General features: G+C 55.8%; 2 protein-coding genes across 4 annotated transcripts; both read left to right on the top strand.

Moving 5' to 3' along the window:
• Nucleotides 1-8,551: 8,551 nt before the first annotated feature.
• Nucleotides 8,552-16,722, top strand: PGC (progastricsin). The gene is made up of 9 exons (XM_004267617.3): nt 8,552-8,673; nt 10,202-10,352; nt 10,759-10,876; nt 11,839-11,957; nt 12,592-12,791; nt 13,986-14,108; nt 14,667-14,814; nt 15,599-15,697; nt 16,430-16,722. The coding sequence occupies exons 1-9, from the start codon at nt 8,615-8,617 to the stop codon at nt 16,583-16,585; spliced, it is 1,173 nt and encodes a 390-aa protein (XP_004267665.1). The 5' UTR covers nt 8,552-8,614; the 3' UTR covers nt 16,586-16,722.
• A 3,023-nt stretch (nt 16,723-19,745) lies between these two features.
• TFEB (transcription factor EB) lies at nt 19,746-66,342 on the top strand. Of its 3 annotated transcripts, none has more exons than XM_049715592.1 (9): nt 19,746-20,522; nt 59,913-60,132; nt 60,213-60,467; nt 61,044-61,121; nt 62,648-62,768; nt 62,859-62,915; nt 63,421-63,496; nt 64,105-64,252; nt 65,251-66,342. In XM_049715592.1, exons 2-9 carry the CDS (start codon nt 59,929-59,931, stop codon nt 65,737-65,739), a joined length of 1,428 nt encoding a protein of 475 aa, XP_049571549.1. In that variant the 5' UTR covers nt 19,746-20,522; nt 59,913-59,928; the 3' UTR covers nt 65,740-66,342. The 3 variants fall into 3 exon arrangements, with proteins under 3 accessions (XP_049571549.1, XP_049571548.1, XP_049571550.1); XM_049715591.1 differs by lacking the exon at nt 19,746-20,522 and adding an exon at nt 44,412-45,025; XM_049715593.1 differs by lacking the exon at nt 19,746-20,522 and adding an exon at nt 45,060-45,190.
• The last annotated feature ends 2,446 nt before the right edge of the window (nt 66,343-68,788 follow it).

Genomic DNA, 68,788 nt, shown 5'->3' with positions numbered 1-68,788 from the left:
ATATATTTCTAACTGTGGGTTGTGGTTTTAAAAAAAGCCTGAAAGCCTCAGCTCTGGTGGTTGGGCCTCTGCCTTCTTCAGGGGACCCCTCTCACTGCTATACTCCAGCCTCACTGGCCCCATCACTTCCTCTTTCCTACCTCAGGCGCTTTGCAGGTGCTATTTTGCCTGCCAGAAATGTTCTTTTCTCACTCTCTTCACCAGCCTAACTTGTATTCATCATGCAGAACACAGCAATGGGTCATATTATCTCCCTCCCTCAACTGATGAGAAACTGAAGCTCAGAGAGGTTAAGTGACTTGCCCAATGTCACAAAGCCAGGCAGAGGTGGGCTGGGATTTGACCCCAAGCTTCTCTGATTTCAGAGCTCAGGTTCTTTCCTTAACCCATGAGACTTGCCTACTGACCGCTTCACTTCTTTTCCTCCGGGTCATTGCAGCAACGGCCTCATGGGGTTTCAGCCCACGTTCCTACTTTCAGAGCGCAGCCAGCCCCCATGGCTCCCTGAAAACGTCTTCCTGAGGGTCTGCTACTCCATCTCTGACGTGGGCAACGACAAGGTGGGCCTGGCTGCTGCTGTATAGACCGGCTCTGCCTTATCTTCCTGGTCAGAGGCACACCCTCTGGGTCTCACGGAAGTTGGAGAGCCCCTATTTTCACTCACTCTAGCCAAACTCTGCTCCTCAGGGCTGAGAGCTGGGAGACCCCAAATAAAGCAGCTGTAGGCTCTGGCTTTGGGGAACAAGGTGGGTGGCTGGGGAGTTAAATAGGGGGGTGAGATTAGTTCGATTTTCATGCCCACTCAATACAGGTCAGTGGGTCCCAGATCTAGTCGTTCAAATACCACCCTCATGATCTCTGCACTATCTGAGTGTGGCCCCCCGGTTAGAATCTGCTGGCGTGGGGGGGGTGGGGCAGAGGCCTGGTCAGGTTTCCCTGTGCAAGGTGCCATTTCTGGAGATGTGGGACAGTAGTCTGGGAGGACGTTGAGCCGGCAGTGTGGACAGAGCCACAGACACGGAGCCCCCGCTTTGGCAGGACGGCTGACCCTGTGCTCACAGCTGTCCTACCTGTCAAATGGAGAGGGCCACCTCTGGGCAGTGCCCTGCTGGGGGGACAGGCTGGGAGTTCCTGGCTGGATTTCACATCTAGGAGACTATCCCTAGCCATGGGGCCCAGGGCCGGGGAGGTGGAGGGAGAGGAGAAATCTAACACCTGGACTCTAGGGCTGGGGGCCCTGGGCTCCTCGGGTAACTGAGGCTCTGCCCCTCCCCGCAGTGGCCAGCCTAGAAGACTAACTCCTCAGTGACAAGGATTTCAGGCTGTAATTCTGCTGCTTCCTGACATTCCTCCATTAGGAGGATGTCACAAACACCCCTAGTCCGTGAAATCATGGGTGTGATGTGTCCGATCTGTATCTGTGTTAAAATATATGATAATAAATACACAGCTATGTGGAAAAGACATGTTCATCCTTGTTGCACCGGAAATCATCTCTGCTTTTCTACTCTTGTGGACAATTTTAGCCCAGGTGAAGGTGCACTGCCCACATCAGCCCGGGACTCCCTGAGCTGGGGCTGCCTCCCCGCTTCATCTTTGGTGGGGGGTGTCTCTGATGACAGGTGTTCTGTCTCCTTGCTCCTTTTCCTTCTCTTCCTCCTCTTTTTTTTTTTTTTTTTTCTTTCTTTCTGGCTGCTCTGTGAGGCTTGCGGGATCTTGGTTCCCCAACCAGGGATAGAACCCAAACCCTTGGCAGTGAAAGCGCAAGAGTCCTAACCACTGGACACCAGGGAATTACCTTCCTTCTTTTTAAAATGTGACTTTAGGGACTTCCCTGGTGGCGCAGTGGTTAAAAATCCGCCTGCCAATGCAGGGGACACAGGTTCGATCCCTGGTCCGGGAAGATCCCACATGCCGCAGAGCAACTAAGCCCGTGCGCCACAACTACTGAGCCTGCGCTCTGGAGCCCGCGAGCCACAACTACTGAGCCCACGCACCACAACTACTGAAGCCCGTGCGCCTAGAGCCGGTGCTCCGCAACAACAGAAGCCATCGCAATGAGAAGCCCACGCACCGCAACGAAGAGTAGCCTCTGCTCACCGCAACTAGAGAAAGCCTGCATGCAGCAACAAAGACCCAACACAGCGTAAAATAAATTAAAAAAAAATTGTTTTAACGTAAGACTTTTAATTGATGTTTAATACACATACATACCGAAAGGTGCATGTATCATGAGTATCCCGTACTGACTTCTCACAGACCCACGTGACTGGAACACAGGTCAAGAAGCAGAACATCATCGGCGCTAACCAGAGGTCCCTTTTCCTCTTCAGCCCCTGTCCCCAGCCCCCTGCCCACTTTAAAGAAAAAGATTCTGACTCAGCTGATAGCTATTGAGGGCTTGCTCTGTGCTAGCGCTTTTATAACCATGGTTTTATTGGATTATTCTAGCAACCCTGAGGGACAGATGATTATCCCTGTTTTACAGTCAGGGAAACTCAGGGTCGAAAGGGTAAGTGAGTTATCGGGGTCAAATGGTCAACAAGTGGTGGAGATTGGTCTCCTAAAGTCAATTCCATATCACACATCAGCATCACATTCTTAAATATATACAAAGAGAGGTGAATGAAGAGTTTGAAGTAGGGTCCATAGGTCATCAGCAATAAATCTGCATGGACATCTCTGATTGTTTGAGCAGAAACATCCCCTTACTTATTTTGGGGACTTCTCCTGTCTAAACACTTCAGAAGGCTTCCTGAGGGAGACATCAAATTCTTACAGGGCTCTGCTGGCCACAGTTGGTTGGTCCAAGAGTGGGCATTTGACCCAAGATGGGCTAATCAGAGAGCTTTCTTGGGAATTTTGGTTTCATGCTTCCTCTGGAAATGTAAAACTCGGGTGCTGGTGGCCAGTTATGTGGAGAAAGGCAGCCTACAGTGAGTGAGAGAGGAGAGAGAGAGAGAGAGAGAGAGAGAGAAAAGTGAAGCAGGAATGAGAAGCAAAGGTCCTGATAATGTTTGGATCCCAGATTTCAGTTGACCCCCGAGGCTCTGCCCCATCCTTCCTCTTCCTGCAGCTGGGTTGCAATCTATGACTCACCATCTATCCAATGCATCCCCCTTTCCACCTAAGGCAGACAAGCAAGCTGCTGTCTTTAAGCAAGGGTTCATCAATCAATAGACCAGAGAAAAAACAATCAGCCTGTCTATCCATGTATACACACAGGGATCGATTTCCAGCTGTTTGAGATACAGACAGATAAAATGGACTCCACTATTGAATGGGGATAAGGTAACCTACCTAGTGGGGTTGCTGTGAGGTTGCCTGATTAAACAAATGTAAAGTACCCTGCTTGGCACAACGTCGATGATGGGATATTTTGGTAGGGGAGGAAGAGTCCATTTCAAAACCTTGAACCTAGCTCTTCCTTACAGCAGAGTTCTAATTAATAAATGTAGAAGGGATGATGGACATAGAAAAGCACCACCATAATGACTGTTGCAAGCAAGGACCAATAATAGATGTTAAAATTGGTGGGCGGAAGAATGATGAAAAACAGGAGACTGGCGTAGTCTCAAAGTGTCTCCCCAGAAGATACTTATTAATTATCAAGGGAAAGATAATTCCTGTACAGTAGAGAAACATGGTAGACCTCACCTTAACCAAGTAATTAAGGTTAAATAACCAGCAATGAGACCCATCCACAGTCAGATACCTCCTGATATCATGCACTGAGGATATATCACCTCTGTGGTTTCTGCTCCAAAATGCATGCCATCAATCTCATCATTAGAAAACATCAGAATAACCTAAACTGAGGGACATTCTACAAAATAACTGCTCAGCACTTTTTAGAAGTAGCGAGGTCATAAAAGACAAAAAAAAAAAAAAAAAAAAAAAAAACCCAAGGAACTGTCACAGATTGGAGAAGATTAAGACATGAAAATTAATGTGATGTGGGGACCTAGATTGGATCCTGAATCAGAAAAAGGACATTAGCGGGAAAACTGGTGAAATTCAAATAAGGTTTATAAATTGGTTAATAGTATCAGATCAGGGTTAATTTTCCTGGGTTTGATCATTGTACTATGGTTATGATGTAAGATGTTAACATTAGGGAATTCTGGATGAAAGGTGTACAGGCACTCTCTGTACTATGTAACTTTTCTGTAATTCAAAAATTATATCAAAAGAAAAAGAGCGCTGCGGAGGACCCCAACTGCAGGGCCTTACATGGCAGCTTTAAACTAGGGGGTCGGAGGATGAGCCAGAGGTGGAGGTCCAAGTCAGACGAATCCAGCTTACACTGGGCCCTCTGCTTATAAAAAAAAAAGAAAAAGAAAAAAAAAGCATAAATCCTTGAGCTTGAAAAAAAAATCTTCCATTCCAGTTTGCCCCCAATAAGTTTGATTAAACCAATATAATGGTGTAAGTATAAAACACACAACGTTTAAGGAAAAAACTAAAAAACCAAGATAATAGCCGAAGTCGTAACTAAAATTCATGTAGACAGCTGCCGAAGACTTAAGGTTTATAAAGTACCTGTCCTGGGATCTGAGGTGAGGTCTCTCAGCTCTGCAAACTTAATTCAGGGTTAGAATACACAGTGAAACTCAGATCCCTAGTCCAATCTCACACCCACTGCAAGAGACCCCACTTCCAGGATTCCTCAAAATGTGCTCCTTTAGCCTCTGTTTGAATGATTCTGATGACAAGGAGCTCACTACTCTCTTCGTTTGGTTGATGTTTATTTTGTGCCCAATTACTATTGATAGAAATGAGAAATTCGAATCAACCCAAATGAATAGGGCTAAGTAATGTTACTACCAAGATAATAGAGCACTGTACAGCCACCAAGAGTGATAAGAATGTGGCCTATCTCAATTCATGGATGTGTGTATATAGTAATCTTCAGTAACAAGAACAGAACAGAAGTAGTATTTACACACTGATTACAGCTACGTTAAAATCTCAGTGTGTACATTAGGAGCTAGAATATAATTTTGCAATTTAGAATGGTGCAAATAATTGTAGTTTCATGTCATTTTGATTTTTTAAAAAGTAGTATATGTACAGAATTTAAATGAAATTTAGTATCCAGAATTTAAAAAAAAAAAGTCCTCCATTAAGGGACTCAGGGATTGTCATTTCAAAATTGAGAATGGGTGTATGAACACTAGATTGGGAAGGATCCTGAGGCCATGTCTCAGCACCATGAAAGAGAGTGATCTGTTTGATTAGTGATGTCTGCCATGGGTGGAGGATTAGCAGTGGCAGTGTGCATGCTAGTAGCTGCCATCTCTTCTCGAGACGCTCCCAGCAACCAGTGTCACTTTTGTAGTCACTCTGAAAGGTGAATGAGCTGTTTAAGGAGCCAGGTGAGGGAAAAGACCTTTTCTTTTAGTTACAAGTGATAGGATTTGGGGCAAGTCACTGGAATATAAGACAGTATGAAATAAATACCATAAGGGGAGGAAAAGCAAAGTCCTCCACAATAGGAACCAGTCTGAGAGTAGGTGAGCACAGTAGGGAAGGCTTTATGGCCTTTGTACTGGGTCTTGAAGGATGAGGAGATTTTGCAGGTGGAGATGCTGGGAAGGGTATTGCAGATGGAGACCACAGCATGGATAAAGGCACAGTGGTTGGAAAATAACAGGTCTCCTGGGAGAAAGCAAGGAGATTGCTATGGCTGGAGCACAGAGCATGTGTAGGTTAGTAGTGGAAGATGAGTGTGGAAATGTAGGAAGGGGCCAGCCTGAGTGTGTCCTCAAGGTCAGGGTGATGAGTTTGGATTTTATTTAATTAGCCACAGGGAGCCTTTGATGAGTTTTGAGACAGGTGGTGCTTAGAGGGAGAGGAGACCAGAGGGTGATGAGATAATGCCTCTTTCCTGGGAAACCATCACCATGAGAGGACGCCAGGCCCTGGATTTTGACACGATCCCTTTAGAGTGTGGGGTGGAAATCAGAGCACTGGGATAATGGGGTGTGGGAGATATAGCCAAGACCTGTTGAGAACAATCCCATGGGATCCATCTAGTGTTCAGGATTTCCTGAGCTCTGGGCCAAGCCCAGGGAGGTGGAAGCCACAATCTCTGCCTTCTAGGAGTTTCTAGTCTATAGAGTGAGGAAACGGACACCAGAAGACAACTGGAGACCAATCCTAGACAGTGTGTGATCCGGCACTAAGGGGAGGGCACCAGCTGGGTGTGCAGTGTTTAGGGGTAGAAGATGAACTTGGTGGGCAGCCAGTGGGTCAGACTTACTGGGGCTCCTGTCCTTGGTGGGAGGTAGCCCTGGATGACTTCTAAAGTGTCCCCAGACTCTGTACATCCCTGCTCTAGGAGGAGAGGTCCTGAAGGATGGGCAGAACTTGGACATGTAGAAGGAAGAGAAATGGGCTTTCCAGGAATGGGGGGCTGGGTGGTGACGGGGCAGCCAGGGCAGACAAGGACTTAGGATGTATGGGGACACTGAGGGGACTGACTGAGCTGTCAGGTCAGGTTGGGTAGGTGGGGCAGTAAAGCCCCAGGGCCTGGCTGCCAAGCAGGGTACCCTGGCTCGATGCAGTAGGCCAGGGGTATTCAGAAGGGATGTGATGTGACTGGGGTTTGGGGACAGTTAGCCCACAGCCATCAGACTCCTTGGGTCCTGCCAGATAAGGAAAGGGTCCCTGGAGGGCCATGTTGTGGAGTCTTGTTGGCCTCACAAGACTTAGGGGACCCCATGGATTCTGCTGTATTCACAGGATGTGGCAAGATTCCAAGGATCCTATGACTTTCTTTTGCCTGATCTTCCAAACCTGCGGATTCCCCTACCCCAGGGAAAGCACTCCCTCGTTACGTTGCCTTCCACTCCAGTGTCCCTGGAGACTGCAGGGAGGAATGGGAGCTGATTTGGCCTTGAGACACAACCAGGCAGGTAACTCCCTCTCTGTGCCAGGCCCGGGTGGACCTCTAGTGCCCTCCCTCCCCTCCTCCATCCAGGGCCAGGGGAGACTCCAGGGCTCTGGCCGGGCAGTGGGTGGAGGTGGCCAGAGTGGAAAGTCCCCACGGGCTGGATTATATCGGTGTTTGGCAGGCCTGGTCTTGGCCTTCTGCCTGGGGCTCAAGAGCCTGACAAATCTGTTTGGAGCCCTGAGTGAGGGGTGAGGTGGCAGAGAGGGTACTGGCGTGGGGACTTTTTCCACTCACCCCAGAATGGAGAATTCTCCAGTGCCAGGTTGGCAGGCATTGGGCCAGCTCCAGGTCACCTCAGGCAATGAGAAGCTTGTAGCTGGGAAGCAGGCAGGACCCGGAGATGAGGGACAGAGGACATGGCAGATCAGGCTCGGGAGCAGGAATGAGGACAGACGAGAGCTGGGAAAGAGGGTAATGGGGGACACAGGCATTTTAGGAGAACAAAAGACATGGGCAGGGACTTCCCTGGTGGTCCAGTGGTTAAGATTCAGTACTCCCAATGCAGGGGGCATGGTTTTGATCCCTGGTCGGGGGACTAAGATCCTTTATGCCGCACCGTGAGGCAAAAAAAAAAGACATGGGCGGAGTCTCAATGCAACAGAAGAAGAGAGACAACGAAGAACAGAAGCAGGGGCTGGCATGTTCCCTCCTCCCATGCCCCTGCCCAGGCCTCCTGTTGCTGCAGATCAGTGCCAGTGGCACAACCAGAAGCCAGTGCGGCTTACTCTGTGGGTGTGTCCTGAGTGCTTGCTGAACTATGATGAGAATTGCTCCAAATGTCCCATTTGACCAGGAAAACCTCCAAAGCTGCCCCCAATAGCTCTGACTTCAGCCACTGGCAACCCAGCCCCACCATCTGCATCTGTGCTAACAATACCGCCAACATCACCACGGTCAGCATCACGCTTACCACTACCATCATCATTACCATCCTCCTAGCTACCGACCCCATCAACCCCCGACACTCCTAACTGCTTCCCCCAAGGGGTTGGGGGTGCTGGAACCAGGACTTAAGTCAGAATCTTTGAGTGCATCACCTATAGACCAGCGATTCTCAACAATTTTGCTCCCGAAAGGGACATGTGGCAATGCCTGCAGACACTGTTGGTTGTCACAACTGGGGGACTGTTGCTGGCATCTAGTGGGTAGAGGCCAGGGATGCTGCTAAACATCTTACAATGCCGAGGACAGTGTCCACAGCAAAGAGTTTTTTGTCTGAAAGTGTCGGAAGTACTGAGGATGAAAAACCTGCCTATAGATCCTACGGCCCTCACGCTGCCCTGCTCTGGCCCTCACCCTAAAAGGCTTACCTCACACCTCTGGTTCCTGCACAAGAAGTCATATTTGCCACTCCATCTCACGGCAACTTTGATTTCTTATTGCTCGCACCTCCTGGCCTCCACTGCTTGTACTGAAAAGTCAATAAGATGAAAAGTCCTTTGCAGCCACCCTCACAAGGGAAAACACACAGAAATAACTGATACGTGGAGCCCAGGGTATGACGGGGATTGAGGTCATGCTGGTGCAGGGCAGGGAGGCAGGGGCTGGGCTGGGTCCTCGGGGTATAAAGGAGGAAGGAGTGTTCAGGCCTTCACTCCACTCTGACGCCACAACTCTGAGCTGCTTCTCTACTGTGGCCAGCTGGGACTCGGCATCATGAAGTGGATGGTGGTGGCTCTGGTCTGCCTCCAGACCTTGGAGGCGGCCGTGATCAAGTGAGTCTGGGGCCTGGCTGCTTGGGCAGCCTTTTTATTTTTAAATGAACTACCATAGACTGGATGGCTTATAAGCAACAGAAATTTATTTCTCCAAGTTCTAGAGGCTAGGAAGTCCAAGATCAAGGTGACTGTAGATTTGGTGTCTGGCGAGAATCTGCTTCCTAGTTCGTAGACCCCCATCTTTTTGCTATCCTCACATGTTGGAAGGGACAAGGAAGCTCTGTGTATGATCTGCCTCTGCTCTGGGACTTCTGGACAGGGAAGGCTCCCTGAATCGGTGTAGGACAGGACTCAGCGGTGGGAGGAGATATGGCCTCTGCTTTCAGGGAACTTCCAGTCAAAGGGAGACGCACCATCCCTTCCCCCACTGATGGATAGGAAACAGGGAGAATAAGGGTGACCACCACCCAAGCAGATGCTGAACGGCCGGTACAATTATTTCTAGATAGGGAGACGTTTGCTAGCATTTTCCTTAAGGCCCCCAATTGATTTGGTAGATGCCAAAATCATCTAAGCAGAAACACCCGTCATGTAATCTCTACACGCTGAGGTGTCAGGGGATAGGGAACGAGGCGGCACAGCTCACAGGACATCAGGAGGACTCCCGGCCCGCCACTCTTCTTGCTGTTCTACCACTAAAGAGTGATTTTTTGGCGAAGAGATGGTTCCTCTCAGAAACTTCTTTGAATATGCAAATTCTGTAACTGTGATGGGGTGCAGTCAGCCATCAGCCTTCATAGCTCCAGGTGAATGGGTTTAGCAGAGAATTTCTGGACGATGAAGGGTCTTGGGGGAATGGGGAAGAGATGGGGAAAGAAATGAAAGCAGCAGGAATTCTGGAGCCTGGAACAAGGCCTGGGTGGACCTGCAGAGATCCCTAGGCAATGGCAGCAAGGAGGTCTTGCTGGGGACTTTCAGAAGTCCCTCTGAAACCTTTTTTAAAAATGCACAAATTGGGAATTCCCTGGCAGTCCAGTGGTTAAGGACTCTGCACTTTCACTGCTGAGGGCGCGGGTTCAATCCCTGGTCAGGGAACTAAGATCCCGCAAGCCATGCAGCACAGCCAAAAAAACAAAAAAAAACCAAAACAAAACAGAACAAAAATGTACAAATCCTACAAAGGGTAATGTCTGAAGTTCCTCTCCCCTGCCTGGGAAAGTGTTTATGGGATATCTGAGAGTGGAGGACCAGGGTGGGATGAGGACCCATGAGATGGGGTGGGGGCATGCATGGGTGAAGTCAGTTGTTGTCTGAATCTCAGAGCAAGTCCTGAGAAGAGTTTTGAAAGAAAGAGAAAGAGAGAGGAAGGAAATGAGAGGCAGAGGGAGAAAAAGCCAGAGGGAACCAGAGATTGAGACAGAGATGGTGAAAGAGGGAGACACACAGACACGTACAAGCCGCAGACACCGGGGGACAGAGCGGTAGGGAGCCTGAGGCAAACAGAGATGGAGAGAGAGAGAGATTGGGATATTAGAGCCTCTGTAGGAAAGAGGGAGGTCCTGCCCTGACCCCAGCCCTTCCGCAGAGTCCCCGTGAAGAAATTAAAGTCCATCCGTGAGACCATGAAAGAGAAGGGGATACTGGAGGACTTCCTGAGGACCCACAAGTACGACCCCGCCCAGAGGTACCACTTCAGTGACTTCAGCGTGGCCTCCGAGCCCATGGACTACATGGACGTGAGTCCTGACCCTCCCCGGGGCTCCCCATCTCCCTGCTGCCAAAGGCCAGGCCTGGGCTGTGAGCTGCGCCCTTCCTCTCTGCACCCTCCCACCCGGCCCCCAGGGCCTGCCCCCATCTCTCAGACCTGCCAGCCCGGAGACTTCATTGGCGGGCAGAGCACTCAGGGGCCCCTGCTGACCTGGCAGCTGAGTCCACAGAGACCTTTGCAGCTGTCCCGGGCGGGCTTGGACCGAAGGTCTGTGGGTTCTGGGCGAGCGTGGAGGGCAGGCTCAGGCCCCTGCTTCTGGTGCGGGCTGTGGGGCTGGTCACTCTGTCACTCTGTCCGTGGAGGAGGCTGGGCCTGATGGTCCCTGGATCCTGCCAGAGCTAACAGCCCGTGCATGTCCCCCGTCTCCCGCCCAGGCTGCCTACTTTGGTGAGATCAGCATCGGGACCCCACCACAGAACTTCCTGGTCCTTTTTGATACTGGCTCCTCCAACCTGTGGGTGCCCTCTGTCTACTGCAAGAGCCAGGCCTGCAGTGAGTGCTAGGTTGGGCAGGGGAGGGCGGTTGGCAGGGCAGGGCACTGACACCCTCTGGGGAAGGGCCGCACTTCATAAAGATTGCTGGGGAGAGCTGCAGTCCCGGAGAGGACCAGGGACTTGTCCAGGGTCATGTGGCACATGCCCAAGCCAGAGGGAAGAAGCTGGCCATGGAGCTGGGTGGCCCCTCTGCTTTCCCTGCTCACCAATACATATCCCTTCACCTACTCCAGCCCAGCCCAGCCCACTCCACTCCGTTCTGTTTGCTCTGGGCAATGCCATTCCATCCCACTCCACTGTACAACACTCTTGCTATGCTACTCCACCCCATGATTTACTAAGTTCTTACTGAGTATCTCAAGGGACACGGGAGAAGGATATAGATGTGGTCCCCTCCCTGTAGTTGTATTTGGAGACAGGAGATATTCACTTCCTAGGGCTGCCTTGGTCCCTGCCAAAGCCTTGGGGTTTGGGTCTTGACGCCTCTAGTCCAGAAGGTCCCTCATTGGCTCCATCCTAGGCTATCTCAGGATCCTGGTGTGGCCAGCTTCTCCTCGGGGTGAGGTGAGGGTCAGGGAATGCACAGATGCCCTGGAGGTTCATTCACTCCTTCATCCGATGAGTAATTTCTCAGCACTCGCCATGTGTCAGGAGATCTGCTGGGGGTCAGGGAGATGAACAGATTCTATATAACCTGCCCATAGGGAGGTCACCATCCTAGGGCATCTCAAGGTTCTGTAGGTCAGAGGGGGCTTTGGAGTCGAGGCTGGCCAGTTCTTGTGGGTCTTCCAATGCCAGGAATGTCAGTTGGCCACCACCTGACTCAGTGGCCGGTGGGGGGTGGGGCGTGGGGGGAGTGCTGAGTCCCCAGGATGTGAGCCCAGGCTGGGAGACAGGTGGGCAGTCCGGCAGGCCTGAGAGTGGGCCAGCCTGACTTCCCGAATTTTCCTTCCCTTGCAGCCAGCCACACCCGCTTCAACCCCAGCCTGTCCTCCACCTACTCCACCAATGGGCAGACCTTCTCCCTGCAGTACGGCAGCGGCAGCCTCACCGGCTTCTTCGGCTATGACACTCTGACAGTGAGTGATACTGCCGGCTGCCCCCGTGCCCACACCCAGATGTGGGGAAGGTAGTCCGGGGCTGTGAGCTGGATTCTAACCTCAAAGTCCTCACAGTCTGATGGGGAGACTTAGATGGAGGCCCTGAAAAATATGGGAAACACCTACTGCTCTACCGTACAGGCCAGAAAATCAGTACAATAAAGGCTCATCCAGGGACTTCCCTGGTGGTCCAGCGGTTAAGACTCCACACTTCCACTGTAGGGGGCACGGGTTTGATTCCTGGTCGGGGAACTAAGATTCCGCATGCCACAAGGCGCAGGCAAAAAAAAAAAAAAAATCTCATCCATTCACTCATTGAACCCTCACTGCAGGCCATCATGTGCCAGGCACCGAGGGCACCACAATGGTTGGGGTGACCTGGTCCTTAAGGAACTTAAAGCCTTGGGAAGAAGAAGGTTGGGGTGGGGAATGCTGCAGCGGTCGGGGATGGCTTCTTGGAAGAGAAAGTGGCTTTTGCAAACCTGACAAGAAGAGAGGCAGCAGAAGCAAAGGAGGGATGAAGAACAGACCCTTGAGGGGTCTGAGGAGGGGGAGCCTGGGGGAGGTGGGTGGAGATACACTTGTCATCTCCCATCCTCTCTTTCCCCTCCAGGTCCAGGGCATCAAGGTCCCCAACCAGGAGTTCGGCCTGAGTGAGAAAGAGCTGGGGACCAATTTCCTCTATGCGAAGTTCGATGGCATCATGGGCATGGCCTACCCTGCCCTGTCCATGGGCGGGGCCCGCACCGCCCTGCAGGGCATGCTGCAGGAGGGTGCCCTCACCAGCCCAGTCTTTAGCTTCTACCTCGGCAGGTAGGGAACCAACTGGCGGTCCCCAGCTCCCAGCCCATTGCCCCCGTGGCCCTGGATGGCTGAGGTTCAACACTTTGGGATTGGAAGGCCTCCCAGCAGGCATATCTGGCAGGGCCTTTCCTCCTGGGCTTCTGACTCTTCCTCCTCCCCTCCCCAACCCCTGTATCTGTCCCTGCCCACTCGGCCTCTTCTTTGTATTTCTTGGCCACGACAGTGTCTCTCCTTCCTCCGGCTGAGCTCTTCTTTGAGCATTGCTACTGCTTTCTCCATACCTCTTGGGCTTACCTCCTGCCCAGAGCCCCAGTTAGCTCATTTCCTTCTGACCAAATGTTTTCTACCTGGACACCTCTTTTGTGTAGAAATCTATTGCTTCATCTCCTTTGATCTATTGTTCTAGCCAGGTCCTGGAGTCTTCTGGTCTAGGTCCACCATGAACTCCTAACAAGTTGTTATTCTTACCACAAACACGAGCCAACTCAGTGATTTATGTGGATGGGCCCCGGTGCCAGGCAGTAGGAGGGGTGGGGGTGGGGGCGTCGCCTGGGGTGGACTTTCTTTCCTCTCCAGAATTAGATAACTACCTTCTAGAGATAGTCAATATCTACTCTCTGGGGCTTAGTCATCTGAATCTTTCAACCACATTATCCTGTTACGTCGGTTGCTGGCCTCTGTTTACAAGTACTCTGAGTTTAGCCCGTAGGAGCTCTGCCCAGTTCCACACTCAGGTTCATCTTCTGTCTAACAGGGGAGGCCCTGCCCTCCCCTCCACCTGGGCCCTACTTCCCTCCGATCCCAGCAGAAAAATAACAAGCTGGGCCCAGGTCAGGCTCCCGTGGACACGCTCCACCAGCAGCACAAAGTGAAAGGGAATGGAGAACATGGTGTGTGGCAGGGTGGGGGGCCAGACGACCAGAGGCTTCCCCAGAGGCAGCGCTTGGTGGAGCACCTGGGAGCCTGAGGCACTGGGAAGTCTGAGCTCCAGGCCGGGGGGTGGGGGTGGGGGGTTGGACACAACCTCTTCCCTCAGGGAGCCCCATTCCGAGGGGAGACGCGGCCCCGCCCTCGGGGAGCCCTGGTCTGAGGGGAGACACAGCCGTTCCTCAGGGAGCCCCAGTCTGGAGCCAGGGCAGGACCTCTGTTTTCCTGCCTTTTCCACAGCCACTGCCTGACTCACTTTTGCTTTGCGTCCTGCAGCCAGCAGGGCTCTCAGGATGGGGGAGCAGTCATCTTCGGAGGTGTGGACAGCAGCCTGTACACGGGGCAGATCCACTGGGCCCCCGTCACCCAGGAGCTGTACTGGCAGATTGGCATTGAGGAGTGAGTCTGTGGTGGGCCCTGGGGCTGTGGGTACTTCCTCGGAGCAGGCTCTGAGGCACTTCATGTCACACGGGTACTGCCGGGTGGCGGGGGGACAGAGGACCCCAGAGACCTGCGCCTGCAAAGCCACAGCTGCCCTCAGCTGGGGTTTCAAGGCCCAGGTCGGCCTGGAGAAGGAGGGTGGGGTGGGGACAACATAGGAAGGGGCAGGACTGGGAATCCCAGACATTTTGGACCCTGTAGTCCAACCCTAGGGGCTTAGACATTAGAAAACTGGGGTGTGTGAGGGGGAGGGACTATTTTGCTCAAAGTACTTACAATGAATCAGTAACCCTGGCCTTCAGTGTTTCTAGAACCATCCTTGGAACTCTTTAGAAAGAGATTCCAAGGCCATTTAGGTGGCCTTTGACAGACTTTGGTATGAGGCAGGAGGATGGCTGGATTGACCTGTGCAGGGCCCTTATCTTCTGGAGGTGCACCTTGATTCTGTGGTTGCAGCTATCCCCTAGCTGCCCTGAGCTGGGAGGTGCTGAGGCCGCCCATCTCCTCACCGTTCAGGTTCCTCATTGGTGACCAGGCCACGGGCTGGTGCTCCCAGGGCTGCCAGGCCGTCGTGGACACTGGCACGTTTCTGCTCACCGTGCCCCAGCAGTTCGTGAGCTCCCTTCTGCAGGCCACAGGGGCCGAGGAGGACCAGTATGGACAGGTGCGTGTGGCGGAGGTGTGCCCCTTCCCTGGGGGAGGCCAGCCAGGGGGCATTTGTGGTTTTTCCTGGGAGCACAGGAATAGCTTGATTCTTGGCCTCCGTGCTTCTCGCCGCCTCCAGGCACTAGAGGTGGGGGCCCCAGGATGACTGGGGCTGGGAGCTGGCTGGGGGCCGGAAGGCTGATCCAGGGGAGCCAGGTGCTTGTGCTAAAAGGGTGTGGGGAGGTCACTACTCGGCAGAATTTCCTCTGAGCTTCAGCCCCTTAGCGGAAACAGGTTACACACCTGCCGGGCTTTGCAGTAAGAGGGAAACAACTAGACTGTGCTGCCAAGCCCATGAGTGACAAGGGGTAACCCTTCAGTCCACAGCTCCCTCACCTCCACAGGGCCATGCTCTCTGCCCCGTGCCCCCTCCTGAGCCCACCAAAGGGTTTGCCTAATTAATGCATTCCCACTAACTTTGGTGGACTGATGGGCCATGCTTTCTACAGACCTGCGTGTTTTAAAAGGACACTTGCAGAGAAAGGGGTGTAGATTTAATCTCTCTCATGGGGAAAATTCAAGCAAGAGTCATGTTTGGGGGTGAGAAAGATGCTCAGGTCCCCCCAGATCCCACCCTCTGCACGTGAGTCCTCATGTGTAACACGAGCAGTATTGGTGTTGCAGCCTCCAGTCCCAAAGCAGGCTTGGGGCTCAGGCCCGGGTCCTGAGGGGCTGAGGCGATGGGGTTGGCAGGTCCTCTCAGGGGGGAGATGAGGCATCCCGGGCCTTGTTCCTCTCTGCAGTTTCTCGTGGACTGTAACAGCATCCAGAGCCTGCCCACCCTCACGTTCATCATAAATGGTGTGCAGTTCCCTCTGTCACCCGCTTCCTACATCCTCAATGTAAGTCCTGGCCCCTGCATCGGGAGGGTGGGGGATGGGGGATGGGGGTGAGGGGTGGGAGGAAGGGGTGGGTAGCCAGAAACGCTGGGTCTCCTTACCTCGCGCCATTTCCTGATGCCTTGCAGCATTGATTTCTTTTCCCCATCCATTGATTCTAAACCCCCGTCTCTGGAACGTGGCTATGAAAGAGCAGAGTGCCACCTATTATTAATGATTATTATTAATTAGAGGGGAGGGGCGCTGGCTCTTTGTTGATCACTTATGAGAGTCAGCCCCTGAGTGAAGCACTTTGTCTACATTTCCCTGATTACTCGTCACAACATTCAATGAGCGAGATACTGATTCTATTTTACAAACAAAAACTTGGAGGTTCAGAGAGTTAAGTAATTGGCCCAAGGCCACAGAGCTAGTCAGGGTGAAGCTAAGCTTTGAACCTAAGTTGGTCTGGTTCCAAGACTTTACCGCCAGGCTGACCTGCTCCAAATCAGGAACAGGAGGGAGTCAAGGAGACCCTGCAGAGGGAGGCCTTTTGCAGCCTGCCCTCGGCCACGCCAGAATCCCCCACCAGCCCGACTCTGGCTCTGGAGGCTCAGTTGGCCTGTGAGCCCTCAAGGGCAGAAACTTCGGCTCACCTGTTTCTGCATCTGTGCTGCTGGCCTGCGGCTCTGGGCCGAGCAGTGCCCCGTCACTGTGTGAGCGGATGAATGAGTGTTGCCCTTCTGTGTTGTGCAGTACGACGACAGCTTTTGCATGCTGGGGGTCGAGCCCACCTACGTGCCCTCCCAGAATGGCCAGCCCCTGTGGATCCTTGGGGACGTCTTCCTCAGGTCCTACTACTCCGTCTATGACTTGGGCAACAACAGGGTGGGCTTTGCCACCGCCGTCTAGACTCAGCGCCTGGACGCCCGGGTTCCCTTCTCCCTCTGGGCCTCCCAGGCTACAGGGGGTTCTCTCTGCATTTCCTCTCTGCATGTAGCCTCCCTTCTCTGGACTCTGGACTTTCTCTAACAATAAATCTTTCTTCTCCATATCGACCAGCCTGTTGTTTCTAGAGGGCAGTTGTGGCCTGTAAGGCAGCCCCTGGTCTCAGACAATGGGGACAATGAGAGTCAGGGGCAGATTTGCCTCTGCTGCACCATGTTCTGCCTGAGTTTCTAGGAGGTTTGCAGTGGGTCACTGAGAACCTAAGAGAAATAGGGGACAGGGTAGGGCTTGGTGGTGGGCCCTGCATCCCTCAAAGCTTGGAGTCTGTTCACAGCTTCTCTCTGGAGAGGGAAGACTGTGGTAGTGGCATGGAAGCAGGACATTCCTTTGTAATGGGCAATCCAAAATGCTCTGCTGACCTAATTTACCAAACTACCACCAGAGTGACCCCACACATGTGCACTAGCAGTGTGACTAGGGGTCCAATGTATCCTAAATCTAGCCTCTTCCTCCTTATCTGTGATCAAGTTCCACTAGGAGCTTTCAGAGTAAGGCTGGATGCCGGTACACACTTGTAACAGTCACGGATCCTTTAGGGAGAGATCACCCGATGCCACCAGAACCTAGTAGGTTCCAGGAGGGCTCCAGAAGATCTGGGCTGAGTTAAGCCTATCATATTTTAACCCAGACCCCTATGTCCCAGGGCTTGTCTTTAAAGAAGGGCTGGCTCTCAACCATGGACAAGAGGGATAGCTATTTGAATCACATGAAAATCAAACCCATTTGTTCTAACCAACTGAGCAAGAGGTCTTGTCCTTCTGGAATGAAACCTGGTGGGGGTGGGGGAGGGACACGGTATGGGGAGGGGGAGGAGGAGGAGGAGGAAAAGGCAAAGAATGATAGCTCAGCACCCTGTAACTTCCAGCAGGGGAAGGTGACACGAAAGAGGTCAGGAAATTTCTGTCCAGCAACATGGCAGCGGGGGGTACCTGCAAGCTCGGCTGATGAGGTCTAGGTGGGGAGGGGGTATATATAAATGGAGAATTCACAATTAGGGGGGAGGTGGGCTCTATTTTTAGTCATATTTCCTTTACCATGCTGACCAACCTTGTCCCTTATGCTCAAGATACAGGTCTGGTACCCCACTCCAAACCAGGAGGGAAACTGAGGTTTGACACAGAGGGGTTTCTATGGCAACAGCACACCATCTGGGACCCTACATCTTTCCTAGACTCCAGGAAAGCCAGCCCGCTGCAAGTCTCTCCTTGGGGTCAGATAGGCCACAGGGTGTATTGTGGTGATCTGTGTGGTTCGGACATCACTTACTGAAAAGAGAAAACTTGCAAAAGGGGTAGAAACGAAGTGGAACGAAGTTTCCAAATTAAACGCCAAGTCCCTGTACAGGCCTGAACTCACAGAGCGGGACTACAAATCCCGGCATGCCTAGCCGAGCTGCAGGGAGGACTACGCTTCCCAGCGGGCTCCGCGGCAGGCCGACGTGGGGCGGAGCCGGGCGGGGCGGGGCCGCGGGGTAGGGTGCTGCCCTCTGCCGGGCGCGGCGGGAAGTGAGTGCGGAGTGACAGCAGGAGCCCCGGCGCCGGGCGCGGGGCTCGGTGACAGCGGAGGCGGCGGCCGCCGGCTGGACGTAGGGAGCGGCGGCGGCGCCGACGGCAGAAGGAAGGGCGGACAGGGGCGGGCCTCCCTGGTGGCGCGGAGCCTGAGGAGCCCGGGAGGGGGTGGCCGGCACAGCTCTCGGGCCGGACACCTGAACTTGGGACAAGTTGCCGGAGCCGCGGGGCGCGGGCGGCGGACGGATTGACCTTCATAGTTAGGTGAGCAACGCTGGGGGGCAAGGGGTGCGCGGAGGGCCCGGAACCCCCGACCCAGGCTCCCCTGCTCCGATCCAGTGGGTCCGGGAGACAGGTGGGTGGGTGGGGGTGTCGACTGGAAAGGGGAGCGAGACCGTGTGCGCCGCGCTGCCACCCGCCCCGCTGTCCGTCTAGCCCGGGACGCCCGGCGCATGGCCGGGGCGGCGCTGTCCGCGGAGCCTGGGAGCCCCTTCAGCCCCTCCCTTCAGGCCACGGCCGGGGGGCGGCTTCTCTGCGACCTTATGTAACCAGGCGGGAGGGGCCGTGGCGGGCACGGGCCTTCCCGGCCCGGGAGCTGGGAGTCGAAGGGGCGGGAGACGTGGGAGTGAACTTGCAAGAAGTTTGAGGGCGTGTGGGCCCGGCGCCCACTTCTTCTCCACCGGACGCGTTTGGGGCGGGTGGCACAGGGGAGGGCGCCGGAGGTAGGGGAGGTGTGCGGGGGCCGAGTCCGGCCGGGCCAGGCCCTGCCTGGATGGTCCGGGGGAATGGGAGGGCCGGAGCGGCGCCACGCCCCGGGGGCCGGGCTGCTGGAAGCTGAGGGGGGGGCGGGTGGAAGTACCATCCCTCCCTCCCTTCCCGTCCCTTCCTCCCCCTCGGCCTCTTGAAGAAGCCGCCTCTGCCAGAGTCCCCCGGTATCCCTGAGCGCAGTCTTTTTCTCCCCCTTGCATTATTCCACGACCTTAGGGAATCCCAACCCCAGAGCTCACCCACTGCACGCCCCTCTTTCTACCTTCCCTGGAGCTCCCAGCCATCTGCCCGCCCCCTGAGTATCCCCCTTCTTCTCGGTCCCGAATCCCGGAAAACACGCCTCCTTCCCCCCGATTCCCTGAGTCCGCACCGCCCAACCTCAGGCTGTCCCGCCCCCGAGTCAGCGCTCCTTCTTCTCCCCTCCTCCCGGTACCCCGATCAGCTATTCGGCCGCAGCGAGTGCGCTCGCCTCCTCGACGGGAGCGGGCTGATGCCAGCTCGGCTCCCCCGCCCCTCGGCCCCCTCCCGCCGGGGGTTCTGGCTTCACGCACGGCTGCCCCGAGCTGCTCAGGGTTGCGCGAGCAGGTTCGCGCTGAAGCCGCCCGGCGCGCCCCAGCCCAGCGCCCAGGGGGAGGGAGGAAGGGAGGGAGGGGGAGAGGGCGCCTGGGGCGGGGCTCGTCTGCGCGAGCGCCCGCATTGCCCAGGGCTCCCCCACCCCCTCCTCATTCCAGGCCAGCCCCTCACCGCGGGGGCCTTCTCAGATGCCCCGTCCACTCCTGCCGCCCGTCTGTTCTGGGGATGGTTCTGCGCGAACAGTTTCTGGACTAAACTTTAGCTCTTTGGCTTAGTGTTCTCTGGGGAAGTGTCAGTTAATTGCCGCCCAGACCCCACCCCCCACCCTGAGAGAGGGGTGCTTGGGTGAGCAGGGAAGGGGACAGGCCGGTTCAGGTCCCCAGTGACACCTCTGGGATGTGGGCTCAGGACCCTGCGAGCTGAGATTCCACCGGCCCAAGACCTGGCACTCTCGGGCAACTGGCGGTGGAGGGGAAGGTAGGGGCCCGGTCTCTGGTGTCCTCCAAGGCCGCCAGCTGTGGGTGCCCTCAGGTCAGATCGCAGTTCTTCGTTCCTTGGCTTGTGCCCTCTGAGGCCTTCACTCTTCCCAGCCTGAGAGATGGCCCCAGGCCCTGCCTTCAGGGAGATCGCAGTCTGGGAGAGAGACAGCCAGGCCAGAAGAGGCTGGAGAGGGGAAGGGCTGGCTGCCTTGGGAGCCCTGCCTCAGTTTCCCCAGCCGTGGAATTTACTTGGACCCCTTCATTCTGCCTGCCTCCTGGCTTCTAGATGTGAGTCGGGAACCAGAGAGTGTAAATGAAGGGCTGTTTAGGGTGACTCTATGCTCTGCTTGTGCGGGAGAGCAGCCAATGTTGCTCACAGTTTACAAGGCCTGTTACAGCTGCAGTGCTATTTTGTCCTCAGCTCAGCTCTGTGAGGTGCAGCCAAATGGGAACCCAGGCCTCCTGGTTCTGTGTCCCATGGAAGGGGTGCAGGGATTGAGGACATCTCCTCAGGTGGGCACTCAATCCAGGGAGAGCCCCTGGGCTTCTGTGGGCTGATGGCCTGGTAACTCACAGTCAGTGGTGGGTAGGACGGTGGGCCAGGGCAGGCAGGAGCCCATCCAGGGTTCTGGGATGATGGGAGTACCCAGTGCTCACCTCCAGGGCCAGTGAGGCCTCCCTTTCAGCCTCTCGGCTGGAAAGCAGGTGGGAGGGGCTTCCCACCTCTCAGGCCTGGCTGCCCTTTGAGGGTCTGGCTTCTGGCCTGGATCCCTCCTGGGGCTCTGTTTATGGCTGTAATTGCATCATTAGCCAGAGTTTATAGAGTTACTTAGCACCTGCCCCCACAGGGAGTGGCCTAGCCACCCCCTGGCTTCTGTCTCTTCCTTTTCAAAGTCAACTTGGTTTCTGCAGGCAGCAGGGGTTTCCCCAACCGCAGCTGGCATGAAAGCCAGGTTGGGCCTTTGTCCTAGGGATGGAGGGCAGTCAGCACTTGGGGCCCAGCTTGGGGCTGCCCTGGAGATGACAGTGGAAATTGGGTTGGCCTCCTCTGATACAGAGGGAGGGAGTTCAGAGTTCCCAGAGCTGCCAGAAGTGTCCACATCCCAGGATACAGTGGGTGTTTTTGCATATAATATATGTAACCTCATCTGAAAAGAGGGAGATAAAAATGTACAAACTTCACAGGCTGCTGTAAGGAGTCAGGTGCCTGGTACATGGTGAGTCCAGGGTGCTGCTCTGTATGTCAGTGTGGGGTGTATGTGATTGATGGGAGTTTGTGTGTGTGGTTATGAGGTTATAGGTGTCTACATACATGTATATAGATGAATTGTGTATGTGCATGTCTATAAGAGTGTAACGATAAATTAATAGAATATGCATCTATTCTCTTTATGCTATAATAGAACAATATTGTAATAAAATTTAGTTATAATAATAGTTCTCAACATTTATTGTATATTTACTCTTCAGAATGAGGTAGGACTTATTATTTTCATTATACTGATTCAGAGAAGTTGAGCAGGTTGCCTGAAGTCACATAGCCTGGACATGGTAGGGATTCTAACCCAGGCCCAACTGAGTCCGAAATCCATGTTCTCAATCCCTGCAGAAGACCACTTCAGGGTTTCCCAGGAGTTCTGTCTTAAAAGGCAGGGTGTGTCGTGGTGCAGGAACCTTCTTTTCCCCCTCCGGGGTCTCCTGCTCTGAACAGGGGTGGGACTTGTTGAAGCCCCTGCCCCAGGACATACCTGTCTCCTGGATGCTCTTCTGAGCTGCTGACACAGGTGACGAAGGACCCCTGGCAAGAACTCTCCTGCCCGGCCCGGGGAAGAGATGGGTTCAGACAAGGCTTCCTGGGGCTCCTTGGATACCTCAAACGTTCCCCTACAGTGAAGCCCTTAGCAAGCACTTGTTTAATCAGATGTGGAGAAAAGGCTGGGGGGCTGTTGGGTGAGAAGGGGACAGTAGGGAGTCGTGAGAAGAACCCGGGAGACCCTGCGCTGACAGGCCGTGTGGTATCACAAAATACCTGTAGTGATATTGTATAAAATATACCTTGACATGACCTGGGACCTGCCTCACATTTTAGCGCCCATTCCCACCCTTATTCAACCCTCTCCTCCATCCTGCCCATTTCTCTTTATTAGTGTGGTAGACTGCAAAGGTGGCCCAAATTTTCTCCCTCTGTGTAGCCATGACCGGTGCCTGCCTCTCTCAGCCTCGGTTTCCGTATCTGTGAACCTAGATCATCTGTGGAGTCCCCTCCAGCGCGAGCCTTCTATCCATCTTCCGCAAAGGCACCAAGGCAGGAGAGGCTTCAGAAAGGGTTGGGTATGGGGTGCAGGGGAGGGGGGAGGTGCTGCCCAAGTCCACTCAATAGAGCTTTCGCTAAAGCCTGGCCCCGTGGAGCGACCAGCCAGTTTTTCTTGGGACAGAGCCATAGCTACCATGTATTGAGCGCTGGGCTAAGTGTACCCTAGAGCATGAGCTCCAGGGCCAGGCTGCCTGGCTTGGAATCCCAGCTCTGCCACTTACCAGCTGTGTGACCCTGGGCAAGCTGCTAAACCGCACTGTGTCTCTGTTTCCACACCTAGCAATCGAGGAGTATAGTAGCACCTACCTAATAGTGCTGTAGGGAGGGCTAAGTGTGTGGGTGCTTGCAGCATGTACAGGACCTAGAACAGTGCCGTGCTCAAAAAATGTTAATTATCATAATTAACTTCTATAATGTCTTTATTTCTCGTTTCCAGGTGAGGAAACAGAGGCATAGGGAGTTCTAGGGGAGAAATAAAGACCTATGGGTTGCAAACAGGCCTCTCCCTTGGGTCTAGCAGCCTCGAGCAAAATGCCTTATATGGGGCTTTGCAGACTCCATGGCCACAGTCCCCACCACTCCCTGTTGTACCACACCCTGCTAGGTCTCCACAATTAACAAGGTAGCAGATTTGGCCATGCCTGCAGCATCTCTACCTCCCCTGCCCTGCCCTGCCCCTTGGGACTCCTAGGATAGCATCTGGCCTGGTCACTTACTACTCACTCCTGACCAGAGGCCCTTCCCCTGCCCTCCTGCTGCCTGGCCCTCCTGTACTCTGACCAGAGATACAGATCTCCTTGTCTGCAATGCCACTAAAAGTAGAGATAAAATCTCAGCCATAAGGCAGGATGTGGAACTTACCGTGCCCACAGGAAGTGCTTTGCTGGCTATGGGGCAGTGGGGGCAGTGGGTGAGAGCAGAGGGCAGCCGAGAGGGGCAGAAGCAAGAGGCAGAGTCATCACCAGTTTTCTTTCCTGTCTCTTAAGTGTGGGCATGAGGAGGAAGAGAAATTAGGTCTGGTCATCCCCACCCTTGTCCAGCTTCCTTGGGGCCAGGCCACCTTCTTGTCTTCTATCCACACAGCGGGGTCCCAGAATCAAATGTGATGCCATGGGATTAATCCAGGAATTCCAACAGACCATCCAGAAACCCATGGTCCATATTCCCTCGTCCCAGCCCTTGTTCATGCTGGTCCCTTCTCCTGGCAACCCCTCCCCTACTCCCCTCCCTATATGCAAATCCTCTGTCCATAAAGGCACACCCTTCCAGGAGACCAGGGGACTGCTCCATCTGCAGCTCCAGCTGGATGTTGTGATGCCCTGGGGAGCTCTTTTAAAAAAAACGGTTGCATCTGAGTCTTCAGGGAGGGGCTTAGGCATCAATATTAAAAAAAAAGAAAAAAGAAAATTTTGTCTGATGATTCTAAAGCCCTGTCTCTAGGACAGTGGTTCTCAAATTGGAGTGGGCATCAGGATCAACTGCAGGATTGTTCAAACAGTTTACTGGGCCCCACTCTCAGGGTTTCTAACTGAGTAGGTCTGCAAATTCCAATAGGTCTAGAATCTGCAATTCTGACACGTTTGCTGGTAATGCTAATGCTTCCGGTCCTGGGACCCCGCTCTGATAACCTACTGTTTTGCAGCTCCCCAGGCCAGAGCTATCTGTTTCCTGGGTCTCCGCTTGCTTTGGGTCTCTTAGGCCTGTCTCCTTTTCGAATCCAGGTCCCCAGGGGTAGGAACCACTCTGAGACCATTTGGTGACCCCTAGTCTCTGGTATGGTCAGCCCTCCCTCCCCCATCCTGACTTTCTGCCCTCACCTCCCATTAAATTGACCAGGGTCCAGTCTTAGCCCCACCCTTCAGGACAGGTGCTCAGGAAATAGTTACTGCTTAAGGCAGGGTGAGGTGGACAGCACCAGCCCCGAGAGTCATCGGGACCTGGGGGCGGTGGGGTCTGAAGCTCCCGTAAAAGTGCTTGGAGCCGGGGTGGCGTTGCTGGCACCAGGGTGGAGGTGTCCAAAGCAGCCCAAAATGCGGGTGTAGAAAGACCCATCATGTTATTTTACTTTCCCGCCCTGTGGGGGGTGTTTGATCACTGTTTGAATTGCATTTTTTGGTTAATAATAAAAATGATAATACACATGCAAGAAATAGACATTTCCGGGCTTCCCTGGTGGCGCAGTGGTCGAGAGTCCGCCTGCCGATGCAGGGGACACGGGTTCGTGCCCCGGTCCGGGAAGATCCCACATGCCGCGGAGCGGCTGGGCCCGTGAGCCACGGCCGCTGAGCCTGCGCGTCCGGAGCCTGTGCTCTGCAACGGGAGAGGCCACAGCAATGAGAGGCCGGCGTACCACAAAAAAAAAAAAAAAAAAAAAAAAAAAAACAGGGGCTTCCCTGGTGGCGCAGTGGTTGAGAGTCTGCCTGCCGATGCAGGGGACACGGGTTCGTGCCCCAGTCCGGGAAGAGCCCACATGCCGCGGAGCGGCTGGGCCCGTGAGCCATGGCCGCTGAGCCTGCGCGTCCGGAGCCTGTGCTCCGCAACGGGAGAGGCCACGGCAGTGAGAGGCCCGTGTACTGCAAAAAAAAAAAAAAAAAAAAAAAAAAAACAGCCATTTCCTTCTCCTTTCTTCCCCCGGCCTGGAGGCGGTGGAGTGGTGGTGGGGGGGCCATTGTTCGGAGGAGGGATGTCCATCATCTTCCAGGGGGTCCTGGGCCTTGAGGGCAGCAGATAGCCGGGTGACAGTGGGGTTTCACTGGGAGGCCTGTGTAGGTGGAGTCTTCCTTGGAAGCTGGGGGAGTTTCAGGGAAGCCTTCTGGGGGGTGAGAAGAGGTGACGGTAGGTCCTCCAGCCCTGCAGGGGGGTGGTGAGAGGAGCTGGAGTCAGAGCCCATCAATCTGCAGATGAATGGACTGCTCCAAGGTCACACTCTGAGCACAGGGGTGGGGTCTGTCTTGTAGGATGCAGTGTCGCCAGTGCCTGGAGAGAGGCTGGTGTGTAATGCGTGCTCAGTATAGCTTTATGAAGTGAGTGAGCGAGCGTGAATTGGGCCCCAGTCGTGTGCTCAGAAGCGAGGACACACAGATGCTTTACCCGTGGTCTCTGCCCTGCAGGAACATCACCATTTAAGACCCAGGGACTGGTTCCCAGGAACTTGTACAAGGAGGAGCTCCCTGCCTCTGCCCACAGTGATCCAGGCCCAGCCTGGCTCTAGCATGGGGCTCGCAGCCTGTCCCTCCCCGCGGAGAGTTTGCAGCAGCAGCCCTGCCCCCTACCCCCCCACCCCCCACCCCAGTTCTACCAGTGGGTCTGTGGGGTGGGGCTCCGGTTCGTTTTCTCCTGTTTGCCTAGGGAAATCACAGCCTGTCCTCTGCTTGTTTACAATTGGTTTGGGGACAGCACCTGCCCCAGCTCTTACATCCCTGAGGGGTGCAGTGTGGCCAGGAGGTGACACACTATCCTGTCCACCCCCTGCCGCCTCTGTCCCCTCCCTGCCCTGGCCAGGTGTGCTCTCAGCTGCCCCTGCCAGCGAGGCACCCTCTGGCTTTGCCATGGGCTGATTGGAGCTGCAGGGCTGTGGGCCTCAGAGGCCGGCTGGCGCAGCCCCTGTGTTGTCGAGAGGAGGGGACCGGGATCCAGGGAGTGCGGGGGACCCGCTCCAGCATCCATTGGGGTCAGCAGGCACAACTGAGTAGGGGCCTGGCACTGTGCCGGCCAAGCAGGGTGGGTGGGAATAAAGACACGGCTCCTCTCCCAAAACTGATAGCCTGGTGGGGAATTTCAGTAACTGCAGAGGACAGTGAAAGGCAGAGTGATGTGAGATAGTACAGAGCCGTGGACTAAATGACCACAAATGTGTCAACGCCTGGCCCTTTGGTCTGAAGAGCATTCTTCCTTTTTTTTTTTAAATTAATTTTTATTGGAGTATAGTTGATTTACAATGTTGTGTTAGTTTCAGGTGTACAGCAAAGTGAATCAGTTTATACATATCCACATATCCACTCTTTTTTTAGATTCTATTCCCATCTAGGTCATTACAGGGTATTGAGTAGTGTTCCCTGTGCTATACTGTAGGTTCTTATTAGTTATCTATTTTATGTATAGTAGTGTGTATATGTCAATCCCAATCTCCCAATTTACCCCTCCCCCCCGAAGGGCATTCTTCCTTGGTCCAGAGAGAGTTTTTACAGAAGGGCTCATGCCAGCACTGAGACCTTGGCTCAGCCCTTCTCACCCCTTGGGCTCCAGAAAGGGTGGCTCTCTCGATCCCTGGGTCCTCCCACCCGAGGGTCACCTCTGCAGGCAGGCCCAGGAGCCTTCCTTCCTGGACAGGGTCCTTTCTTCCCAGAGGCCTAGAGGCTGCTGAGTGAGAGGTGAGGCCACAGGGAGGCTGCTGGCTCCTGAGCTACCCGCCTGTCATTTGAAGCCCTGGGCCCTGGGGCACACGGTGCTAAATTGGGTGCAACAGCTCAGGCATCTTTGGGCACACCTGTTGCTGAGCCCCAAGACTTGGGCTTGGAACCGGAGCAGTGCCTCTGCTCCCCCACCCCACCTCCAGCATCCCTCTCTTCCCCCCTCTTTCCTTTGCCCCCACATCCCTATCCCTCTGACCCTTCATCTAGTTCCAAGGCATCTGGAACATCAGGCCTAGATGCGGGTGTGTCTCCCTGTCCTGCTTCATCTTCTTCATTTCATTTTTCTGCCTCCCTCCTTCTTTTGGTGTATTTAGAGGGTGTGTGAGGCCCGCCCTGCTCCCCTAGGGCCTTCCCAGTGTGGACCTCTGAGCTCTGCTGTCGGGGACCCAGGGGAATGGCCCAGGGCAGGGTGAGGTGGGTGCGAGGGAGCCCAGCATCATGCAACCCCCTGCCCGTGGCCACCAGGGGCATGTGGTGGCTGGGATGCCCCGGGGTGGGTGGGAGATGAAAGGGCCTGGTCCTGTGGGCTGAGGGGCAGCCCATAGTCTGGGCCAGCTGGAGGAGCCCCTCTACAGACAGCCCTGGGTGTCACTGGCTCCTCAGACCTGTGACTAACTATAGCTTTTCATCCAGTAGGTTTGGCCTAATCATAATGGTTTTCAAAGCCAGGTGTGAGAAGAAAATATTAGAACTTCTATTTCTATGTATTTCTATCTCATCGTTTTGTCCCTCCTTTTATGGTGAAATATAGCATAATTGCCAAAAGGAGCATAAACCTATATGGATAATGTAATAAATAATTATAAAAGTGAACACCCGGGCTTCCCTGGTGGCGCAGTGATTGAGAGTCCTCCTGCCGATGCAGGGGACACGGGTTCGTGCCCCTGTCCGGGAAGATCCCACATGCCGCGGAGTGGATGGGCCTGTGAGCCATGGTCGCTGAGCCTGAGCGTCCGGAGCCTGTGCTCTGCAATGCGAGAGGCCACAACAGTGAGAGGCCCGCGTACCGCAAACAAACAAACAAACAAAAGTGAACACCCAGGTTACCACCACCCAGATGAAGAAACAGAATGTAGCCTGCATTCTGAAATCAGCTTGTGTGCCCCACCTTGGTCATAAGCCCCTCCCCCAGAGCAAACCACTATTGTGACTTTCAAGATAATCGGTTCCTTGCTTTCCTTTATCATGTAACCACCTGTACCTGCATCCTTTAGCAAGAGAGTTTAGTTTTGCCTGGTTTTGAGTTTCTAGAGCTGGAATGACACTGAACATGTTCTTTTGTCACGTTGTGAGATCCGTCCACCATTGTTGTGTGTAGCTGTGGTGTGTTCATTTTCACTGCTGTATAGTATCCCCTGTATGAACTTGTTACCATATTTGTATCCATCCCGCCACTCATGGACCTTTGGGTTGCTTTCCTTTTCTGGCTACTGTGAACAATGCCGTAAGAACATCCTGGAATTTGCTTCTTGGTACACTGGTGCATACACTTCTCCAGAGTCCATATAACCCGGAACGGAATTGCTAGAGCACAGGGTATGCAATGCGTATTTCAACTTTAGTAAATACTGTGTTAAGTGGTTGCACGCTCTGTATCCTCACTAACACTTGGTATTGGTAGACTGTTTCAGTTCCGTCCCACTGGTGAGCGTGTAACAGTATCTCATCATGGGTGTAATTTATATTTCCCTTCTCACCTTTTTTATAGATCTATTTTTGTGTATGTTTGCTCACATGCATGGTATATTAATACACTGGTATTTATAAGCAATTCCTGAGAAAAGGAACTAATATTGGGGGTGCTCAAAATTTTTTACTCACAGGGGTGAGTGATCAAGATCATTGAAAGACCACTGAAATATTGAATGCCAGGGAGGGGGCTGGTTTATAGGTTGGCGAGGGGTAGGTGGTCTTGGGACGAGATTCCCAAGTGGCACTGGCTGCCAAGGAGGCAGCTCTGCCCAGAGGGTACTGAGCCGACAGGGTACTTACCAGCACCGTCAGGCCCTCCTGCCTGGCACATCTAGGGCTCCAGCAGATAGCCTTCAATTTAGAATTGGCAGGTGCCCGACTTTCAGGTCCTTTTAGGGCCATAGTTCTCTTTGTCTCCCATGGGACATTTGGCAATGTCGGATGACATTTTTGGTTGTCACAACTCAGGGAATGCTACTGGCATCTAGTGGGTAGAGGCCAGAGACGCTGCTAAAGGGTCTAAAATGCTCAGAACAGCCCGGCAACAAAGAGTTATCCGGCCCCAAGTGTCAGCCGTGTTGAGGTTGAGAAACTCTGTTCTAGGGAAGGATCCAGGAACCTGAGATTTGCCATGACCTCGCTGTGTGGCCCTAGGGAAGTGACTAAATGCTTTGAGCCTCAGTGTCCTCATCTCAAAAGGATGGTGGCAAGTGTTGCTGCCCCCTCCCCTTCATAGGTTGTTGTCAGGACTGGGGAGAGGGTGGCTGTGTAGGCATCTTGGGGAGCATCCCGGCAAAGGGGCCCATGGCCATTGTTTCCAGGGGGTGGGGGGTTTCCAGCGCCGGCCCTGCCCCTCGACTGTGCTCCCTGTCCATCCAGTGAGCTGGAGGCATCAGGTGATGGCCGTGGGCCTCCTGCTACTCCAGGTCTCAGAGGGCTGTGGGGGAACTGCCCCGAGGGCCCCTGCCTTTTGATGAGGGCTGCAGAAATGAGGGGCTCTCTGGGGAGCCCTGGGGCCCAGGAAAAACCATTTCTGACTTTGTCCTCAGCTGGGTGGGAGTCCAAGGTTGTCTGGGGTGATAAAAGGTGCTTATCATACTCCTTATCTGAGGCCCCATTTCAAGTCCGGTGGTGAAGCGTGGGAGCCAGAGGTCATCCTTAGGGGCTTTGTACACCCAGGCCAAGCTTTGTGTCCTTCTGGAGTTTGGTATCTCAGGGAGGGCCCAGGGTTGGGTCAGAGTCTGGGTCAGAGCTCTCTGGGCCTCTTTGACCTCCCCGTTCTGAGGCTCACCTCACCCCCTGCGTCTTCAGGAGCCTTGGCGTGCCTAGTCTCCCCGCCACTACACTATCCCTTCCTGAGACATACTCTTGTGAAAGGGCCTAGTAAACTCATCCACCCTGAGGTGTAGATGACTAACGACAGCTCAGTGACTGCCTGCCTTTCTTGACAAGCCGTATCTAACTACCAGAGGTGGGAGTCCCTTAGCCACCAGAAAGAAACACTAGCGAAATGTCAAGTGTCTCAGGCTGTTAGAGAAGTGCTTCGGGGGCTGAGGAACCTCTGAAATCTCAAGTGTAGCAAGAGCATTTTCCCACAAGTGAGAATCGTATGGTGGCTCAGATCTCTCCAGAGCTTCACAGGACTGTGCTGGGTCTCAGGGTCCATTTCAAGGTGGGCCAGAGTGAGAGTGTGAATTGGGTGTCTGGAGGCCCTGGGAAGGCCAAAGGCTGAGGTCACAGGTGTGGGGTCAGTCAGGAAAGTGGGGCTTCTGGCTAAGGGGGCACACACCTCCAGGAGGGACAGGGAGGATGTGTGGGTTAGGGTCTGGCCCGCCCGGGACCTAGTAGGATTCCTGCAAATCCTTGCCCCTCTGTGCCTCTCCATCTCAGTGCAGGGGCAGCTTGGCCTGGGGCCCTGTGTGGCTCTGTGGGCAGTGGGGCTGTCATCGGCTCAGTCTGGAGTAGGGAGGGACCCTGTAGGTGGCCTGGAGCCCCGGGTCCACGAGATGGGAGCTGGGAGCCCATCGGCGTTGGGTAGGGTTGTGGGTGTGAGAGGCCTTCCGGGCGTGTGGTTCCCTCTGCACTGTGAGTAATCCTCAGCACACTTGCAGCTCCCAGGGGATTGTGCAACTTCCTCTCAGGCCAAGGTGCGGGGGGCTGGGTGAGAACCAGCCCTGGGGAAAATGAGGAAACTGGAGCCGGCACAGGGGCCAGGGGCACGGCCCTGGGCTCTGGACCCCCGAAGAGCTGAGCCTTCCTGGGAGCCTCCTTCCAGGGCGCTCCCCTCTCCAGTTACGCGGGCATATGTGCACGTGCGTGTGGCGGGGGGGTGGGGGGGGTGGGGGGATGTCTTTGGGGAGCTGAGTTAGTGGGGATGAGGTCCCGCAGGCTGCACTGGCACGTGGGTATCTTTTGAGCGGAGTCAGGGCTGGGGAAGCAGGTGGTGAAGGGAGGGGCTGGGGAGAGAGGGGATGGGATGGTGGAAAGCATGTGAAATCAGGAGAAGCAGACTGCCAGTCCCACCTCTGCGGAGCCGTGCAGCCCTGGGCAGTGTAACTACGCGCTCCCTGCTTCCTCTCCTCCTCTGCCGGGCTCGTCTGAGCCTCTGGTGAGAAGGTAATGGGCGTGATGCACTTAGCCCGGCGGCCAGGCTGCAGGAAATACGCACTGACGTCAAGACTGGGAGCAGACGCTGCCGGGCCAGCTGGGTTCAAGTCCTGGCCCTGCCGCTTTTGCAGCTCTGTGATCCTGGGGCCTCAGTCTCCTCTTCTGTAAAATGGAGATGACAGTTACAGTGCCCACCGTGTGGGTTCATTCTGAGGATTAAAAGACTTAATTCACGGAGAGAGCTCAGAACGGCACCTGGCGCAGGTTCATGTCGTACCTGCATGTGAGCATGTTTGCGTGCAAACAGCAAAACACCAGGTTCACGGAGATCATCTCTGATGGCGAGGATCTGAGTGGGGCCTGGGGATACTAATAAGAGCTCCTGTTTCCGGGCCTCACTCCACGTCAGATGCTGGGCCAAAGGCTTGACCTGTACCAGCCCCTTGGACCCTCACACTCACCCTATGAGGTGGGCGCTGTCATCATCCCCATTTCACAGATGGGGACACGGAGGCACAGAGGCATCGCGTGACTTACCAGGGCAGTGATGTCAGCGAGGAGAACAGCAGAATGGTCTGCCTTAGCCCTGCTGGACCTCCTCTGGGTTCGGCTGGAGGTGGGCGGGTGGAGAGGAGGGAGTAGGGTGTGTTGTGAGAGCGGTGGGGGCCCGCCTCACGGCCAGTCAGCTCCGGCCAGGAGCCCTGTTTTCTCTTTGTACCATTTCCAATAACATAGTCAACAAATATAAAGGATGACATTAATATAGGTAACGGCTTTTTCGTAGTGGGAGGGAGTGGACTTCCTTGGGCAGAGCTCCCTGCCAGTGGGTGGACTTTCGAGAGGAGTTGAAGGCCACTCCCCTGGGGGGCAGGACGGGGCAGGATGGTCATGAACGTGGCTCCAGATTCAGGCAGCCCTGGCTCTGACCCCTGCCCAAGCCGTTTACTCTGGGACCCTGGCCTCAGTTTCCTCACATGTAAAACTCCTCCCGGTCCCTTCCTCTTAAAGTGATCGTGAGGATGAAATGAGATCCCATAATAGAATGCTTAGCACAGGCCTGGCCGGAGTCAGTGTCCGCCACATGGATGCCTCTCTTAGGCACCTGTTACACAGAGAGTCGTGCGCCAGGCAGGGAGCGGGGCTATGCAGATATCCTGGGAGGGCCATTCTTTGAACTGTGGATCGGGGCAACTGATTGGACCCTAATCTGGCCATGAAATCAGCTTAGTGGGTCTCAATGAAAATGCAATGAAAAGGAAGTAATAAATTAAATGGAAAAGAATGACAGGAAACATCCAAGTGTATTATTGCACAGTACTGGTAAGTGTTGTTTTGTACAGCTTTTTTGGAGTTTCATGTGCATGCGTACACGCACTCCGTGTGTGCGTGCGTGTGTGTGTGTGTGTGTCCTGGGTCAAACAAAATATACTTTTCTGTGAGTCATGGTCAAAATATTTGGGGCCACCGCCTGAGAGATGATCTCCCTCCCGTGCAGTGATGTTTATGGAGCACCTGCTCAGGGTGAGACACAGCTCCACACGTGGGAGCCAGACTGGGGGGTTGGGACCCAATTCTTAGCAAGGTGGCTTGGTGAGCGGGCCCGGTGGGGGTCAGCAGACACAGAGGGCAGGGGGTGGTTAGGGAGGGCTTCCGGGGTGATGACATGCATGGGGTGGGGACAGTGAGGGGAGGCGATGCCTGGAGTGAGTGTTTGACTTGGGGTCTGGAGATAGAGAGCCCCCCAGTGGGGGCTCCCTGTCAGTGGAGGGCTGCGGGGCCAGGCCTGGCCAGAGGTGAGGGTGAGAGTTGTCTCAAGGCACTGGGTGAGGGCTGTGCACGTTTTCCCTGGCTGGGGTGGGGTGGGGTAGGGGAGGACTCAGGTTTACTGATGTTCCGCCCACCCCAAGACTTGCAGGATCTGTGGTGATGGGTGGGACTCAGGGCTCAGATACTCTCCCTCCTCCCCTTGGCCCCTGGGAGTCTCCTGAGTCTTCTCCTCCTTTGTGCTGCCCCGGCTGGCTCAGATGGGCCGGGCCTGGCCTGGGACCTGGCTCAGCCCTGTGCCCTGGTCCAGGAACCAGAAGCCTTTCTATGACTTAGATCTCTGCCCGGGCTCAGTTGGGGTCTCCGTTTCTTCATCTCTAAAGTGGGCATACAAACCCCTGAGCAGCCAGCCGTCTGGGTGGTGATGCCCACCTTGTGACCTAACAGGGATGAGCTGGCTACAGGAAGTGTGGCGAGCTCTGGGTGGGTTGTAACTGTTGGCTCTAAGGCTGGGAGGGCTGGGGCAGGTCATGAGGATATCAGCTGCCTCGCTGGAGAGCCCCCCCCACCTCCCCACCCCGTGACCTGGGGCAAGGGTGGGGAGAGGCCTGTGACCCATGGTGAGCTGGGGATACCCCCGGCTCTGAGGGGGAGGTGGCCCATTAGGGGCCCCAGGGGATGAGACCCAGATTTGGCCTGGGTCTGGGAAACCCAACCTCCAGAGCCCCCACCTACATGGGGTACCCGAGGAGCCCCAGCTTGGAGGCCTGTGATGCCAGGTGGAGGGTCTGTGTCCTTGGACTTTTGGCAGAGGTCCATTTTCAGGAAGCTGTGGGTGGCTTTGAGGCTGCCAGACCCAGAGCCCAGAGGCTCAGGCGTGAGCTCCCACAGGAGGATGTGGTATTTAAAGAGGTCACGTATATCGAGTACCTACTGTATGCCAGGCACTTCTGTATATTTGCAAATTGAACCTTCCCAGTAACCTCACGTGCAGGTCTTTTTATCATCCCGTTTTTAGGTGAGGAAACTGAGGCTCAGAATGGTCAGATCTCTCTCGCTGGCTAGTGAGTGGCAGAGCTGGGCCGAGGGCATGAGTTCTGGATTCAGGCTGCCAGGGTTGAAAGCCAGACAGTAGCACTTGCCAGCTGTGCCACCTTGGACAAAAGCCCGAACCTCTTTGCGCATGCGTTTCTTGCTCTGTGAAATGGGTATAACCGCAGTGCCCTCCTCAAAGGGTTGTTGTGAGAATTCCATGAGATTATGGAGGTCAAGTGCTCGGTACTTAGGACACCATCTCTCCTGTCTGTACCAGGGAACCATTGTGTGGCCCGGGGCCCATTCTCTGGTCGCCTTGGGTCCCAGTCTCCTCAGCTGTGTGACGCAGGGTACTGACCCCTTCCCTGCCCTTCTCAACAGAATTGCTGAGGATCAGATGGGATCCAAACCCCGGATGGGTCCTGGGGGAGGCCTTCACAGAACAGAAATGCTAGACTCTTCAGCCCCCAGAGCTACCAGGAATTTTTCAGGGTTTGGAGCTAACTGCAGGTCCCGATGTATTTTGTCTGGGCCTGCTTCAAGCTTTCATGTTTCCTGCTGGCCCGTGGAGGCATTTGAAGTGCTGACCCCAGATCTACTCCAGACTTTCTCAAGAAGTGTTCTGTGGAAGGGTTCGGTGATGAAGCAGGAGTGGGAGAGTTGAAAAAAAAAAAAATGGATTTCTTTGCTATAGGACTTGTCAGAGCCTTTGATATGCTAATATTCTTTATGCACCTCCAGTGTGTGGTCATGGTATACTTCAGGATATTTCAAAGGCCTGGTGTTCAAAGCTCCATTTTCCAGATGGAGAAACTGAGACCTAGAGTGAAGCCTAGGAAATGATTTTCCCAGATCATGCAGTTATCGCTAACAGAGCTGTGACTAGAGTCCAGGGCTCCTGACTCCATGGCCCGTGCTCTGCCCAGGACACCGGCTTCTTGCTCTTCTTCAACGTGTGTGGTCTGCTCCCTTCCTGAAGCCTCCTCACCTTTTTCTGGCCCCTTCCCTCTGCCTCCCAGCAGCGTTAGAGGGTGTCCTGTTCCTTCTGGGTGTCGCTGGAAGAGAAGCATACGGGCTCCTGGGAGATGCTTCGGGGCTGGTAGATGGCAATAAGGCTTCATCCCAGCTGAGGGGCTCCTAGCAAGTTAATTCAGTTTTCTGAGCCTCGGTCTCTTCAACTGTAGAGTGATACTCATCACCTTGTCTCTCACCTGCAGGTACTGAGGGGTTCAGCTCTGACACCTTGTGTGAATGTGCTCTGTTAATCTTCAATTCGTGTCCAGATGTCCATGAGTCTAGCAATTCTGATCATTTCGGGGTGGGGGCGATGAGGGAAGAGCATGGAAGAAATGTGGGAGCCCCTGGCCGTGGGATCTGGCTTGGTTCTGACTCCCAAGTTCCGATTTGCTCCCCACATCTGATGTCCGCCCTTTAGTATATTGCTGGCCCTCTCTGGTCTCCGTTCCCCTGGTCACCTAGGAAGTGGGCTGGTCTGGCTGACACTAGGGACCCGTTTCACAGGGGAGGGGAGGGGAGCCGGGGGCATGGTTTCCCAGTGTCCTGTGGGGAGCTGGTGTCACGATTGGGAAGGAAACTCAAGTGTCTCCGTGCCTCAGTACGGCTCCGCCTCGAGCATGGTGGTCTCCAGAATCTGCCCGCTCCTCTGATCTCCCGGCCCCTTCAGGCAGGGAGAGTGTGCGGGCGTGCCCACATCTCTGTCCACTCAGCAGTTGGGGTATAAATATCCCAGGCTCTCTGCGGGCTGCGGGGGCGCTCTGGGTGCAAGGCTGGGGGGTGGGCCAGGCTGGCTTGGGAGGTGGGAGGTGGTGGTGCCTCCCTGGCAGTGTCCTCTCCCCGAGGGCTGTTTGCCCAGGTTATTCTTAGCACTGACTCATTATAGAGACTATTTTTAATCCTGTTTCTAAGCATTGCCAACATCTGGTGCAGACAGTACTGAAGGGGGTGGGGGTGGCAGGGCGACCCTTTGGGCATTGCTGGGGACCAGAGCCTCTGGCAGGACAGCAAGGGCAGAGTCTTTGCTTCCTGCACCTGCCACTGCTTAAAACTGGGCATGCAGTAGGCGTCCTATTTGTGCTTGAATGCTGTTGGCTCCCCCACGACCTCATCCTTCCAGCGCCTGTCGGTGGAGGTGGGGAGGTGGGCTGGGGGTTACCATCCCGCTGGAGAGCATGAGCTGATGGTGCTCATCGGGTGGGCTTTCCCACGTCCATCCCTCAGGGATTCACTCGGCCTCTGACCCCTGAAGAGAAGGGCCTCCTCAGAGCAGGAGGGCAAGCCCCAAGCTGGGGCACTTGTTACAGCCACTGCTATGGGAGGAGCCGGCAGACATTATAGGGAAGGAGGCTGCTCAGTGGTGAGTGTGCAGGCTCCAGGGCCAGACTGCCTGGGCTCAAGTCCTGGCTTTGCTGCTTCCTAGCCGTGTGACGTTGGGCAAGTCATCAACCTCTCTGCGCCTCAGTTTCCTCATCTGTGAAGTTGGGGTGGGAGTGGAGTGTTGTAAGGATTCAGTAAAATAATAATGTACCAAGTGCCTACCTAGTTAAGTGCTGTATAGTAGGGAGCTGGTGGTATTGTCATTATTGCTATTGCTATTGTTACTAGTGAGAAGCTCTGTGTGTGCCCTGAGTCGGGGAGGAGGCGTCTGGGCTGTTCTCTGAGTGAGGTGGAGCTTGGCATGGGGCTCAAAGGGAGTGGTTGTACACAGGCATCATGATGGGGTGATTTCTGCCAGGCTTCCCCGAGGTGTCAAGGGCACACAGGTGGGTTGGAATGTGGGCTTTGCCCTTCACAGTTTGGGTGAGTCACTTTTCTTTCTTTTCTTCTTTTTTTTTTTTATATTCTTTTCCATTATGGTTTATCACAGGACATTGAATATAGTTCCCTGGGCTATACAGTAGGACCTTGTTGTTTATCCATCCTATATGTAATAGTTTACATCTGCTAAGGCCAAACTCCCAACCCATCCCTCCCCCACACCCCTCCCCCTTGGCAACCACAAGTCTGTTCTCTATGTCTGTGAGTCTGTTTCTGTTTCGCAGATAGGTTCATCTGTGCCATATTTTACATTCCACATATAAGTGATATTATATGGTATTTGTCTTTCTCTTTCTGCTTTACTTCACTTAGTGTGATAATCTCTAGTTGCATCCATGTTGCTGCAAATGGCATTATTTTGTTCTTTTTTATGGCTGAGTAGTATTCCATTACATATATGTACCACAGCTTCTTTATCCATTCATCTGTCAGGGGATATTTAGGTTGTCTCCATGTCTTGGCTGTTGTGAACAGTGCTGCTTTGAACCTGGGGGTGCACGTATCTTTTTGAATTACAGTTTCGTCTGGATACGTGCTCAAGAGTGGGGTGGCTGGATCCTATGGTAATTCTATTTTTAGTTTTCTGAGGAACTTCTACACTGTTTTCCATAGTGGCTGCACCAACTGACATTCCCACCCACTCACTTAACTTTTCTGAACGTCCATTTCTTTACCTTCATGACAGAGATGATACTACGTAGGCCATAGAGTTATGATGGAAAATAAAGCATTTGATGTTCGTGGAGCATTTTACCCAGTGCTGGGCACACGGTAGGACCTGAATCCATGAGACTTTCTTCCGTTTGTTTTTTGCTGTGTCCCTTTCCCATGTGACACATAGGGTGCCCTGGGTCTGGAAGGTTTGGACGGGGGGGGGGCTGGGGTCCTAGCTCTCAGTGAGCTATGTGATCCACACTCAAAGCTTCCCCTGGTCTTCTGTAACACCAAGAGGCCAGAGAAAACTCTGGTTTTCAGACCCTTTCTCAGAACCCCTGGGGGTGCCTCGGGGAAGGACTAGGAGAACAGGGTGGTGGGGGGAGAGGCCCCCAGTTGGAGGCCAGGTGGTCTGGCCCTTCCCCCTCCCCACAAAGCTGCTTCATTCTCATGTTTTACTATCAAGTTTCCAGGTAAAATTTGTCTGAAAATGGGGTTCTGCTGTTGAAAACAGCCTGGGAATCTCTGGTGGGTGACTTCCCAGGCTCCTGTCGTCGGACGTCTGTGCCCTCCTCGTGGCAGTGACTCTGGGAGGTGACCTGTGCGTGGGCACTGTTGCCCAGAGGGTGCTGGCACTCCCCGAGGGGCGTGGGGGCAGGGAGGGGGCTTCCAGGCTGCTCCTGGGGGAGAGGTTTGAGCGCTGCCCTGGCCTCGCTGACTGTGGGACGTGGGTGCCCTGAAGACATACTCAGCCCCACAAGCAAAATCTCACAGGCAGGAGCGAGGGCTGAGATTGGGCAGAAAGGCGCGTGCCACAGCGCAGGTACATTTGTAGTGAATGCTCAAGAAATATTTGAAAGGAATGAATGAAGGGGCACCAGCACAGCATCCCAGGGCAGCGGTACCTCTGAGAGGGTGGCAGATCCCCACTCTTCCCCTTCCTCCTTGCCCTGCACTCCCCCTTCCCTTTCTTCTGCTTTGCTTGACCAGCCTTAAGCTACCCCAGCCCTGGGGGCAGGCTCGGCCTCGCTCATAAACTTGAGCAAAGACACTTCCTCAGCCTGAGCCTCAGTTCGTTCACCAGTGAAATGAGGATGATGGGCTTGGCTTGGGAGGCCTGCTCCGGTGTCGTGACCTCTGTTCTCAGGGCAGGTCACATGCACACCGGGGGAAGGCCAGCCCCCATCACCAGGCAGGGCCCTCGGGTTCCAAGATGAGGCTGGGGATGCCGCGGGGCTCCGACTGGGGCCTCCCACTGGGGCCTCCAGGGTGTGATGTGCCTGGGCCATGGCTGGGGTGGGGATGTGGGGGGCTGTGGGTGTGAGAGGAAGGGTGGGCAACCTACCATGTCCGCTGGGCCGGGGCCGCCACCATGACTTTTGTGTGTGACCCTCTGCGAGTGTGGGTGGCCGCCAGTAGGGACACATTTGTGTCCTTGTGAGTGGGTGTGAAAGGGTGTGTGAATCCAGCCGGCCAGGGAGCGAGGGCACTTATCTCCTGTTGCTGGGAGCTTCCTGGGCTCTGAAGAGAATGGAAAGTGATTCATGCAAAGGGGCCCCTCCCCAGTTCCCCACTTTAGCCACGACCTGAGGTATAGGGTGGCCTGGCTTCCTCCTTTGCCCCCACTCACCAGAGGCCCATGGCCCCCTCCTCCTTCACCTCAGACCCTGTATCTCACTCTGGGGTAGGGGGCTGCCCGGACCTGCAGTCTGACCCTCCTCTCAGTGGCATTTGGGGCGGGGGCGTGGTCCATGCCTGCAGCTCTAGAAGGCAGTGCGCCCCCAAGCCCGGCACAGCTAAGCCCCTGCGGCAGAAGAAGTGGCCTTCAGAGGCCCAGCCTGGGACGCCGTGGTCACCACCCCACACCAGCCGAGTGGTTTTCCAGCCAGAGGAGACCTGCGGGGAGGGGTGAGGAGAGGCTCCACCTGCCCACCGTCTCCCCGGCTCCGGCCATCCTGGCTGCAGCCACTGCCTGTGACTCATTCCCCCGGGGACTGAGCCGGCTCCTCTCCTGGGGCACCGGCCCAGGCTCAGAAAGTTGGGGAGGGAGGAGTGAGGCCCTCTGCGCGGGGAGGGGTCGCAGCAGACCTCTCTGGTGTCCTCTGGCCTCTGCAGACTTCACCTTCCCTTTGCCGCAGCCCCAGATTACATAATGGGGCCCAAATGCCTCACAAGTGAGCGGCCCAGCCTGGCAGCTGGACTCAGGAGTCCCTATTCCCCAGTGCCCGCCACCAGCGCACGTCCCCATTCCAGTGCCCGGCTCGCTGGGGGAGTGGGTGGTGCCTCCCACAACCCCCCCCCCCACTGTGAGGGGGGGCGCTGGGCAGCCTGGGAGGGGGTGGGGAGGCCCTCTCCAGGGAAATGAATTCCTGGCCTGGCCCCAGATGCCGGCCTGCCCAGCTCTGCTCCGGGCTAACGCTGGGTGCACACACAGCCCCATTGTACGCCTGGGCCCTGTGCCCGCCATGGGCCTGGCACCAGCTCCATCAACAGCAGTGGCTCCGTCAGCTCCTCAGCACCCCCTGCCAGGGCCCGAGCCACTGGGCCCCCGGGGAGGAGGAGGGAGGGCTGGCGATTAGGCTGTGAGTGAGGGTGCCCCGAGCTGAGGCGCCCTGAGGAGCCAAAGGCATACATTTGTTTCTTTGTCAACTGTGGATACAGGGCAGGGAGCACTGTCCCCCATTCACATGGGGCATCAAGACCCCGAGAGGCTGCAGTAGCCTGCCCAAGGGCACACAGCTAGCAAGGGATGGAGCCGGGGTTCGAGCTCAGGCAACCTTGGTCCAGAGTCTTTTCTGCACCCCTTACTGTGCTACATACCCAGTCTCCAGGTCAGGGCTGGGGGAAAGGCAGTGATCCTTCTTTCCCCAGACCAACGTTGAGGAGCTAGGCAGGCTACTTTCTGGAAAGTACATGTCCCCAGGGTGGAAGGGGACCCTGGAATAGTAGGGTCTGGAGCCGTGTGCTCGTGAGAAGCGTGGTGGTTTTCAAGGATGATACTGGTGGCTGGACAGGCAGAGCAAGTCTCCAGAGTCGGAAGGCGGCTCTGTGCCTCAGTTTCCCTGCCCCACCGGCACTGAACATCCCCTGTGCTTCTTGGCAGGGCGTAAGAATGTAGAGGTGAGGTGTGGCCAGGGCTGAGACCTGGACCCTCATCTCCTTTTCCTATGCTCCATAGGCTGGCTGGGAAGTTCCCTTTTCCCAACCTAGACCAAGGCCTCCTGTTGCTTCTATTCTTAGAGTCTGTCCTGAGCTGCCCCATCTCCTCAGGTTTCCCAGCCTGAAGGGGCCTCTGAGGCCAGAGAGCCTGCCAAGGGGGCAGCCTAGCTCTAGGCTGCGAGGGGGTCCCATCTCTGCCTAGTGCCCAGGCCCCTCAGGCCAGGCTGGAGGGTGCCCAGAATCAACTTCCATGGGTCTCAGCTTATCCACTCATGACCTCCGACCCCATGGGTTTGGGCAGAGCTGAAGCGCCTCCCTTCTTCTCGGCCCAGCCTCCTTGTCCCCTGCCCATCGCGGGCACGAGGCCTGGCTCCCCCTTGGTGACACCTCAGCCCTCTCAGCAAATGGACAGGGCAGTTTGCAGGGACCACACGGTTGTGCAGTGCCAGGGCTGGGCCTTGGGGACAGGTGGGGAAGAGAGAGGCTGGAAAGGGACACCAAGGCCAGCTCCCTTCTCACCCCACTCTGGAGTCTTGTCTGCTTTCCCAGTCTGCTTGGGCTCAGCTTACTCTGATTATGCTGTCCCCCAAGACAGCCAACACATCTTCATCCAAGGCCACAGCAGGGCACGTCAAACCCAGAAGGGCCATGTCTGAGTGCCTTCTCCCTGGGAGATGCCAAGAAAGAGAACGCCTGGGGACGGCCCTCAGGGAGTTTCTACTACAGCTGAGAAAACTAGGCAGAGTAACTTCTCTGTGCCTCAGTTTCTCATTTATAAAATGGGTACACTAATATTTCCTACTTCCCAGTGTTGTTGAGAAGGGCAGATGAATTAAGACATGGCAAATCCCTTAGGAACAGTTCTTGACAAATGGTAAGTGCTCAGTTCAGGTTTATTGGTAGTAGTCATAGTGGTAGTAGTCATTCTAGTAGAAGAAGTACAATATATGATGTCAGGTAATGCTGTTTTTTCCAAACTAGGTTGTGCGTACCGGTGAGGACAGGGACTGTCTTACTCATCTCTGTATCTTGGCGTCGGGCACAGAGCCTGGCTTGGAGCAGATTAAGTAATTGTTTTCAAATGGTTATCAGAGGACGGTAGAGTCAGGGTGGGCTGCCTGGAAGAGGTGGCCCTAGAGTAGGGCTTCCTGAGATGCACAGGCATTAGACAATCTGTGGATGGAGGATGGGGCAGGGGGTACATCTGGAGGCGTCGATTGTGTTGGGGAGAGAGTGAGAAAACCCCCTGAGCCCAGGACTTGGTGAGGACAGGGGGATCCTGGATGCCTTAAAGGCCCATCTAGGGAGTACGACTTTATCTGGTGGACAGTGGGGAGCCACTGGGGGTGATGAAGCAGGGGGATGATCTTTCTTTGTTGCTTAGTCCATTTTGTTTTGTCCAAGTGTTCTTCACTTCTCCAAAGACAATAAACCCTCTCTCTGCTCTTCAGTCCCTTCTCTCCAATCCCTATGCACCCCCAGCCCACATATCCACGCTCCGTTCTTGGCCTTCTCTGCTCAGCTGTACCGGCCTGCTCCCCCTGCCTGCTCTTGTCCCCTTCCTCTCCCTGGCCCCTGACCCATCTTCCCTGGGATTGGGGTTGGCTGGACTTGGACTTGAGGGGAGAGGGATACAGGCATGGTGTGACCACATGGTAGGAACCCGTGTGATGGTGACCAAGCCAGGACACCCTGTTCTGACATAGCCCGCTACCCGCTTCAGGGAATGACCCACCCCCACCCCCAGCCAAAAGTGTGGCTAAGGCTCCTTAGGAAGAATTTACTTAGCATTTGTCAACCTGATGAATGGAGATACAGATTTCTCTAACAGATAAATTAGAGAGTGATGGGCCTTCATTTTCCTGTTATTAAATTTAGCCTAAAAGGATATTGAACTGCATGGGAACCAGACTGTAGAAAACTACTGTGTCTCTTCTGTCTCCTTTCAAACATCCATCCATGTATCTATCCATTATATCCATCCATCCATCCATCCATCCATCACTTCATGCATTATGTCCATCCATGCATCCATCCATCCATCCATCTGTCCATCATATCCATCCGTCTATCCATCCATCATACCCATTCATCCATCTGTCTGTCCATCACTTCATTTATTATATTCATCCATGCATCCATCCATGCATCTACCAGATATTTACTGAGCACCAAATTAGATGCTTTACGTTTAATCCTTATAGAAACTCTCCAAGATGGACACTAGCGTCATTTTGTACCTGAGGATACTAGGATGCTGTGGAGTTAAGTAAGTTGCTGAAGGTTACGCAGCCAGTAAGTGATCTGGGATTCAGCTCTACCTGCTTCAAAACACATGTTCATAGTGTGGGATCAGATGGCCTCCCTGGGTGTCCCCAGGGCCTCGTTCTGAGCGTGGAACATAACAGCTTTGCTATTGAATGAACGGACGGGCACGCTCAGGTTCTGGAACGCTGGAGTTCCACAGTTCCATCCTAGGAGCAGCCTGGGGTGGGAGGCTATTCTGGGCTTCCAGCTGCACTGGCGTTTGCTACTGGTAACCTAGTGTTGCCATTGCTGCCCCTGTAGTGGAGGCTTCTTGATCACGTCACTTGCAACCCAGCACGTGCCTGTTTCTTCTCTTCATCAGGCTAGCTCTGCTTCTGAGGACAGTCCTGTCTTCCACAGGTAGGAAAGTTCTAGGTGTGTGCTTGGCCACTGCATTCAGCCCCACCAGTCTCCCCCAGCAACTGGGCTCTTGGGCACCTGTCTCCCAGTTTGTCCATAGGACACCCAGCCCCCATTTTACTCTGCCCCCTTTATCGGCCTTTCTTTCTAAGCTGTGGAGTTAGCTGCACAGTTTCAGGTTGAAACTGCCTCCTCGGGCCCCATTGGCCGAGACAGGGCTGTGAGTGCAGGCAGTCTACTTGGGAAGTGACCCCAGGAAGCATGGCTAGTGGAGCAGGCTGAGTGAGACACAGAGGGGAAGGAAGCCAGTGAGACGTGTGTTCGGGAGCAGGTGACCGCTGTGGGCACCAGGCTGTCTCAGTGCGGATCTCTGGAGAACGTGCTTTAGAGCTTCCCAGTCGCGGGATGGGGTGAGGGAATTGGGGGTTCATTACTGGCTCCCCCTGGTCTTTGGCCAGGGGAGGGCGGGTGCTGCCTCCATTGGCTCTGGCACAGATGCGTGCAGGTGCTAGCAGTCGGAGGTGCTCAGGTGGGCAGGAGGGACTGGGAGTGTCCAGGGGCCCCGACAGCCTCTGCCGCGCTCACCGAACCCAGGTGTGGTGGCCCGGCCAGTCCCTTGGAGTGTGCCTCTGGCCAAACCCCCTTCCTACAGCCCTCCTCTCTCCATGCCCACGAAGCTGCCACTCCACCCCACGCCCGCCACTCTACCCCAGGCAGACCCTTCCCACTGGGGCCAGTCACCGGTACCACATTCATTACATTCAGCAGATACTTAAGGAGCACCTACTATGTGCCGGGTGCCACCATAAGAGGAGGAAGCTGCCAGGATCCCTCTAGATGCTCACAGCAGAGGAAAGGGATCCAGCGTGAAGGAGGTCCTTCCCATTGGTCCGCCAGACGCGGCAGCCCTTTCCGCCCATCTCTGAGCTCTACGTTCTCTCCTAGAGGGCGGGGCCAACAGGCTGGGGGCGGGGCCGACAGACTGGGTGGCCACAGAGCTTGGGCCACCTTTGAGTCACCTCCCGGCTCTGTCGAGGCTGTGATTGTAGCGGTTTTTCTGACTTCCTTTTCCTGTCTCTCGCTGCCCCTGCCTCTTCCCTCATGGGGCCACTAGCCCCATGGCTGCCACGTGGCTGCCTTCTTCAGTCGGGAACTGAGCCTTCTAGCGCCCTCCCTCCGAGTCTCTATGGGGAACAGGATGCAATTCACGGTGCAATGGCAGGGGGGCGGGGGGGGTGAGTTTATTCATGGGCACCCTTCTTTGTCCCTGGTGAAAGCCCTGCCTGGTGCCTGCTTCCTGAAGAGGGGCCTCCTCCTTCTTGACTCCTGCCCCCACGCCTCAGACTGCACTCCCACTACTTTCTCCTGCCTTGTAGGGCCCCGGGAGGGGGCAGAGTTAAGAAAGGGAGGTGGTGTGTAGGTAAGGCCGCCTGCTGTAGGGGCAGGGGAGGGCAGGCAACAGGGCTGGGGCAGGTGCCTGGCCTGGCGGGAGCACACACAACACATGCTCCAAACTCCGTATTGGGCCACAGGCAGGACTGCCAAGTCCCAGTCCCTTTGACTCATCTCTCCAGCCGCCACCCACAGACTTTCCCCTTGATGTTTTCGCTTCCAAACCAGGTTTGGTCAGGGCGCGTGTGCCAGGGCGGCGGGGGCAGAAGTGTGTTGACCTGGGCTGGCCAAGCTCATTCCCTCTGACATTCTCCTCCTACTTACCCGTGGCATCTATTTCCCACCCCGTGGGCAGGGCCAGCGCTGGCAGAGCAAACGTCAGTCAATCGTGTACCTGCCCCACTTGGATAGAAAGATGGCTGTACTTATTCGGGGCAGGCGTGTCGGTGTGAGGGCTGGGAGGACATCGGAGACATTCGCGCGAGGTCAGAAAGGGGGCACTTACGGTGAGGCTTTCGGTTTGTCTCAGGACAGAGCTTAAGCATCTTTGATCGGGGGAGGAGGAGAAGTTGCAGCTGCAGGTCGGCTGCCCGAGTCTTACCCCCATGGGGGAAGCTGGGGAGACAGAAGGACACAGGTTGGGGGAGACGGTGAGTGGGGAGAGCAGAGTGACTGATGCTCCTCCCCCACCCAACACCACAAAAGCCAGGGCGCTGGGTTCCTCTCCCTGCCCGGCAAAGGGCAAGTGCTTCTTGTGGCGTTTCAGGACAGCAAAAGGGGTGGGTGGGCTGCTGTGTACGTTTTGTGAGTGAGACCACCATAGGGTTCATCTCATACCTGTGTGTGTTGGGGGGGCCAGATGGGGCAAGTGGAGGCGGCTCCCTCACTCCAGGTGCCTGGGGTGGGGGGTCATTGCTGTACAAGGTCATTTCTTTTGTTGCGGGGAGAGGTCTCCTCTGGCTTCCAGAGGGAGATGGGGTAGAGGTGTCAGCCGGGTACCTGGGCAGGGCAACCGAGAAGCTGAGTTCTGGGTCTGGGGTGGCTGCCACTGGGGAAGTCCTGGGCTGAGCGAGGGCTAGGCAAGGACCCAGGCAAGGGACCCCTGGATTTTGTGCCCCAACGGACCATTCCCAGAAGCCCAGCTCACACCGGGATGGGGCTGGGGAGGAGGCCCAGCCACCGGGTGGGTGCGGGTGGCAAGGGGAGTCAGTCTGTGATTGTCCAGTGGCCCCTGCCTGCTCCGGCTGCCCTGTCCTGCCCCCACCGGGCATGAGTCAGACCGAAAGCAGAAGCTGGCAGACATTGCGCAGGGTGAAGTGAGGCAGAACCAGCAGTGCTATTTTGGAACCTGGTTAATTCCCCCTTCTGTCCCCCAGCGCTCATCACTCAGGGCTCCCCCCACCTCCTTGTCACCAGCTCTTTGCCTTCCTCGAGGGGACTGTTGGGGCGAGACTTGATGTCCCCTGGCACATATGTCGGGGGGTGGGTGTGTTGCTTAAAGCTCCTCTGCTTGCTGGACCCCTCCTGCCTGGCCAAGATTTGCTGGCTTCTCTGGAACCGGCCTTCTGGGGTGTTGGGAGGGCAGGGTGCCCCCTCCTGGTGGGAGCTAGCAGACCGGGTGAAGGATGGTCGGTGGCTGCCCCTCCTCCGCTGCTCTCAGGCCAGCTGTCAGCTGCCTCTCCCAGGGCTGTGAGCTGACAAGGGCTTCAGGTGGGAGCCTCTCCCGGCAGTGACTCTTACAGGTTTGGGAGGGATTTCCAGACCCGGAGGGGAGGTATTTTGGGGCCAAGGGCCTTTCCAGAACCCGTGACCTCACGCACCCTGCAGCAGCCCCCACTGACCCCCTAGTCAATGGTTCTTTCTTGGGCATCTAGGCCTGCTTGAGGCCCCACATTTTAGGATTTCTTTGGAGCCCGTGTGAGCCTGGGGGCCCCTGGCCGTCCAGCCCGAGGAGGTGACAGAGGTCAGTGGGTGTGTGTTTCTGAGCTGAAGATGAGGGTGTATAGGTGAGAGTGTTACCCACCCGTGGGCCGGGGGGATGGGGGTCCCTGCCACTCCTGAAGCTGTGTGGTCAGGGAGAGGGTGGGCTTTGCTATGCTCGCGTGATTGTGTGCGTGGGAGATGGGTGCGGCCTCTATCCGCAGTGTGTTGCCGCCTCTCGGGGGGGCCCTGAGGTCAGCGCTCCACCCGGCTATTTACGCCCCAGCAACCTGGGGTGGTGGGTTTCATGCACTGGGGCGGGGGACTGTCAGCAGGCATGTTGCAGGTGACCAATTAGAATGTGGGTCCCTCTTAAGCTCAGGTGAGCAGGACTTGGGTTTCTTGTCACTCAGCTGGGTTTGGGGCTTAGGCGGGGTGGGGAGGGGCAGAGCAGTGTTGGGGGAAGAGTGGTCTCCCAGGCCCGCTGCAGGGCCCCAGAGTCTCCCACGCCTCACGCACAGCGTGCAGACACAGCCTGTCCTCGAGGTTGTCTGCTCTCTGCTGGAGCTGTTCTCCGGGCTGAGTCCTGGGGTGGTGTGTGTGTGTTTAGGAGATGCTTGAGCGTGTGTGAGTAGGTGTGTCTCACACGGCCTGTCTGGGTTGCTTTCCCACTGGGAACCATATCAGCTTCCAGTCGGTTCCTGCAGACTGTTTCCCCTCCTGCCCGAGCCAGAGCCCCAGCACCGAGTAAGCCCGAGTCCAGAGATGGCCTGGAGCCCTGCATTCCCGCCTCCACCTTGGCTCCTAGGCCTGCCTGAGAGTTTGGGTTGTTTGCTCAGGTTCACCGTGCTGCTCAGAAGGCCTGTGCCTGTCCCTTCAAGGATCTCTCTCCACCTCCCAGCTCTCCCCTCCCACCCGTCACACCTGGAGCCAGCCCGTGATCAAGCCCCCAGGAGGCAGCAAGTCAAGTGACTTTAACGTGCCCACAGATGTCCTAGGAGCCCATGTTAAAGTGCAGATTCTGACTCAGTAGGTCTCGGCTGGGGCCTGAGCGTCTGCATTTCTAACCAGCTCTCGGGGATGTGATGCCTGTGGCTCTTGCTTTGAGTGGTGAAGCCTTAAATGGCCCTCTTCCATCCAAACTCCATCCAGATGGACTCTGCTCATCCAGCCAGGGAACTAACCCTCAGGGGCCACCCCCTAGGTGCACTTCAGCTCCTTTGATCCCCTCACCTATTCTGAAGGAGGTGGCATTACTGCCATCCTGTTTTACAGATGGGGAAACTGAGGCTCTGAGAGGTTGAGTACCTGTCCCAGGTCACACAGCTGGAAAGTGGCAAAACCAGACTTGAACTCTGGTCTGTCAGGTCCAGAGCATATGAGCATTCCACTAAACCCAGCCATCTTCCGGGGAGCGGACTCAGAAGGCTGAGATGCAGCCAGGGGGGGTGGGTGAGGGGTGGGACCGCAGCTGCAGGGAACATCCAGCCCCACCTGCCTAGCCCGGGGCCCCTCCGCTGATGGGCTTACGACTCCCTACCTGCCTCCTCAGGCCCTTTCTGGACTGACTCCCCGCCTGGGCACCCAGCCTGCTGCCGTGCCCCTGTGCACTCACCTGTGTCTGCGGAGGTTGTGTATGCAGACCAGGCTCCCCAGCTCCACTGCCTACCAACGTGCAACCTTGGGCAAGTTGTCAGCCTCTCTGCCCCAGTTGTCCCCTTGTGAAGTGGGGGATATACTACTACTTCCCCAGTAGTATGTGCTCGGAGGATTACATCAGTAACATGTATCAACTCAGAACCGCGCCTGGTGCATAGGAATCGCTCAGTGCCAGTAGCAACAAACGCCTGCTGGTTTGTTCCCGGAGACCATAGGCCACCTTCTGCGAATGTAACGCAGTTGTCAGGGCTCCTAGGTGTTTTTCTTCCTTCTTTCTCCCCTGCAGTCTTCCAAAGCCTTCTTTTATTAGGCAAAGCCTGGGTACTTCAGTTTTAAAGAGGTTGTTTTTGAAGTCCTCAGAGGCAGATTAAATTCTTAAAAAGGAAGCCAAGCAGTAGGAGTTCATTGCAGTGGACAAGCAGACATTGGACAGGCCTTCGCAGCAGGGAGGAAGCAGAGGAAGCCCCCAAGGGCGGGGGTTAGGAGCCAGGCGCCCGGCCTGGGGCAGCTCAGGTTTGGAAGCCAGAAGCCTCTCCGTGTGCCGGCTGCCCGCTCCTCGCTGCCCCTGGGCTGCATCCTCCTCTTCTGAGGAGATGGACGATCGAAGACTGGGTCTCCAATGCTGCCACAGCTCTGGAGAGGGAGCTCCTGAGTGTTGGAAAGCAGCGCCCGGCTCTCCCTGTCACGGGCCTGTAGGCTGGCTCCCCGGCCACCCGGCCCCAGACCCATCCATGCTGCCCGAACCCTGCACCTTCCTGGACAGAGCAGGAAGGGGGCCACCACGGCCCTTCCAGCCTCCTCACGTGATCAACCAGGGGTCCAACTGGGAGAGGGGGCAGGACGTGTCTGAGGTCACACAGCTGGGTCGTGATATAGCCAGACGCGGTTTTTCGATCCCACTCTGCCCTTTCGGAACAGACTCATTCCAGAGGGTCCGAACTCCCGGGCCCCAGATCCATGATGGTACACGGTGACCAATCAGGCGGAGCCTTGGGACTCATCTTCCCTGGTGGGGGTATCGGTGACCTTATGGGTGGACCTAGCATCCACCGAAACTTAGCTGAGCTTCCCTCAGCAGGGGGATGGGATCAGGTGGGCTGGGGTGGGCGGGGGAGGTCACATGGGGCCTGAAGCCCTCGGAGACCCGTCTGGAAATCCTCCCCTTGCTCTCCAGGCCCCTTTCCTGTCTGGGGTGCCATCTGTGGCTGTACTCCCCACCCTGCCCCTCCCTCTGCACGTCCAGCTCTGCTGCCGTCCAGTGCCAGATCTCTGGTCCATGTAATCGCATTTCTGTCCAGCCAGTTTGATATAATTTCCCCCTGAGGCCCTCGTGTGGCCACGTTACCGCCTCAGTGAGGTCCAGATATATGGGCTCCTGAGCCCTGGGCCTGGACTGTCTTGGCTGTTCGGCAAGAGGAGAGCCTGCAGGTGGGCGGGGCCTGGCCTGTGTTCTGGGCATCCCGGAGGGCCGAGGGGTGTGCAGGCCTCTCTGGGACCCTCTGGAGGGTTCACTGAGGGCAACGCGGGGTGAGGGGGTGAGGCAGGGCTGGGAGTTTACGGGAACAATAATCCATCTATTTACGGGGATCTTCCCTGTGGACCCCTGGTTACCTCATGGGACTGGAGCTGGTGGTGGTCGCACACCTGAGGGAGACCTGGGCTGGCCTGGAACACTTCACTATGCTCTTGCAGTGTGGCCTTGCACAGGGCCCTTAACCTTTCTGAGTCTTGGTTTTCTCATCTGCAGAGGTTCTGTTTGTCCCGTGAAGTGTCTGTGGGGGACTGGTGAGATCTGATAGAGGTCATGTGCTGAATGCAGTGCCTGGTCCATCGTGGGGCCTTGGAGTGTCTGCTGAATGCGTGAACAGGTGGTAATTGAGCACGTGACGGGGGTTGGATGAACAGCCTCCCAGGGCCCTGAGCCTTGTTCTGGGAAGTCTGCCGGCTAGGATCGGGTGGAGGTTCTAAAGAAGAACGCTGATTTCTCTGGAGCTTCCTTGTAGCTGGGGAGACTGGAGGTGATTAGGAAACAACCGGAGAACAAAGTAGTGTGGCCACAGGCAGGCTGTTCAAGGGGATGGGGTGTCCAGGACTGGGGGTGCAGGGGAGAAGGGGAAGAAGGGGGTTTCAGCCCCCTTGCCCTACTCTAACCCAGGAGACAGGTGGCTGCCCACTGAGCGGCAGCGTGAGGGATTCTGCAACGTGTGTATCTGTGTGTGAGAGACAGAAACAGACAGACAGCAGAGGGTCTGCATGTGTGGCTGGGCTGAGTCTATGCGTATCCCAGGGTGGACATCTCCCAGGACCTTTCTGGTTTCTCCCTCCGTGCTTCCCTCAGCCACGTGTCCCCCGGCCCCCCATCCTTCAAAGCCCAGTGGCAGCCCTCCGGGGATAGGCCTCATGCCAGGGTCCAGCTGATCCCTATGGGACAAGACAGGCACCTCTCTGATCTGGGATTGCCTTTGAAGCTACCCGCCTTGCCGCACAATCGCCTTGCCTCGCCCCAGGCCAGCCAGGAGGTGCCGGCTCCCACCCTTTCCTGTGGGATGTGAGCTGGGTCCTCAGGCTGATGGGCCTGAGCTCTGGGCCCTGGAGGCCACTCAGCAGGCCGGGAGCTCCTGTGGCTGCCCTTCGTCTCCCCTCTCCTTCCTCTCCCTCCTCCCCACCTCCTGCCTGTGTTCAGGCCTGTCTAAAACAAGCCCCTGCCTGTACTCCCCCCACCCCCGGGCCTTCTGCAGCGTCCTGTGGTGCACACTTACCGGGGCAAGTGTGAATTCCAGTTGCTTTTTTTCAATGTTGGAAGCATCCGGAGAGCCCACTGTTGCCTTTCATGACCCCTAAGGAACCGCAGATCAGCTAAGATAATAACGACCCACATGACTAAGTGTCTCCAGCGCTGAGCCCTGTGCTAAGCGTTCTCTTTAGAACTTAGAGAGGGGGGTTTCACTGTTCCCCACCTGCCTCTCCCATAGCACCGCAGTGAATTATGTATAATATACAAGCTTTAGAAAAGAAAATCTTTTAAAACCCAAGGCTTTTCGAGAGGAAACAAAGAGGGTGCCTGGTATTGGGAAAAGCTGGCCAAGGCCTTTCTGCTTCTGGCCAGTCTGTAAGGAGAGACAGAAGCTGGTGATCACTAGGCAGTGCTGTCCCCCCCACCTGGGGCCTTGTTATGGGGTGTGTGTGCGTGTGTGTGTGTGTGCCAATGGATGGGGGAATGGATGGGACCCTTTTCTCAAAAGAAATTTAAGAATAGAAAGAGGAGACTCACCCAGGGATGCCCCCGGTGGGCATGGATGAAACGAGAGTAACCAGTGACCGAATGGTGTCACCTTCTGCCCATGATTTCACCCTTGCAGAGGTGAAATCACCCAGCATCCCAACTTAGATCACAGCAGCTCTCTCGGAGAGGTTCCCCAACTGGTAAGCCCCACTTGAGTGTTGGAAAGGCTGAGGCTAGGCTCAGACACTGAGTCAGGCCCAAGTCTGGGATTCATCCCCAAGCCTTCTGATGCCAAGTTCCCATAGCGTCTTGTGGGAAGGCATGCTGGCTCCTGGGGATCTCATGACACCTCCCTACCCTTAGCTCTCTTTGGGTTTGGCCCAACTGATGCCCGCCAGGCCCTGCAGGGACCCGTGACTGCCTTGGTAATTTGGAACGGCCCTGTCCTAAGGCGAGGGGGTTGTGTGGACATTCTCGTTCCGTTTCCTAGTTCATCAGGCCTTCCTTTGCCACATCCTCGGCCAGAGGGGGCTCAGAGCAGATAAAACAAACCCCAGACCTGGAATCTTCCCCTCTCTTCCCTTCCCAAGCCTGGAAGGTCACCCAGGAGGTCTCGGGGTCCTTCGCCCTGCTTCCGGGGGCCTCGGCACCTGTTCAGGAGGCCTTCCTTTAGTGGTTGGTTTGATTTCCCCTCGGCCACGACTGGGCAGCTCCCACACAACTGGTAGTTTGTAACAGACTGGGTCAGAAGGAAACTTCTTCCTACCACAGAGGTGCAGAATGTGATAAATGGCTTAACCAAGCATCCCGGCCTCTGAGCTTCCACACTTTGTTGTTTCAGCCGCCAGACATATGTTTTTTTCTGGGAATACAGGAAATTATCTCTGCCCTTTGAGGGAGGGCAGAATTTTTTCTGCTTGTGTTTGGGGATTCCAGACCATTCCCTCATCCTGGGCACCCTCTGGCCCCCTGAGCTGGAATGAAAGAGATCGGCTGCTGAAACACTTTGATTGGTGGGGGGCGGGGGGAGAGGCGCATCTTCAGTGGAAATCCCTGAAATAAAATGTGGCTACCTTGTCCCAAGTGCAGGACCAAGGGCAAACTCTTAAGTCCCAGGACTAGGGTGGTGGAGCCAGACTGCCAGCATCCAGCCTCGCCACTTATTAGCTCTGTGACCTTTGGCAAGTGACAACCTCTTTGTGCCTGTTTCCTCATCTGTGTGTGTGAGGGGGACAGTACTGGTACTCATGTCATGAAGTGATTGTGATAATTAAATAAGGTGCTTTGAACCATACCTGGCGCATAGTAAGTACTCCGTAAGCATTAGTATAAAATATTTTTCCTCATTAGAAAGATATACAGGGACTTCCCTGGTGGTCCAGTGGTCAAGAATCTGCCTTCCAATGCAGGGGACGTGGGTTTGATCCCTGGTTGGGGAACTAAGATCCCACATGCCTCGGGGAAACTAAGCCTGCGTGCTCTACAGCCCGCACGCCACAGCTAGAGAGAAGCCCACACGCCGCAACTAAGACCCGACACAGCCAAACAAATAAATTAATTAATTAAAAAAAAGAAAGATATACATTTTCATTATAGGAAGAGAAGAATATTCCACAGGTAAAAAGAAAAAAAATCGGGCTTCCCTGGTGGCGCAGTGGTTGAGAGTCCGCCTGCCGATGCAGGGGACACGGATTCGTGCCCCAGTCTGGGAAGATCCCACATGCCGCGGAGCGGCTGGGCCTGTGAGCCATGGCCGCTGAGCCTGCGCGTCCGGAGCCTGTGCTCCATAACGGGAGAGGCCACAACAGTGAGAGGCCCGCATACTGCAAAAACAAAAAAAAAACAAAAAAGAAAAAAAATCACTCATGATTACATCATCCAAAGAAGTCAGCAATATTTTAGTATATTTCCTCCCAAGAGGTTTTTCTACACGTATTTGTACATGATGATCAGATTTTATATACAATTTTGCATCCTACTTTTTGTCACTTGCCATATCCCTGTGTTACTTATTGTAAATACAACATCTGATGAGGAGGAACACAACGTAATTTTGTTTGTTTTTTGACTGCGTGGCTTGCAGGATCTTAGTTCCCCAACCAGGAATTGAACCTGGGCCCTCAGCAGTGGGAGCGCAGAGTCCTAACCACCGGATGGTCAGGGAATTCCTGAACACAACATAATTTAACCGTCCTATTGCTGGACATTGAGATTATTTTTTATTTTTCGCTATATAGTGTGATGGGCATCTTTATGCATAAAAGCCTTTTCTGCATTTGAGATTTCTTCCTCAGGCTAGTGGATATTTTTTCAGGTTTTCATACATATTGCCAAACTGCTCTTCCAAAGAGGATGTCCCAAGCTACATTCCGGCAGTTGCATTGAAGCTGCCTGGTACCAAAGGCATTTTAAAGTCGTAGCCACACTTGGGTGGGGGAGGGGAGAGGGTAATTCATTCAACTTTTACATTCTTTAAGGTCTGCCCTCATTCTTACATAAAATTTTAGTGAAAGTAGGACACACCTACAGGAAAGTGTACAAACTATTGAGTGAGCATCTGGATGTATTTTCATAAACTGGACACTCCCGTGTCACCAACCCCGGCATCGTATTACAGAACATTCCTAGTCCCCACACCCACCCCAGGCTGTCCTATGCCACCTCCCTGTCACTCCCCCTGCAAGAGTAACCAGGATCCTAACTTCTAACACGCAAGATTCGTTTCCCCCGTTTTTGAACCGTCTGTACATCGATCGTGCTGTGTGCGTGTTTGCCTTCTTTTGTTTGCTGTTATGTCTGCAGGAGTCATCTGAGTTGTGTGTAGCAGTAGTTGGTTCACTTCCATCACTGAGCAGCGTTCCAGGGCATGGAGGTACCACAACTTCTTTATCCATCTTCCTGCTGATGGACGTTTGGGTGGTGTCCAGTTTTGGCCACTATGTATAGCGCTGCTGTGAACTTTCCGGTCTGTGTCCTCTGGTGCCCACACGGATGCTTTTCTGCTGGGCAGATACTTAGGAAGGGAGTTGCTGGCTCATGGCGGCGGCTATGAATTTTCTGCTTCCTGCTCGTTTTTTTTTTTTTTTTTTCTTTTTTTGCGGTATGCGGGCCTCTCACTGTTGTGGCCTCTCCCGTTGCGGAGCACAGGCTCCGGATGCGCAGGCTCAGCGGCCATGGCTCACGGGCCCAGCCGCTCCGCAGCATGTGGGATCTTCCCGGACCGGGGCACGAACCCGTATCCCCTGCATCGGCAGGCGGACTCTCAACCACTGCGCCACCAGGGAAGCCCTCTGCTCGTGTTTTTAAAGGATCATCTGGAAGGCAGAAAAATCCCCAGGGCAGTTCAGGCCCCACAATTAATTGAAGGGAGGTGCCTCGGCTCAGGGCTTTTTGGGGGGCCCTCCATGAAAATCATGTCCCCTCCGAAGGCTTGTGTCAGGGCTGTAGTGGAAACTGAGTTAGGCCCTGGGTCCTGGCCCTCCAGCTCCAGCTGGCATGTGGCTTCTGACCCTGGCCTGTGCCTCCAGAGGCCACTCGGTATCCTCACCGGGGGTCCTCAGCTGGCCTCACAACCATCGCGCTGAGCAGGGCAGGGCTCGGGCCAGACTCCAGGTGGAGCTGGGGGGACCCAACTTCGGACATGATTGGAAGCAGGTTGGGTCCCTCACAAACCCCTACAAGCTGCCCTGCTTCCTTTTCCCTTGTTTTAAAAGAATCGCACAAGTAACGCATCTTCACAGCCTAGGAGCTAAGTCTTCGAAAGTGGAATGAGAAACTATAAAAACCCCTCTTTCCCCCTCCCCACTCTACTGCCTCTCCCCAGAGGTAACACAGTGAACAGTTTGGGTGTTGGGGGTGCCCGGATGAGTGGATAAAACGTGGGGGCTGTGAACCAGGCTGCCTGGTTCAAATTGCCCTCCTGCTACTTAGCAGCTGTGTAACTTAGGGCCAGTGACTTCACCTCTCTGTGCCTCAGTTTCTCCCTGAAAATTGAAGGCAATAATAGTAGTCACTGCCTGGGGTGGTTGTGAGGAACAGATGAGTTAATAGTTGAAAAGCACCTAGCCCAGCCCTGACCCATGGCAAGGATTCAAAGAGCATCTTGATTCTTCTAGTCTTTTCTACACATTTACTCATTTCCTGCCTAAGTGGGCTCCGGCTGTACATTTTATTCTGCAGTTTGATTTGTCCACTCAGTGCTGTATCTCTGAGATCTTCTTTCCTATATCTGAGACCTTTCTGTTCTGGGACCCTCTTTCTCCTTGCGTCTCCTCATGGAGTCCACTGATTTCTCCCCATCTTTCCCCTCCCTCTGTCCACATCTTCCCTTGAAAAGGGTTCTGACCAGCCTGTTCATACTAAGGTGTAAATGACTGACGAGGGAGGCTGGTGTGAAACCACCTCAGGCCCCTGACCAGAGGAGGGCACAGCTTCGGAGGGGAGCCGGGAGCCACCCGTTATCAACGCCTAAGGGCTGTTCTGTTAGGTGCGTTCTGCACACTCACTGTGTCTCCTTGAATCCTCACAACGACCCCAAGAGGCAGGTGCCATTATTGGCTCCATTTTACTGGGGAGGAAACCAAGGCACAGAGAGGTTAAGCGGCTTTCCCAGAGTCACCCAGCCAGTATGGGCAGAGCAGGCACTTCGGCCACCTCTGTCGACTGTGAAGTCCATTTTGGTCACAACTAAACTAGAACCCCGACACAGCTTAGGGAAGGTAGAGGCAGGTGGGAGGTTCTGGGGGAGCCTCAGCAGAGGCGACCTGTGGACTCTGAGGGTGCAGAGGGGGGCAGCTCTCATTGCCTCGGCTGCAGCTGAAGCCCCTGCTATGTTTTCCATGCTACTGGGCAGGGGCAGGAATTCTCTGGAGCATCAGACCCCCTGGTCCCCTCAGGAGGAGGGGACAGGGGCGAAGGTTCTTCAGGGAAACACCCTAGCCCCAGGGTCTGCATTGTAGTGGGCACTCGAGTTCCCGGTGTTACCGAGTACATGCACGGTGGACCCTTTCCAGGCCTGGTGGGTCTGATGTCAGACAGTGGGGAGGGTCTGGGGCATTTTAGATCTCCCGTGTTCCTCCTCTCAGCCCTTCCTGACCAGACTGGGCACTGGGGGAGGCTGCGAGTGGCCCTTAGGCTTTGAGTGAGCAGGTGTGCTTGGGGGTTGGGGGGGCGTTAGCACCCCCAGGGTCTCTCTTGGACCACCCGATCGCCCTTGGATCCCCTCACCCCTCAACTCCCGCCCTTAACCCCACACCCATCCCACCTGGCCACGCTTAGAGCAACCCAGGCTGGGAGCCAGGGCAGGGGGCTGGGACTCTGCGGGTAGCAGCAGCTCTGCGAGGGGGGTGAAAACTTGGACAACAGGATTGGGGGTGGGAGAGTCCCCTTCTGTCAGAGGACCGGGGACAGGCTAAGGCTTCTGACACTCTTTGATACACAGACAGCTGAGGTTCATAATTCAATATCCTCCCCCAGGAGGCTCTCACAGACCCCGGCTGGGTGGTGGGGCAGGGATTCCTGCGTCCATTTTACAAGTGAGCAAACTGAGGCTGGCGCAGGCAGTGAGAGGCTGAGCAGGCTGAGCCCATGTTCTCACCCAGCACAGGATGGGCGCCCAGCCCTTTGTGAGAGAAACAAGGGGCTCGTTCTCCCTCAGTCCTCCCCGTGCCGGCTGGCACTGCCAGGCTCAGTGTCTGCACCCTCACCCCACCCCTGCCCCCATGGGCCAACTGAAGTTAGATTGTTCCTGAGGGGGAGGGGCTCGCTGCATTTGTGAGCGGGCAGGGGGTGCAGCTGCGAGGGGAGTGAGCTGGGCTGGGGTCAGAGCCTGTGAGGTCTGCAGGGCTGCAGTGCAGGCAAAGACAGGCTACCCCTCTGTAGGAGCACAGGACAGAGATGGAGGCTGCAGATGTGTCCCTGCTACAGGACAGAGGGGGGGGGGAAAGGGTGTGTCTGCCCCTTTCTCCTTGGGAACTGTCCATAGGGAGCTGGGCGGAGAGACCCCTGGGGCTGAGGCAGCCTCATCACAAATTCCTGGCCTACAGGGACAGAGAAGGGAGGAAGGGAGGTAAGGTTAGGGCCGCTGAGTACTCAGCCCTCCAGCTGGGCAGCGCTGCTCCACTTTGCAGGGTGACTAGGAGCAGCCCTGGCTCGAGGGTCAGGTGGCTTGGGCGGCCCTGGGTCAACCAGATGTGCAACCTGGGACAAACGCCTTCCCAGCTCTAAATGGAGACATGATGGTCTGAAGACCCTTCACCCTCACCCACCATGAGCCGGGGAGCCAGAATGTGGGATTGGGTCCCAGCACTGTCCCCGCTGCCCGAGACCTAACCTCCCTGTGCTTCTGTTTCTCCTTATCTGTAGAAGGAGAATAATAACCAAAGCTACCAGATGGGGCTGTTTGAGGTTAAAGTGCTTGGAACAGTGCCCAGCACACAGTAAATGCTCAGATAGATGCAAATTACTATTATTTCCATGATCCGGTGATTTTCACTGAATATATGCCGGTACCTTCCGCTAATGCTGACTTAGTCTGATGTCTGGCATTAGGCAGAACATGTCAGCCTGTGCTGCTTTCCTTTGCCACCCCCAGAGGTCTGGTCTCATTCTTAGGACCTTGGGCACAGCTCTGGCGTCTGGTCTACGCTGTGGCTGACCCTCCAATCTTGTGCTGATCCATCGCTCACCCGCTCAGCCTACCAAGTGCTGCACACTGTTGAAGACACATTATTTTCATTTAACGCTCTCACCCATCTTCTGAAACTCTTTACAGGTCAGGTAACTGAGGCTCAGAGAAGTTAAGTGACTTGCCCAAGGTCACACAGCAAAGAAGCGGCAGAACTGAGATTCAAGCCCTGTTTGTAGCACTTGCTCAACTACAAAGTTGTACTGCCTCTTGCAATATCGCTGAGAGGGAACCCTGCAGCCCCTGTCAGGACCTTATGGCATCTGGGCACCCCCAGGGCCCCTGCACCTCTCAGAGAGTCTCAGCCCATCCCAGCTGGGAAGGACCTTAGAAATCACCCAGTCCAACGTTTTCATCTTGTGGATGGGGAGATGGAGGCTCAGAGAGGGGGAGGGATGTGCCCGGGGTCACTCAGTGAGCTAGGGACAGAGTGCGACCAGCTGCAACACTCATTCTGTCCTGTCCTGCCCCCTTCCCAAACAGGCCTTAGTCCCCTGTCCTCCTGAGACCCTTCAAAGATCAGGCCTGATGTGCTGGGTGGTGGAAAGCTCTCCCTGGGCCCTGGGAGGACCAGGTGCCCTGCAGTGGCCCTCCCTGCGCAGGGTTACAGTGGCCTGAGGACTTGCCTTTCTCATTTACTGGCCTGTAGATGCCAGGAGCTCAGGGACTGCAGCTGGCTCGCTGCTGTATGGCCAATGCTGCTTCATAAATAGTAACCATTCCCTGCACATGTTCACAGAAGCCTGAGGCACAGCAGCGAGCAAGCCAGACAAAATGCCTGCCCTCAGGGGAGTTTGCATTCCTATTGACAAAGAGATAGAGAATGAATTGAAATAACTAAGCAAAAATGTGTAATATTTAAGATGGTGGTAAGTGACGTGGAGAAACAAAACAGGGAAGGAGCATAAAGTGGGGGGCGGGCTGGTGGGGGGTTTGCAGTTTTAAATAGGGTAGTCATGGAAGGTCTCTGTAAGGAGGTGACCCACTTGAGTGGTGGAGGTGAAGGAATGAGCCATGGTGGTGTCTGGGGGATGGGCACCTCAGGCGGAGGGAAGCGCAGGTGCAAAGGCCCTGAGGTAGGAAACATGCCTGGTATGTCTGAGGGATTGGGTGTGGCTGGAGCAGATGGAACACGGAGGAGAGTAAGAGATAATGGGGTCACAGGGATCATGAGGTGGGGACAGATCATAGAGGGCTTTTTATGGTGAGGACTTTGGTTTTTACACTGAGTGAAGCAGGAGCCATGGAGAGTTCTGAGCCGAAGGAGGGAGAGGATCTAACTTCGGTTTTAACAGCACCCCTCTAATTACTGAGTTGCGAGTAGAATGTCATGGGGCAGGAGGGAGCAGGAGGGAGTCTGACGTTAGGCGGCGCCTTCAGGAAGCCAGGTAAGGCAGAGCAGAGGCTGGGCTCGCGCTGGTGGCAGCGAGGCAGTGGCAGAGGAGGATGTATTTGAGGTCAGATCTGGAGGCTCACCAGGTGGCATGAGAGAGAGAAAGGAGTCAAGGTTGACTTCAAGTCTGGGAGGCTGACCTGGAGGGAGTCTCCTCTGGCCCAAGAACCAGCAGACTTGGGTTTAAGTCTCTGTCACCCACTTGCTTGGTGACCTTGGGCACATCCCTCCCCCTCTCCTGTAAAATGTGGTTGCCCTTGTCCCGGCCCCTTCCCCGAGACGCCGTGCACTTGGTTATGTTTTTTGTTTGTTTGTTTGTTTGGGGCTGCACGGCGTGGCTTGGGGGAGCTTAATTCCCTGACCAGGGATGGAACCCGGGCCCCCTGCAGTGGAAGCACAGAGTCCTAGCCACCGGACCACCAGGGAAGTCCCAAGACCCCATGCGCGTTGAAGGGGACCGTGCCTCACAGCACTGCCCCCTCCCGTCCGCAGGGAGCCAGCGGCCACCATGGCGTCACGCATCGGCCTCCGCATGCAGCTCATGCGCGAGCAGGCGCAGCAGGAGGAGCAGCGGGAGCGCATGCAGCAGCAGGCCGTCGTGCATTACATGCAGCAGCAGCAGCAGCAGCAGCTGGGGGCGCCGCCCACCCCCGCCATCAACACCCCCGTCCACTTCCAGTCTCCGCCACCCGTGCCCGGGGAGGTGCTGAAGGTAAGGCCTGCTCCGCCCTGTCCCTTCGCCCCGGTCCTTGGAGCCCCCGCCCTGAGCCCTTTACCTCCTCCCCGCTCCAGGTGCAGTCCTACCTGGAGAACCCCACCTCCTACCACCTGCAGCAGTCCCGGGACCAGAAGGTGCGGGAGTACCTGTCTGAGACCTACGGAAACAAGTTTGCTGCCCACATCAGCCCTGCTCAGGGCTCCCCAAAGCCCCTGCCAGCCGCCTCCCCGGGCGTGCGGGCCGGACACGTGCTGTCGTCCTCAGCCGGCAACAGTGCTCCCAACAGCCCCATGGCCATGCTGCACATCGGCTCCAACCCTGAGCGGGAGGTGAGTGAGGAGCTGGCCGGTGCCTGCCACCAGCAGAGCTGGGGCCACGTGCTGTGCTCCTGGGACTCCTAGTCTAATGGCAGAGGCAAGATACTGCCCTCAGGGAGCCCAGGTCTGAGGGGAGACACGGCCTCGCCCTCGGGGAGCCCCCGTCTGAGGGGAGACACGGCCCCGACCTCGGGGAGGCCCCGTCTGAGGGGAGACGCGGCCCCGCCCTCAGGGAGCCCCAGTCTCCCAGGAGAAACACCCCTACTTTGGAAACCTCTGCTGGGGAGAAACAGGAGACTCATGCAGGAATGCCCAGCACCCTTGCAAAGCCATGTCCTGACAGCAGGTATATAAAGCCGTCTGCCTGGCCAGCTTGGCTCCTTGGGAAGAGCCCTGGCCTAGGCCTTGGGGCCTGGGGGACCTGGACAGCTCATCCTCTCTCTGGGTCTGTCTCCTTCCCCCCAGGCGAGCAGATGGGGTGAGGTGGGCACCAAGGTCCCTTCAGGTCAGTGGCTGTCCCAGTGCCCCCTTTCCCCTTCCTTTCTCCGAGTAGGCACCCCACAATATGGACTATTTTTTCCCTTTCAGTTTGATGTCATCGACAACATTATGTGTCTGGACGATGTCCTGGGCTTCATCAATCCCGAAACTCAGATTCCCAATACGGTATTGCTGGCCAGGGCGGGGTGGGTGTGTCAGAGGGAGGGGCAGTGGCCCTACAGCGGCTGTGAGCCTGGAGAGAACTAGAATATCTCCTACAGAGATGAGAGTCACCTCCATCAAATCATGTGACGAGGGCCCAGGGTCCCGCAGAGCTGTGAATCCAGAGAGTGCACCTTAGCCTGCGTGCGTGGTGGGGCCTGGGGGGAGAGGTGGCTGGGGAGGGCTTCCTGGGTCGGAGGAGGGGCAGGAGGCACTGGTACTGAGGGGAGCAGTGTGGCCCCAGGAAGGCCTGGAGCTGATGAGTTTCTCTGAGATATGGGGCACCCTCTTCTACCAAGCCCAGGACCCAGAAAGCACAGGCCTGTGTCCCTCACTCCGAGGGGCAAGTGGTTTCAGGCTGGTTCGGTTCCCTCCCTCTGGCAGCCTCCTGGCAGCGTTAATGCTCTCTGGGCTTCCTGGGCAGAGGTGACAGGGCAGGTGGGAAGGGGTCAGGCTTGGAAGCAAGAGGCCTCGATTCTGGCTTTGGCTGTGACTCTGGGAAGTCCCTTAAGTGTTCTGAGCCCCTGGGGATGATGCCTTCTACCCACGGGCTGGTGGGAAAATTGGATAAGGCAAGAAATTGGGGGCTAGCTCTGCACAAGGGGGACAGGTACTTACACTGAGCAGGTGGAATTGCAGGCGTCCCCTTCCCTTTTTTTGGGAGATCCCTGAACCTTAGCTGCTCACTCCTGCCCCTTGGGCCCCAGCCCATGCTGCTGAAGGAAGTCAAGGAGTCAGTCCTCAATCCCCGCTGCCTGGTGACAGTGCCCAGGGGCTCATCAGGAGTTGGCAGGGGCCAGTGGGTCGGAAGCCTGCTGCCAGCAGGGGCATCGGGGGCTGGGAGGCCAGGGAGGAGGGCACAGCGTCTGGCCCCTTTAGTGGGGGCCAGGGTACCCTGCAGGGTTCTGGGCCTGTGATCTGCTCTGCATGTGTGGCAGGAACTGGGAAGATCTTTCCAGAGCTCAAACCTGTCCCTGTGGGGCCCGTTTAAACCCCCAATGGCTGCTCATCACCAAGTCCCAGGGTCTCTGCAAGTGGAACCTGCCCTCTGGAGTCCGGCAGGATCTCCCCCCACTCCCCCCACCCACCCACTGTGCTCCTTCGGCTTGAGGTGCTTGTGACCTCATGCTGTGTCCAGGCTGCTTCCCTGCTCAGCCATCCCCCAGCCCATAGTGCCCTTCCTCACCACGCCCTCTGGAAACCTTCCAGATACTCCAGAATAGATTAGGTGCCCCTCCCCTTGACTTCCAAAGGCCCTGGGGGAAATCCTCTCACCCACTATCTCCTCTCTCTCCAGCTGCTTCCCAGCGCTGGCTGGTTGCTCCTTGAGGGCAGGGGCTGCCTCTTATTCAGCTCTGGACTCTGCCCTGGGTGACCCCAGCACAGCCTCCCCCAGTGTCCCGGGGAATCCTGGGACGATGGGCCCTGGGGAGAGCCCCCCGAAGACAGGGGGCTGCTCATCGGGTACCCTTCCCCACCTCACCCTGCAGCTGCCCCTGTCCAGCAGTCACCTAAATGTGTACAGTGGAGACCCCCAGGTCACCACCTCCCTGGTGGGCGTCACCAGCAGCTCCTGCCCAGCCGACCTGACCCAGAAGCGAGAGCTTACAGGTACCAGCCCGCTGCTTCCCTGCGCCCCAGCTCCCGAGTCCTGCCGCTTCCCTTCCCCTCCCAGCTCCTCTCTCCTCTCCTGTTCTCCAGATGCTGAGAGCCGGGCCCTGGCCAAGGAGCGACAGAAGAAAGACAATCACAACCTCAGTGAGTCTCCCCAGCCCCTCTTCCTCCCCTCACCTGGGCTGGGTCAAAAGCCACTCTCTGACCCGCACAGCTTCTAGGAAGGATTCCCTACCCAAGGCTTTAAAATCCTGGCTTTGGTGTGACTGGGTTCAGCACAGCCCTCTTCCCGTCAGCCCTTTCTAGGAAGGGGTGGGAGAGGCGCTCCAGGGAGGAGTTATTCATGAAATTCCCAGCACTTCAGAGGGAATGAGTTTATCAGATTGTTTTCTTTAGGACGTGGAGTCTGGGAAGGAGTTCTGGGCAGTGGAGAGAGAGAGTCTTCCCCAGGCAGCTTCGCCCGCTACAGCCTGACCCCCTTAGCTGTGTCCGACCTGCCCCCGACCCCCTCACCCCCGTAGAAGTCCCATTTGGTTGGTCACCCATTCCTTCCCAGAAGGACTAAGGCATCCCTGCTTGGGCTGGACCCTTCGTCCCAGGTGGGGTCCTCACCCCCCTAATGGCCCCTCCTGGAATTTGTTACTTTTAGTTGAAAGGAGACGGAGGTTCAACATCAACGACCGCATCAAGGAGCTGGGAATGCTGATCCCCAAGGCCAACGACTTGTGAGTGGCTTTCCTGGAGGAAGGGAAGGGAGGGCAGCAGCTCACAGGTATTACCTGCTGGTCGCCAGGGGGAAGGGATGGGAAGAGAATCCCTTGGTTGCTGCCTCAAAGAGCTTATCATCTATTTGGGAAAGAAGATTCCTCCCTCCCCCAAATAAGGAAGGCTCAAGACTAGAGGAGCAGACGTCCCAGAAGTGAGGGTGGGGTCAGGGGTACTTCCTGAAGGAGGAGTCATGCTGGGAAAGTTTGGCAAGGCCACAGGACTGGTGCAGAGGTGGTCCAGGGACAGGAGTAGTGAGAGTCAAGGGTGACTGTGGGTGTGGGTTTTGGTGGCAGGAATGGGAGGCCTGGGGAAGGAGGCTGCTCCAAATTGCTTGGTTCCTGGGATTAGCGACGTGGGTAGCACCACAGTTACCTGGGAAGGCCCGTTCTGTGCAGATGGAGATCAGCCTCCTTCATAAGTAGGGGTTGGCTGGATCTGGGATTTGGGGCAAAGTTGGGAGAGGCGACATGAGCTCCGAACAGGGTTTTACTTGCACCCACTAAGCTCCTGGCAAATACTTGCCCCCTCCCCTGAGCATGCACCTCTGATTCTACCTGGCCTACAGGGATGTGCGCTGGAACAAGGGCACCATCCTCAAGGCCTCTGTTGATTACATCCGGAGGATGCAGAAGGACCTGCAGAAGTCCCGGGAGCTGGAGAACCACTCTCGGCGCCTGGAGATGACCAACAAGCAGCTCTGGCTCCGCATCCAGGTCTGGCCCCTGAACTTGGACTTCTTGGGTAGCTCTGACTCCTGACCCTTGGCCTGAGTCCTGACCCCAGGGGCAGTGCTTATACTTCTGAAGTTGGAGACATGGGGATGATGCCCATGAGGAGGGAGGACGTATCAGTCAGGATGTTATAGCTTGGTAACAAACAATCCCCAGCAGCTTTAAGCAACAGATGTCAGTGGGAGGGCCTGTTCCGTGAGACCCTCATTCTGGGACCCAAGCTGACGGACAGGCACATCTAGAGCTGGCTCTTAAAGCCACGTGTCACCCTTAGGGTGACACTTGTCCCTTCTGCTCACATTTCCTCCATCAGTGCAAGCACATGCCTATACCTACCGTCAAGGGGGCAGGAAAGGGCAAACCTACTCCTGTGGGAGGTAGAGAGCTGGGACTTTATGGTGGGTAATGCTAAGAATCACCACAGGGGACAAGAGAAAGAACAAAGGCTTGGGAGAGTCCATCCTTCCACCTAGAGCTGCCTAGTCCTGGCTCTGTGTTGAAGGCCTCTTGTCCTGTTTGGACCTGAGGCTGGTCACCTATACAAAGGGCAGCTGGACTACAGCTTAAAATCCTTCTATTTCTTATGGTAGATAATACAATTCACATTACAGTCCAGCACACACGGCCATACTCAAAGTGAAAAACCAAAGTTACATGAAAGAACCCTCATCCTTAATAGATGAAGTGCATTCTGATAGCTTCTCGTCTAGTCTAATCTAGGCAAGTCTATTTCAATTAAAAAAATAGAAAGCTGGTCTAAGGCTCAGTGTAGTGGTTTCCCAACCCACTCATGAGTTGCGACTTGTAGTTTGAAAGAACACTGGTCTAGACTCTAGAGCTACCCTGTGCTTCCTCCCAGCTGAGACATTTTGTGGTCTTGGGTGCCACAAAGGGAGGGGCAAGGGCTGCAGCGCAGGTGGGGGGCGGGCAACGGGTACCCACGGGTGTGCGCCTCCAGCCTCTGTCTGCCGCATCTGCAGGAGCTGGAGATGCAGGCTCGAGTGCACGGCCTCCCCACCACCTCACCCTCGGGCATGAACATGGCTGAGCTGGCCCAGCAGGTGGTGAAGCAGGAGCTACCCAGCGAGGAGGGTCCGGGGGAGGCCCTGCTGCTGGGGGCCGAGGTCCCCGACCCTGAGCCACTGCCGGCTCTGCCCCCCCAGGCCCAGCTGCCCCCGCCAGCCCAGCCAGCCCAGCCACCGTCCCCATTCCACCACCTGGACTTCAGCCACAGCCTGAGCTTTGGGGGCGGGGGCAACGAAGGGCCCCCGGGCTACCCCGAACCTCTGGGGCCGGAGCATGGCTCCCCGTTCCCCAACCTGTCCAAGAAGGATCTGGACCTCATGCTCCTGGACGACTCACTGCTGCCGCTGGCCTCCGACCCCCTCTTCTCCACCATGTCCCCCGCGGCCTCCAAAGCCAGCAGCCGCAGGAGCAGCTTCAGCATGGAGGAGGGCGACGTGCTGTGACCGGGGCCACGGGGGTGGGCCTGGCGGGGAGAGCCAGGGCCACCTCCCTCCCACCCTCCAGCCTGTACTTGTGTGTGAAGTAGCCCCTGCCCTGCCTCACTCCGCCCTGTCGGCCCCCTGTTTGGGCTTAGTGCCCTTGGCAGTCCGTGGGGTCGGAAGCCCCCCACCCAGGGGCAGCCCTCTTGATGGGGCTGGGCAGAGATAGGCCTTCAGCCCGGCTCCCGGAGGTGAAATCATGAGGGTGAGGGAGGATACAGGGTGTGCTGGAGGTAAGACGAGGTCTTACCTTCTGAGCCTGGTCCCCCCACCGATGAAGGAGGACTCGTTGGAACCAGGGGTCCAGAGGTTCCTTCTTGGAGGCAGTGACTGGTCCAGGGGGTGCCCAGGCCTGCCTTTCAGGACTCTGATGGCAACAAGCCCGTCCTCCAGCCTGGCACTCCCCGCACCCCCCTTTGGTGCTAACAGCTCTCCACCAAGTGGTGTGAGGGCGGGGGTGGCCAGAAGAGGAGGCGCTGGGTTCAAGTTAGAGTGGGGTCACTGCTGGAAGAGCAGCTCCCCTCCAGTCTCCCCACTTTGTGCCTTTAGTAAACACTGTGCTTTGTACCTGTTTGTCCTGTCTCTTTGGAGGGGGGGTCTGGGGACAACAGAGATGGGAGGATTCAACCCAGTGGGCTCCTTTCTGGATTCAGAGTTCAGATGCCCCCATGGGGATCAGGGAAGGGGGATACAGGCAGGAGGGACTGAGTCCATCACCTAGTTTCCCCCAACTCCCCAGCCCTGCCCCATGGGAAGCTGGAGATCTAGCCTTACTTAGGTGGCTCGGGAGCTGCCGGGGGGCCTTGTCCCTCCTCGCGGCCACAAGGTGGCGCCACAGCCCTGCTGGTCTCACACCTCCAGCTGTGGCCTGAGACCGCTGACCCGGGTGATGTGGGAGACCCCGTTGCTTGTGAACCAAGTCTGCTGCTCCTCACTGCTGCTCTTGGGCGCTGTGGGTCCAGGCTACTCCTGGCCGGGGACGGGGGGCATGTTTCTCCTGTTCCCACCCCCAGTTCCTTCCCCTCCATAGGTGGGCTGCCTGATCTGTGCGGACAAGGCCCTCTGCCCTCTGCCTTAGTGTCTCTAGCAGGACAGGCTCCCTAGGAAGTGAGGGGCTACATCCTTCTATGGGTTTGAGGAAAGAGGGACCATGTAAACCAGTTTGGGAGGAGGTGGGAGCCCAGGACGCTGGGTGGTGCCCAGGGCGTGGGTTCTGCTCTGGTACCGTCAGGCAGTCAGGCCCCCACTAACCCTTTTCTCTCTCTGGGCTAAAGTTTCCTCACTGCTCAATAGTTCCTGGGGCCTCTGCGCCAAGATCCTGGGACTTCATGACCTCACCCAGGAAGGGGATCCTGGGACTTCATGACCTCACCCAGGAAGGGGATCCTGGGACTTCATGACCTCATCCAGGAAGGGGAAACGGGCTTGGGGCAGAGAGGGGTGAAGGGGGAGCTTTTTGAGCCCTGGGTTTCTGGGAGGGAGGGAGGACAGGGTCTCTGGGGGCTTTCCCTGGTTCTCCCTCGACTTCCCACAGTCGCTTCAGGCAAAGGCCAAAGTGGCTTCCCCCTCATGGGGCCCTATGAGGCCAAAGGGGCCTAATTTAAAAAAAAGAAAAAGAAAAATCCCAGGATGAAAATGGCTAAGTGGGCAATTTCCTCCTTGCAGAATGGGAGATTGAATCAACGATGGAACAATTAACGTGTGCGGGAGAGAAGGAAAGGGGGCCAGGTGTGTGGGTGCTGATGGCGGCTGGGCTGGGGATTAATCTCAAGGTCAGATGGAGCCGTGGATGACCTTGTGAGTTGGAGCCAGCCCAGGTGCTGGTACCTCCTTCCAGTTCCAGGCGCCACCCTACTGCCCGGACCTGCCCACAGCCTGGGAACCTCCTTTTCAGCCCCTCCTGGGGCAGTTCCTGGACTCTGGCTGGGAGATACATGATGGGGGAGGCATGGGGGTGTGGAAATCTCAAGGCCATCCTTCAGGCCATTGAGGGCTCTCTCCTACCCCCATCTGTTCTCCCCCTTCACCCTGGGGACTGACTCAGTGGAGTGGAGAGAGCTGCCCTCCTGCTTCCTCAAGCAGCCCCTCAAGACCATGGTATCCCCCCTCCACCTGCCTGCAGGCTTGCTGCCCCGAGGTTCCTTCAGCCTGGCCACCACCTGCAGCTTGGGAAGAAGGGTCTGGATAGCCAGCCCATGGGGCAGCACTGGGGAGTGAGTGCGGGGTGGGGGGGGCGGTTCTGCCCACAGGAGGGTGCCACAGAGCCAGGAGCGGGCAGCTGCTGGCTCCCCTGGCAGGGGTGGGTGGGGCCGATGTCTCAGCTTAATTGTGCTTTTCAAGCTGTGTGCCTGCGGGCCCTGCAGGTTTGGTTCAAGCAGGCCCAGAGGCTACCTCCAGAATTTCAGCCAGCCACCAGAAAGTGTTCGTGCATCTGAGACTGGTCTGCATGACCCTTAGCCTGTGGCGAATGGCGTCGGCCACCAGCTTCTAACCGGTGGTTATGAACATCTCTGATTAAGTAAGAAGAGGATGCAGTCTTCATCCACACCCTTTACTTGGTAGACAACACCTTTCCAGACGTCGGGTCCACGACGGGGAAACTGTTTGTAAAAAGGTGGAGTGGGTGAGGGATTGGTGTGAAGGCAGAGACGCACCTGTGAAAACCCCTCGTTTCACTGAGGAAAACCCCACGGCCTTGAGAACAAGCCAAAGTGTGAAAAGGTCATGGGGTCTGGGAAGGGGTCCAAGCCAGGTTGGGGGTAGGACAAGCAGCTGCAGCTCCTTTGGGTCCCCTGTGGAGCCCCAAAGCCAAGCAGGTATACTGGGTGTGAGGGTCCTGCCATCCCCAGCTCCACCCCCTGTATCCGCCTGTCCTTCCCCCACCAGCTGCTGGCTTCTCACCTCTTGTACTGGGAGGAAGTTGGGATCCGAGGCCCATGAAGGAAAATAGACACACTCACCGGGGTGCACACACAGGAAGGTGGCTTTCTACCCCTGACGTCTGTGGAGCGTT

Source organism: Orcinus orca, chromosome 10 (genome assembly GCF_937001465.1).
Source record: "Orcinus orca chromosome 10, mOrcOrc1.1, whole genome shotgun sequence".
Classification (NCBI taxonomy): Eukaryota; Metazoa; Chordata; class Mammalia; order Artiodactyla; family Delphinidae; genus Orcinus; species Orcinus orca.
Note: the sequence above shows the minus strand (reverse complement) of the source record. Positions and strands in the feature narration are given on the sequence as shown.

Excerpts from the sequence above, each read along its gene's own strand:
- PGC (XM_004267617.3), top strand. The coding sequence starts at position 8,615 with ATGAAGTGGATGGTGGTGGCTCTGGTCTGCCTCCAGACCTTGGAGGCG. Across the intron at positions 10,877-11,838 it reads CTGCAAGAGCCAGGCCTGCA|CCAGCCACACCCGCTTCAAC; the intron begins GTGAGTGCTAGG and ends CTTCCCTTGCAG. Across the intron at positions 14,109-14,666 it reads TGGCAGATTGGCATTGAGGA|GTTCCTCATTGGTGACCAGG; the intron begins GTGAGTCTGTGG and ends CTCACCGTTCAG.
- TFEB (XM_049715592.1), top strand. The coding sequence starts at position 59,929 with ATGGCGTCACGCATCGGCCTCCGCATGCAGCTCATGCGCGAGCAGGCG. Across the intron at positions 60,133-60,212 it reads TGCCCGGGGAGGTGCTGAAG|GTGCAGTCCTACCTGGAGAA; the intron begins GTAAGGCCTGCT and ends TCCCCGCTCCAG. Across the intron at positions 63,497-64,104 it reads ATCCCCAAGGCCAACGACTT|GGATGTGCGCTGGAACAAGG; the intron begins GTGAGTGGCTTT and ends CCTGGCCTACAG.